General features: G+C 31.8%; 3 protein-coding genes across 3 annotated transcripts; 2 read left to right on the top strand and 1 right to left on the bottom strand.

Annotated features, from left to right (window-relative positions):
- Positions 1-3,016: 3,016 nt before the first annotated feature.
- LOC124832847 (lysine-specific demethylase JMJ28-like) lies at positions 3,017-9,248 on the top strand. The gene is made up of 12 exons (XM_047307165.2): positions 3,017-3,870; positions 3,972-4,117; positions 4,921-5,026; positions 5,119-5,251; positions 5,344-5,407; positions 5,497-6,223; positions 6,440-6,763; positions 7,416-7,973; positions 8,049-8,121; positions 8,203-8,288; positions 8,666-8,785; positions 8,891-9,248. The coding sequence occupies exons 1-12, from the start codon at positions 3,187-3,189 to the stop codon at positions 8,960-8,962; spliced, it is 3,093 nt and encodes a 1,030-aa protein (XP_047163121.1). The 5' UTR covers positions 3,017-3,186; the 3' UTR covers positions 8,963-9,248.
- A 17,286-nt stretch (positions 9,249-26,534) lies between these two features.
- On the bottom strand, positions 26,535-28,262 carry MYB102 (MYB-like 102). Its single transcript, XM_047307168.2, has 3 exons — positions 28,012-28,262; positions 27,747-27,876; positions 26,535-27,635 (listed from the first exon to the last, which is right to left on the bottom strand). Exons 1-3 carry the CDS (start codon positions 28,142-28,144, stop codon positions 26,786-26,788), a joined length of 1,113 nt encoding a protein of 370 aa, XP_047163124.1. The 5' UTR covers positions 28,145-28,262; the 3' UTR covers positions 26,535-26,785.
- A 12,582-nt stretch (positions 28,263-40,844) lies between these two features.
- On the top strand, positions 40,845-41,273 carry LOC148205729 (uncharacterized). Its single transcript, XM_088105159.1, has one exon. The coding sequence runs from the start codon at positions 40,845-40,847 to the stop codon at positions 41,271-41,273; it is 429 nt and encodes a 142-aa protein (XP_087961285.1).
- The last annotated feature ends 19,675 nt before the right edge of the window (positions 41,274-60,948 follow it).

Genomic DNA, 60,948 nt, shown 5'->3' with positions numbered 1-60,948 from the left:
GACCAACCCGTGAGTTGAACCGAGTTATCCATTTTGACAGCTCTAAGAAGTATATCATGCATCTATATAGGAGTGAATTTTCTAGAAAAGGTTTTGAATTTATAAATTTCTTCATTCCTTGAATAGAAAGTACCTAAAGAATTTTGGCTTTGAAAGATAATGGTCATTATGCTTTAGAATGTTCATGGTGATAAATTTTCATTAAATTAATGTAAACAAAAAAAAAATTGTATAGTTCTTTTTTCCGTAACTATCATGGGTTTCAAAATTAGGATCTGATTACAAATTACAAATACATTTGTAAATTATTCATGTAGTAGTAAAAATGCATAACAAAACTGTGAAAAAAATATATTATATTATAAACATGTCTTTATCCTTTAATATCAACGTTTTTGTTTATAAAAATTGAACTCCAGAGACAAATTTGCCTGTCAACCTATTACCATAACTAAAATAGTTTATTAATTTCAACTAATAATCTGCTTTCAGAGTTATATTGAAGCATAAGAAAGAATGACAACAATCAAATTTTAATCTTGATCCTTGAAAAATGCATGGAAGATGTTACAACAAATGTATTATAGCTTCAGTCATTATTTTTTCCATTTTCTTTTCTTCCTTCACTCTTCTTCCTATCATATTTAATAATACCACATTATTTTATCACATTATTTAAGAGTTGAAGTATAAACCAATTTAAATATTTTTTTATTTTTATTTTTTAAAATAAAATTGTGATAAAATTTCTTACTTTAAAATAAATCATATTCCAAAAATTTATAAATGCTATTTAATAAATTGAAATATTAACACTTATCATATATAATAATTGATATTAACAATATTATTCCAAAAAAATATAAATTTTTTTTTTCAATAGAATGATAGGTCACTTCATATAATTTTATCACATTCTCATCCATAATTTATAAGGCTTAATTATGATTACATCATTCCTATTATTATTCTAACTTAAATAAAAAGGCATTCTTTTATATAAGTATAAAAAGTAAGTGATATAAAACAAGTATTTTAGTAGTGTAGCCTAGGGTAATAAAAGCACGTTTATGTAATTCCACTTGTCAAAGCTTCTCTTATTCAATATGAAAGTTACTAGAAGTGCCAACAATAGGTTTATATCTCACTAGCATGGACCCAACTATTAATATTTGATGTGATGTTATCGGCTTCATAGTTCTTTTACTTCCAATAAAACCAAAAAGAATACTTAACCTAACATTGCCATGCTTTAGGTTCAATGAGATTAAATGAAAAAGAAAACAATGAGGTACTTGAGACTGCTTTCGAATAGAGTTACTGTATTTGAATGTGATGCTATTTTTTTATTATGGACTTTAACATTTTTAACTATCACAATTATATTATTTAATGTTTTAAATAAAAACTTTCTATAGTATTTTCATAAGATTCAATTCTTTGTTAGACCAGCAATTAATAAAATTAATCTTTGTTTAGAGTTTTGCAGCATTTATAATTTCCTGTTCAAATTAATGCAGGCAACTGCAGAAGTATTTATGTTGAAACAATAGGTGACTTATTTATTTCCAAAACTTTCAGAAAAATTCAGATAAAATATAAATAGTACTACAGCTTTGATATTATAACAAAAAATGTGGTGCAATTACACATTCTGAGTACTTCCAGCATGATATAACATGATTGAGAGGTGAATTTGTTGTTTAAATATGACATGATATGACATTACTTTTCAAAGGCATAGTAAGATATTTGGTTTTATGTTTGTCCATATGAATAAACATGATGTGAAAGAGGTTAAGTTCTGAAATGGATGTTAATTTTTGGAAGAATGAATCATTAACTTTGGATAGAGAAATACTCTGAATGCAACACTACATAGCATCTTCATACTCTGATTTATATGGAATCAAAAGTCCAACAACAATGGACAACCAAACAATTCAAATTGGTAGGGGTCAATATTCCATGATGAAAGATTCTCTTTACATCAGAAGTGTGCTGCAGCATCACAGTACTGTATCTGCATTTCATTGCAATACTTTAATCAAATTTACATGCAAGAACAATGGGCTTTATAACTTTATCAAACCATAGAAGATTTTGCAGCCAAAAAAGTTCATCTCTACCACAAAGGAATGAATGTAAAGACTTGATGAATTTCTGATATCTTGTGATTTTCCAGTTTCTATTATAAGCCATATGTTAAAAAAACTAAGATTGATTGAATTGAGTGGGATTATTACCAAAGACAAATTTTCATCTTGATGTTATACTCATTACTTTTATATTGTTTAAATTAAAACGATTTTGTACCAACTATCCAAGTAGTTAATAATTAAAACCTAGAATGTTAAAGAAGACAATGTTAAATGGGAAATTGCTTCTAACTTTGTTCAACTTCCCTCTTTCAATGAAGTAATTCACCACACAAAAATGTAATGCAAATCAAGTTGAAACAAAAGAGCATACTCTCACACTGATCCTGTGCAAGTAAAAACTCAATATGTTGAAGAAGATAAAAACATAATCAGTTCATCAAAACACTACAGAGCAAAGACAGAAACCTTTGTTATAGTGTAAATAATCAAAGACTGCTACTAAACACGTTGATCACTGCATAGTCCATTCTTGAATTTAGGCACATAACTTAAATCAAAAGTGATTGATCAGAAGCAGAATGATACATTGCTACATATCTGGCGGTTGATTTCAGCCCAAGAAACTAAAAAAAGTGGAAATCTGCTGAAGGAATAATTCCAAAGATTGAGTTACATAATTTGGAAAAAACCGGTTAAGAAACCAAGATAAAAAAATAAGAAAAATAAAATAAAATCTACATTTTGACAGAAACACTTAGCATTCAGATTGAGTGATGATAAGATCACAAGATTTGGATTAGTCCTGTTCTTTTCTGATGCAATCAGCGAAGATTAAGAGACCAAACAGGACTTTGCAATTGGAAATAATTACTGGAATATGCCATTGCCAAGGCCATTCATTCTCACTGTTCTGTTTTTTGTTCCCAATAAATGACAACAAAGACTCTCTCTTTGGGCCTGAAAAACAGAAAAACCCTTTTTTTCTCTTCCTCTGCGCTCTCTGCAGAGAAACACGGTTTCTCTGCGCGCAAAGGTGAAAAAAATTAAAAAAAAAATTCCCAATTCTCTCCGAAAACCGAAATCAATGACGAAAAAACCGAAGGCGGAGGGAGCGGAGGAGCCTTTGCCGGACCACCTCCGGTGCGGGCGCACCGACGGCCGGCAATGGCGGTGCCGGCGGAGAGTGAAGGACAGTCTGAAGCTGTGCGAGATTCACTACCTCCAAGGTCGTCATCGGCAGTACAAGGAGAAGGTTCCCGAGTCCTTGAAGCTTCACCGGAAGCGCAAGACGAGCGACGAGGAGCCTAGTGCTGTGGACAATGTCGAATCTAGGGCACGGAGAACCTCGAGAATCGTGAAGAAGAAGCGCAGGCTTTCGGAGGGTCCCGAGTCGCTGGTGGCGGCGACTCCTTCTCTCGCGAAGAAGAAGGCGCCGAAGCAGGGCGATATGCAGTTGGAGCTCATAAGGATGGTTCTCAAGAGAGAGGCGGAGAAGAAGAACAAAAACAACAAGGGCAAGAAGAAAAATAAGAAGAAGAACAAGAAGAAGAAGAAAAAAGAGGAGGAAGAGGAATTGTGTTACGGTGAAGGGGAGTTGAGGAGGGAATTGCCGAATGGTGTGATGGAAATCTCTCCGGCTTCGCCTACTCGTGATTACGACAATGTGGCTTCGCATTGTGACGTGAAAGTTGGTGTTGATTCTAGAACTGTTACTCCGCGTTACTTTAGGTCCAAGAATGTTGATAGAGTCCCTGCGGGGAAGTTGCAGGTGTGTTTTGCCCGATATTATTTGCACTCACAGTTCTAACTAACTGACCGGTTGTGAGTTTTGTTTTTGGGAGTTTTGAATTTTTTTTATCCGTGGTGTAGATTGCGCCGTATGGATCGAAATTGAAGAAGGGTACCAAGGGTAAGAGGAAGAAGTGTCATTGGTGCCAGAGAAGCGAGTCTTGCAATCTGATCCAGTGTTCGAGCTGTGAGAGGGAGTTTTTCTGCATGGATTGCATTAAAGAGCGGTTTGTTATTGTTGAACTCACTTAACTCTCTCAATTTTGAGCATGAGAATGAGAATGAACCTTTGTGAAATCATCTGTGTGTGCTTGTTCCAATGTTTGATGTTGTTTTGAATTTTTGCTTTGCTATGTTCGTATCTTCATGTGCAAAGTTCTTTGTCTGCATTCTGGGGTATTTATGATTTATTTCCATTGGAGAAGTTGCTGATTTTGATTCTTTAGGGCCTCACCTGTGATCAAACTTTTGAGGCCATGCTGAAGCATGAATTTGAGACACGTGGTTTGATCAATTAATTGCCTAGCTAGAGATTCTTCTAGTAATTTGTAATGTTGTTAAATAACCATTGTTGAGCCACCGTAATGTTATAATTTGGCGGTTTTTTTACCCTTCCACCATTGGTTAAATGAAGGCAGGCCCGCTATGGCGATGCCATAGGCCGCAATGGCATGTTTATAAGGTTGAGTTTTTGCCTTTCATCATATTCTGCCATTGATATTTCCACAGCTATTCCTTAGAGCAAAGGATGCCCCTTTTTATGTAGTTAAGATAGATGTGCGTGATGTTTATCCCTCTCAACGGTGTTTAATATGAATAATTAAAATTTACAAAGGAAATAATAATTTAATGCAAATAGAGTCATTCTTTGTTTTTGCTAATTTTAAGAAATGATAGTAGTAGAAGGATCAATAGTGATTAGTGCTTACATGTTTACCAATATAATTTTTTTTTCTGTTCCTTTTAGATTGGGAATCAGATCATAATCATAATATGAGACATTTGTCAATATTTGTCTATACAAATTTAGGTATTTGGACACTCAAAATGAAGTTAAGAAGGCATGTCCAGTTTGTCGTGGAGCTTGCACTTGTAAGGATTGCTCAGCAAGTCAATGTAAAGACAGTGAAAGTAAGGTCTGACATCAAACATGAACACGCTTATGCTTTAATAGTGTTTTATTAATAGCATATATCGACACTTCGGTTTTATGACCTGTTCTTTTCAGGAATATTTGACTGGTAAGAGCAGCGTTGATAGAATATTGCATTTTCATTATTTGATCTGCATGCTCCTTCCAGTACTAAAGCATATAAGTGAAGATCAGAATATTGAGCTAGAAACAGAAGCAAAAGTTAAAGGTGTAATTTTTGTTATTCCAATTTTGATTTTTTCTGAAGCAGCATTTTGTTTATTATAAAACATGTATCTTAGATGCCTTTGTTGGCGACAGGAAAAAATATTTCTGATATTCAAATCAAGCAGGTTGAATTTGGCTGCAATGAGAAAAATTATTGGTAAGTTATCTTCTCTAGGGTGGGTGCTGTTGAGAAAAGTGATATGATTTTCTGGTGCTTCTTGTTAACTAATGTAAACCTTGTTGCAGCAATCACTGCAAGACACCCATTTTGGATCTCCATAGAAGCTGTCCGAGCTGTTCATATAGCCTATGCTCAAGTTGTTGTCTCGAATTAAGTCAGGGAAAAGCATCTGGAGAAATTAACTTATCTACATTCAATCGACCTGATAAAATGAAAAGTAGCAGTGCTAGTGAGAGCCAGGATTTGGACGAGAAGCCCATATCTAGTAGCAATTTAACCGATACTTCAATATTGACTGAGTGGACAAATTGTAATGGCATTGATACTCTGTCATGCCCTCCTAGAGAATATGGTGGTTGTGGTAATAGCCACCTTGAGTTGAGATCTGTTTTCCCCTCCAATTGGATCAAAGAGATGGAAGTAAAGGCAGAAGAAATTGTTTGCAGCTATGACTTTCCTGAAACTTCGGATAAAAGTTCAAGCTGCTCATTGTGTTTTGACACTGACCATAATACTAACAGATACAAGCAGTTGCAAGAAGCAGCTTTAAGAGAAGATTCCAATGATAATTACTTGTTTTGTCCGACTCTGTTGGACATAAGTGGTGATAACTTTGAGCACTTTCAGAAACACTGGGGAAAAGGTCATCCTATAGTGGTTCAAGATGTTCTCCAAAGTACATCAAACCTCAGCTGGGATCCACTGATCATGTTCTGTACTTATCTTGAGCAGAATATTACGAGATATGAGAATAATAAAAATGTACTTGAATCTTGTTTGGATTGGTGGGATGTAAGTATACCAACTAATTTTATATTGTAGTCTCACAATTCTTTTAAATTAATTTGTTCGACTGATGCTGTTATTTGACTGAAAAGAGTTATAACTATCTTACAATAATATTTATTCAATTCAATGCATTTTTATATTGTGGACTGAAATTTTGTGTATAGTTATTGACACCATTGAACCAAGTTGCATTTGTTGAAAGAGTGTTATTATTGGCAGGTTGAAATTAACATTAGGCAGTACTTTACTGGGTCTGTAAAACGCCGTCCTCAAAGAAATACTTGGCATGAGATGCTCAAACTAAGGGGGTGGCTTTCTTCCCAAATATTCAAAGAGCTGTTTCCAGCTCATTTTGCTGAGGTAATTGATACTCTACCAGTTCAAGAATACATGCATCCCTTGTCAGGCCTTCTGAATTTAGCTGCAAATTTGCCACATGGGAGTGCAAAACATGATATTGGACCATATCTCTATATTTCTTATGGCTCTGCTGACAAAGAAACTGATTCTGTGACAACACTCTGCTATGACCCATATGATGTGGTATGTGTCCTTCCTTATTGTGTTACACATCATTTCTTATATATATATATATATATATGATGTGATACTGTCCTGCATTTTGACTCGTTAATTTATGAATTTAAACTATTTTGTTATAGTGAAAAAAAAGTGTCTTTGTTGTGCATATATCCTGTCATGAGAACTTAAAGTTGATCTGATCTTTTATAGCATCCTCATGGCATGTTTGCTTTTCTTGAGGATTGTTTTTCCGTTGTAAGTTCTTCATTATTTACATCGATAATCCTGTATCTTGTATATATAGTTGTTTGAGGTCTGGAAGTGATAATATGAAACGTTTTCTCAATACTAGTTGTAGTGAGTGAATCTTTTGTTCATACAGTTGTCCAAATCCCACAGTTACTGTTTAGCTTCGTTTGTATACTAAATGCCAGGATCAAAACTTAGTCAAATCCTTACTCTAACTCAAATTATAATCAATTTATTAGGAATTCTTGTATCTATATAATATGCATTAACCTTGGTCTCTGTTACTAATCTGTGTCTTGGAGTCCTAAGTTGTAACCGATTCCTTCCCACGTTCTCTCAAATAGCAGTTGCTTGCACTTAGTTTGTGAAAGGAATGTCGTGTTGATTCTCCATGAGGTTTTCTGTGTTTGATTTGTGATTCCAGGTTAATATTATGACACATACCACAGATGCCCCCCTCTCTACAGAACAACTTACAAAAATAAGAAAATTACTGAAAAAGCACAAAACTCTGTGTCAAATGAAGACTATTGGTACTGAGGAGCCACTGGAACAAAAAGTGAATGGAATGAAATTATTGCATGTTGAAGAAACGGAGCAAAGAGGCTTGCAGAGTATGGTTGAAGAAGGAATGAACTTTTTCAGGAGAGTCAATAGAACGTCTTGCATCTCAACTGAAGCTAAGAGAGTTTCTAGTCAGAGCATGGACAGCAATGTTTCCCAGAATGGAGACTGTGATTTCTTTTCTGAATCTGATTCGGGACGCACTTTACTTCTCCTTGGGACTGTTCAAACCAATGAAATCTCTAAACAAGATATTCCTAGAAAACCCTTTGAAAGCTCAAAAAGACATAAAAATAAGTTTTCTGAGCATTTGGGTGCCCAGTGGGATGTCTTTCGCAGACAAGATGTACCGAAGCTCATAGAATACCTTAAAAGACACTATGATGAATTTTCTTGTACCCGTGACCATCACAAGAAGGTAAATTCAAAATAAGACAATTCCTCGGAAGAATTTTGATTGAGTGGGTGATTATTCATTTTCTCTTTGCTGCAGATGGTTCACCCAATTCTAGATCAAAACATTTTTCTTGATAGTACTCACAAAAAGAGATTAAAGGAGGAATTTAGTAAGTAAATATGCTTCTATTTGTTTGATCATTCGCTACAGTCGTAGATAACTTTATTGACCATGGCTGTCACGATCACAGAGATTGAACCTTGGACTTTTCAGCAACACGTTGGACAAGCTGTCATCATTCCTGCCGGATGTCCATACCAGATCAGGAATTCTAAGGTGTGCATTAGTGTAAAATTCACTACTCTCTTGCTAGCCTGAAAAGCAGAAACCTTGTGGAATATTGCTTGTTATTGAAGTCGAATTCCATTTTTTTGGACTTATATTTTGAATGCTTTGAAAATTCTTTTCAATGTGCTATGTTAAGCCGCACCTTTTAGCAAATTATTTCTCAGAATATACGAATATATTATAGGCAGGCACTTACGTTTATTCAAATTTGTAAGGAAAGAAAAAGGATGATTGCTGTACAGTAATAATATTAATAGTGGCTTTCTTTCATACAGTAATAATATCATTATCTCTATTAGTTTTTGTATCCCTATAATATACTCTTATATGAATGTACGCCACGCATGTTGTTTCTTGATCTGCAGTCTTGTGTTCATGCGGTATTGGAATTTGTGTCCCCTGAAAATGTTACAGAGGGTATCCAGTTGATTGATGAGGTCAGACTATTGCCTGAAGAGCATAAAGCAAAAGCAGACATGCTGGAGGTAGATCTTGCAATGCTATCATTTATCATTTCCTGCTTTCTCCTATTAGTTGTTGCATTGCATAGAATTAACAAGCCTTTCTCTTTTTTGCATCCATGAAAATAGGTAAAGAAAATGGCGCTTCATAGTATGAATACAGCAATTAAAGAAGTACGTCAACTTACAAGCAAAACATGATTGCACCAGCTAGAATATATTTACATGTCCCCCTTGCACTAGGGATCTCATGTCTCAACCTCACTTGCATATCTTCATTCTTGTATAGATTAATGCCCAGACACATTAATATCTAGTTAGGTAGTACTTATTAAAATTATTAACTTCCGTCTCATCCCTTTATTCTCTGCTGTCAAGTTTATGCCTCAACTGAATTTCGAATAAATTTAATGGTTTGTATATAATTCTTAAGTTTATTTGAAGCGGAATGATATATTTAGAGTGAGAAGAAATTAAAGTTTCAAAATTTTCAGTAGTTTTAAATGCTAGTAGATTGATCTGATTGCAAAGTAAAACTCCTGGTATGCTGCTTAATAGAACTATGGAGCTTGATCAATTAGTTTAAAAATGCTTAAGATTTTGGTTCTTCAGTTCTGTGTGTTTAAGACAGATACATTTGGAGATTGTTAATCTACGATTGAAGTGTGAGATCAATTTGGCGTAGTTCAGTTCATATCTTTGGTTGGTCAGTTCTTTCATATGGGGAAATAATATGGGCTTTTCAGAATCTTTTACAAGGCAATTTCTTTCTGCATAATTTTAACTTGCAATCTGCTAAACTTTTTTAATTTCAAATTGTGCAGTTTAGAATATTTTGTAATTCAGAATATATTTTTAAATTGGTATTCCAAAATATGTGTCAACATCCAATTTCGTCCGGACAAGTAAATAAATAAAAATAAGAGAATAATAATTAATGTGGGTAAAAAAGATAAAATAATAAGTATAATATCAGACACAATATTTTTGAGATGTTAGTTTAACATGATAATAATTTGGATCAATATTATGCTAATAATTATAAATAATAATTAAAATAGTATATTAATATAATTTGCTTCGTTAGTTGTTTTTAAAGAAGAAAATATGATTTTAAAAATGGACAATTTTTTTGACAATAATTATAATTAATGTCTTGAAAATTATTTGATTTATTTTTCTTGGATCTAAGACTTTTTTTTCTATTTTGTTCGTTGTCAATTAATTTATAATTAAGGACAAGATTACTATAATATTAAAATGTGTGTATATAAATACACCACTATTAAATAATAGAGAAAGAAAGAAAGAGAGTATAAAAAAAAATACCTTCTCACACATAAGGGTTATGTCAAAAACAATCACCAAGGAAGCACTAGGGAATATCAAAAGCTAAAAAGGTATCTTACTTTTACACCCTTATTTTTCTCTTTTTATTGTACTTGGAAATAATGTTTTTTTTAAATCATAATTTTTTTTTTCTATAAGTACTCGTCGTCGGTTTCATTCCTTTTTTTTCCCACCATTTTTCAAAATAAAAGATTTTCTTCAAAATAAAAAAAAACGATGTCATTTCTAATCGAGTTCACTTTTCAAAAATCCAAAATAATCCATAATAATTTTCAAACAAACTCACAAACATTTTCTAGATAAAGAACTGCGTAATCTTTGATTGTCCATCATATATGAATATATGTAGGAGCAAGGTCAATCCTTGCCGGTTTCATAAAACAAAAAATATTTTTTTTGGTTTCTTGTTAGTTTCTTTATATTATTATTTTTTTAGGGAAAATTAAATATTTTGAAAAAACTACGTCAACTTTCTACATTTAATTAAAGGTACTGTTTTTAGCCAAGCGTAGTAGACTGTTAATACCTTCCTTACTCGTAACCAATTCCCGAACCTAAAATCTAGTTTTTGCATACCATGTCTTATTTTATGATTTTCCATAATAAATTATAGTGGCGACTCCCAAAATCTTTTCTCAAACCCGTTTGTTTTCGGTTTGTCGTCCCGATACCGATTGTGACAATATGATTCAAAATGCACAATTCAGAAAAAAAGTATGATTACATAATTGCAATTCATTTATATTTCAGATTATGTAATTTAAAATATATATTTTATTATGTATTTTGAAATATACATTTCAAAATACAAAAATATTATTTATAGTCAGGTTGAAATTGTGGAGGTGCAGGAAGAAATGGATTATAAGCGTAGAACAGGCCTAGAGCCCGCCAACCATTTTGTCAAACTGGATTTACTTTGTATTATGATACTTTTGTCGAGCATATCACTATTTTATTCCTAATATCATATGAAGAACATCAATGCATATGTAGAGAACCAGTGTGTTGTATGATGGGTAAATCGGAATTAAAAAACGAGAAGAATCTAAAATGGATTATTGTGTTGGCTCTGACTTCAACTTTTTGGAGTTCCATATTAGTTGCTAAGTCATAAACCTTAAAATCCTACGAATGCTGTATTGAAGTTGAATCAAGCACGAAAATCCATCAATTTTCAAAAGTAAATTTAATTTAATTTAATTAGTATTTATTGCATCATCTAGCTTCAATACTGCATAACAGAAATATTAAAAATATATATTAATAAAGAATAATTAATTTAATACTATATACTTGTTAAGATGAAAACTTTATCTTAAAAAAGAATTTAGCCATATGCCGTTCTTGAGTCGTCACGTCATAAAAACTTACCCTTCGTTGGATCCGTTTGGTCACAAAAAGTGTGAATTGAAGGAACATGGAAATAGGTGGTAGGGGGTAGCTGTAGTTGTTAAATTGACCAAATGGTGCGACATTAGCAGTTATCGAAGTCATTTTGGACGTAATAATTTAGACTTGTGCATGTTTTACCTCACTTTTGTTTTAAGTGTGAGAATATGATAAGGATAGAATTGGTGCTACAGAGTGTAGGTAACAGGTGTACTTTTTTTAAGACCACAAGTTTAGTTGCACGCAATCTTTTAACTAATCAAAACAAGTTTACCACTCAATCACTTCATTAAACTAATTATTGGACTCATCCAACTATACTCCACAATGTCGCATTTCTAATCACTGGATTACGACAACCCTCCTTCTTCAAATCGATAAATCCGCCGAAAGTTTAAGTGTATTTTTATGGACTACTCTCACTTAATTTTGTGGCGGATTGAATATTCATCTTTGAACTTATAGACCACTTTGATTTCTCATATTTTCAAAATAAATATATTTTTCTTAAATTATATTTAATCTTATATCACTTAAAAATAAAATAAATTTATAATATATAAATCAATGTAAAACTTATTTTTTAATCGTGTAATTTATTTAAAGTATGCAAATGCCAAATTGCAGCATGAAAGGGAGCACATTCTTGAATTGGAATCTCGGTTGTCTAAAAATTATGATGAGTTGAATAGTTTGTTTTTGTAAAGTGATGATTATTACTATCACTTTCAGCCTATTATGAAACCTAGAGGAGTGTTCCTATGTGTTGATGCTTGCCAGCCGTTTTGTCTGAAGTATTCCAACAGGAAAAAGGCACTAAATTATGCATGATGCCACCATTCTTTCTTTCTTTCTCTCTGTAATATGACTTTGCTATCAATGATCATCTTATCCACCCAGACCATGTTTAAGTGCGTATTAGGTGATCCTTTTAATTCTTTATAATGCAAATTTTGACCATTGAAATTTGGTGTTTGATCTCTTTTGAGTTTGTTTTCAACCTGGTGGTAGGTTAATTATTCCCAAAAGCTACAGCAAGTCTTTTACTTTGGACTTTGGATCTCTGCAAATTGAGTTAGAATATTTTTAAGCATATTGTTTGAATTTTTCTCCTCGATGTGTAGTGGGGCATTAGTTTAGTGAGTGTGAGTATGTCATTGATATTAGTATAATATACAAACTTTTCTATGCAAATTAATGTCTACAGTGTCTTTCTTTGAAATATCAGTTGACATTCAAAATTATTGAAACTCAAAGAATCAAGCTTTCCCGCGGACGAATTCCCCCATTTCTGACTTTCTTACACATGAAAATACAGAAATAAAAACATGACAAATCCAAGTTGTATAAAGGTATACTCATTCCAAAAGCTTAGGTTTTGGCTTTTATACAAATTTTGAACTTTTAATCATGTGTTATCCAAATGTAACCATGCTAAGACATTTGAAGTGGATGAAATCATTTTGGGTGTTGACACTTCCTTATGTTATCAAGGTTTTGGGAAATACAGTATCTAATCACATAAAGATTTAACAATACTTTTTATCCAAAAATTTATTAAACTTTTATTCAATATGGAACTTAAATTCATACTTGGAATTCTAACAAAATATGAGTCTTCACTTTTATATAATATTCTAATTTTTTTATTTTTATCTAGTGTGTAACTTAGATTTATACTTAAAATTCTAACAACTAGATCCATTTATAATATATAAATTGACATAAATCATATAAAACAATTTTACATGATTGAATTAGTTTTAAAGTTTACTTTTTTATCGAAATCAATAAAACCTTTTTATTTTTTTAAGAAAATTACACATTGTTTCTGAATATATGGTGACCTGAAGATGTCATCTGAAAACAGCTCAAGTAAAGAAAAGAAAACATGGAGTGGTGATTAGAAGAGAAGGAAGTAACATGGGAGGAACTTCAACAAAGACATAAACCCACTTTTGAGTTTGTTTTCTGAACCAGCTTTTTCTTTGGACGGTCGAGAAAGAAAGCGATAGAAGGTCACGTAAATTTCACAAACCCTCTTCTTTCTCTGTTTCTTCATTTCTATTTGGTCGGTGGGTGGTCACCACCAGCATATGCCCTTGTCTTACGTAAATTATTATACAAATTCTATTGTATTTTGATTAATGACACATTTTATCATTTAAATTTTACATTTTACTTGTTTCAGTTTAAAAAATAAATATAAATGAATTAGCGAGAGTGAAATTTTAAGATTTTAAATTAGGTAAAAATATCATTTTATATTTAAAATATTGTTTATTTTAGAATATGGAATTTTGTGAATGTTAGATGTGGATTTTTAAATGATACGAAATTATTGAATAAGAAGAAATAACTTGTGAAATATTATACCGTTTGATAATAGTGTTGGAATGTAGTAATATTTCCTCTGTTTAATGAGTAATGTGGTTTGCTTATGGGACAAGTTGAGAAAGCCCAAATGGCATAGTAGAAGTTTCAACGATGAATAGAAGGTATACACGCAAAAATGACGAAGAGCTTACATGCAGAGGCTTGGTGACCTGCGGAATCGGTAACCCAGCCCAACCACAATGAGAACCTTCTAATCCTTTTGGTCACTCCTTGCAATTTAATGCCAACCATATATCTTCAAAATTTGTGGCTCAACGTATGTTTGACCAAAATATGTTCCATTATCAGATATTAATATATTACTTAGATTTAAGACTTTACTTCTACAAAATGTTATCAAATATATTTTTAATCAGATTTATTACATCTATAATATCATTTATTATCATTATTTTCACGTATAACAATTTACTACATCTATTATGATTTTTTATTGCTTGTATTTTCTTTTTATATTCAAGCATATTTTACTTCTGTAAAAAAAATTTTGTTTTCATACTTTCAATACAAAATTTCTATGTAACTTTTCTCTCTCTTGCATTTTATCAAACACTCACATCTATCAAGTTAAGTTGACCTTAATGTTATTTATTTTTAATATTTTTAATTAAGCTTTCAACGCTTAATTTTTTCATTAATTAGATGATATTGTTATTATATTACACTATCATCTTGCTTATTTTTCTTGCTAAGATATTTGAAGTTCAATAAACAAATAAAAATTACTTTATATTATTGCAACGTATTTTTTGTATATTAATTATAGAACCTCATATTTCTTAATAAGTAGAGTAAAGTAAAAAGATAATGTAACAAAGTAACAATCATATCATCTAATTATTAAAAATAATAAATAAAACTCAATTAAAAGAAATAAAAGTTTAAAATATTCACTATACTAATAAAATTTCAATTAATTATAACGGATTTTGATCTTAATTTTATATATATATATATATATATATATATATATATATATATATATATATATATATATATATATATATATGTATATTCTTTATTACATTACGTCATACTTTTAAAATCGTATTGTGATCAATGTGGAATTGGTAACTTAGTAAATAAGAATAATCATTTTCTTATCATTTTCACAAAAAATATAATAAATAAAAATATGAAATAAAATTGAAAATATCACATATATGAAAATTTCAAACTTAAATTCTTTTGATAGTCTTCGTGTGAAGGAAACAGATAGAGAGAGAAGAAGATGCTGAGTTCCATACAAAAAAGTTAGGTTTAATACTTATTTTGGTCCCTCTTTCCGTAGGATCTGTTCAAAGTGCTCCTCTTTTTTTTCAAAAGTTCACTAACATCCTACTTCTCGCAAAAACGATGCACGTTAGTCCTTTTTTGTTACGGCGTTAAAAAGACTAACGGCACAGCTGCCCAGCTAGCACAAAACTGATGAGTTGTACAGTTTTGGTTGAGGTGGCACTATGAATTGTTGATTCATCCTGAAAGCAAAGGGATTCATGGTTGTTTTTCCCCAATTAAAAAGCAAAGTTAGGGTTGTTGGTGATTCGTGCTACATTTGTTCTCAAATCTAAAAGCAAAGGTTAGGGTTGTTGGAGATTCGTGCTACTGTTGTTCCGAAATTTAAAAGCAAAGAGTTAGGGTTAGGGATGACTTCATCACAAAGTTGTTCTTCCTGTTCGAAGGCAACGTCCAAAGGATTTTCGCAATCCTCACACGGTGTTGTTTCGAGGGGAGTTGGGATAATCGCTATTTGCCACTATGGTGATATTGCTGTAATGAAAGTTGCCAGAACTTCAAGGAATGTTGGGAGGAAACTTTGGGGATTGATGAGAGGGTCGCACCTCTCACAAAAGTTGTGCATAAAAGAATGCAGTATAGACTAGGAAGTGACTCCTAGGTCGTCTCACAAGGACCAATATTGCGGTTCAGTCTCAGATCACACATGGAAAAAAGGGGGTTGTTAAGAGTTTGAATGCAAACAAAAATGTAGAAAACGTTCAAATACAAAATTAAATCTAATAGTCACTACTAACATTATAACTAGAATATCACAATCAAGAAAAATAGACAAGATTAAAATGAACAGAAACGATAAACTGAACAATGCAATAGATAAGTGTCCAAAGCAATTAAGGCCAATAAAATGCAAAGCTGAAACAAATGGCAAATGGCGTGAATAAATTCAAATGCAATAAGCTAAAAAAATAAGGACACGTTGCAGCTTGGAATGAAATTAAATGCAAGGTTACGTGAACAAATTGAATGCATAAAGCAAATTCACAAACAGCAGGAAACACAAATGAAACCTAATAAATGAAGTGCCACGGAAAAGTAAAATAACTAAATTAGAAAACATTATCATGGTTGGCAGCTGGAATAAATGCAACAAGTAAGCTAATAAATTAAAAGCACAAACAATGTCACATCTTCTTCACGTGGCTTCACACCGCCGGTGCCTCCTGCTACCATTCCCCCAAGCCGAGACAACACCACTTCTTCCTCCTACGTGCTCTCCTCTCTCATCCATAAGCAATTCAATAAAATTTCTTTTCTCATAGCCTACCACCGTACACCTGCTACTTGTGCCCTCCAAATGCTACAATTGATGTGACCACTCCTTACTCCAACCTAATCTACTCTTCACCTCACATTCCCGTGCACACCGTGCCCTTCTTCCCATCTCCACGTGCTTTTCTCTATTGTGGCTGCTGCCGACGTGTGTCCCCTCTTTCACGTCCAGCACCGTGTTTATCCTAAGAAAGAAAAATGAAAGCTTTCATGCTCCCAGCTGGCTACCCCCATCATCATCTGTAACCCTCCTTTTCTCTCCATTAAATCGCGCAAACTCCTTTTGTAAAAGCAAACAAAATAACGCTAAAAATCCATTCTCCCGCAGCTTGACCGTAGCTTTTAAAATAAAGAAAATGAGTTCCTTTTCCCCAATGAAATCACGTGCACACACTCCAGTTCTATGAAAAATCTTTTTTTTCTCTTAAGCAAATGAAAGTTGTACTTCTTCCAGTGAAATCAACATTTTCAAAATAATATCACCATGTGCACAAGAAAAATACAATGACAGTGAGTTATCAAAGAAAGTGTGCTTCTCAATTTCATCCAAAATCCTGTAACAGCAAGCTACCCATTTCTACAAATTAAAAGATGCTTAAAAAAAACTCCCATGAAGGTGGCGGCTGGTCCTCCCTCTCTTTCTACTGTGGCGGCCACTGGAACTCGTTAAGCCTTATGCCCCCCTTCCATTCTCCATCTCAACCTCTTCAAGTTGGACCGAGAGCTTGTGTACGTGCCAAGTGTGGGCCGATTTGTGGGTCGTAGCATGGACCGTGGAGGAGTGCAGCATGGAGCTGGTAGCTGGACCGTGGCACCTCCACTTCTTTGGACACCCCCCTCTTATGTGTGCTGGACCGCTTCTACTTTCTTGTTGGACACACTTTGATTTGCTGGATGTCACCCTTTTTCCAATAATGAAACACCCCTCTCTCATAAGCCCAAAAAGTAAAATCACCGTAATACCCTTTGTGCACACTTCTTTTGTGGAAAGTCTTGAATCATGTGATGGCCCTCTAAATGTCCCAAATTATATTTCCAAAATTTTCCCTGAAATCAATAATGCAAATAATTTGCTCAAATAATCCAAATTAATTAAAATTAGAATTTTTGGTCAAATTAAGCACAATTAGCAAAAACGGAAAAATACCGGACTTTTAAGCACAATTCCCTGATTAAATCTAGCACAATAAGCTAAGTGAAATTGAGAAAATATTGACTCATCAGGGATGTTGTCATTACAAGGTGTTTTGAATACCGTAGTGACTTTTATGTGTATTGGATTTTATGTGTTTTAACATTTTTGTGTTCTTGGTGAATAATAGGGTGGATTTTCAACTGGGATGTCATGTAATTTTTTCAAGTGGTGTTCTGAGGACAACGCTGATGATAGAGATGGTACAATTGTGAGACAAAGCAACAAGATATTTGATCTGGAAAATAATGTGAAAGAGTTGCAGAGAAGGATAAAGTTCTTACTTGGAGTTGTGTTTGCTGTTATTGTGTTGAACATTATGACATTGTGGTTGTGTTTAGCTTGATCTTAGGTGTGCAATGTGCAATGTATGTTTTGTTCATGTAATGACTTAGGTGTTTAGCATCATGTTTTGTTGATGTAATATCAGTTGGTGTTGTAATATGAGTGAACAATCTGAGTTTGTGCAATAAAGTTCGTTTTAGTCCCCCCTATGTTTTAAAAATGTTAAATGTGGTCCCCCTTTCCTTTAAAAATTGTTCACGGTAGTCCCTCTTTCCTTTAAAAATTGTTCAAGGTGGTCCCTTACGTATATGACTGTAATATATATTAAGGATACCTGGCAAAAAACAGATATAATTACATAATATCACTACTTCCAAATATCACAACATAATATCACTACAACTATAATAACATATTTAATTAAAGTGCTTAATAGCACTACAAAATTCAAGTGCTTAATAAGAGTACAACATACATAATTAAAGTGCTTAATAAGAATTCAACATACACAATTAAAGTACTTAATAAGAGTACAAAATACATCCAAATTTTCAATTAAATTTATGGATCTTTTCTTCTAACATTTAACTTTTTCCTTCGTATTGGCTGAGTTAAATCTCGGATGGAATCTTGACTTGGTTGTGGTGGGTGAGGAGATTGGGGACTTGATGGCTGTGAAGGTGCAAGGGGTTGTGAACTTTGTGCCTGTCCTGGTTCTGTTGGTTCTATGATGGCTGGACGTAAAGGGCACACTTTTTTGTTGTGCCCCAGTTCACGACAGATGCTACATTTCTTTTGCTGCCCACCAACACTCATTTGGGTCCCATCCTTCGTTAGCTCCCATGGCTCCATTCTTCTTTTTTTCTTTGGTCTCCCAGACATGTTCCTCTTAAGTGGTGGCAGTACATCAAGAGAACTAGTTTTTTCCCATAGGAGGTGGTCATTCACAGGATAGATGATGGACGCATATACCTCTTCATATGTGGATTTCCTGAACCAAATTGGTATAAAAGTTTCTGGATCTACATTTGAATAGTTCATTGATGCAATTGCATGACAACATGGGATGCCACTGATCATCCACTTCCTACAGCTACATTCTTCATTGTCCAGGTCCACTGTGAACTTGTTCCCAATGACTGAAACATGCCTAACCTCAAAAATCCTTCTTGCAGACCAACTGAATAAATGAACATAAATAAGGCACATCAACAACTGGATATGAACATAAATAAGGCACAAGAGCAATATTACCTTGGGATCCAATATCTTGACAAATTACATTCCTTCATAAGTCTCTTTTTGATCTTTGGACATACATTGAAATCCATAGATGCCACCTTCGTTCTATTCGTGGCCCATCTTTTCATCAAATACAGTCTAATATCCTCCAGCATGGTTATAATGGGTTTTCATCTAGACTGAACAAGAACACTGTTGAATCCTTCACTGATGTTGTTATCCAGAGTATCACACATTGCTTGAGTTCTGAACCTACTTCTTGACCAATACCTATTGCACGAGAATGAAGAAAATGGGTTACCAAACATGAGTAATGCAGAATCTTTGTGCATGTAATGGAAAGAATGTACCTTGGGGGAATGACTATGAGGTATTTAGATGCTTCTTCATTCACTGCTCTGATATTCAACACTCTCTCTCCCAAGCTTGGGGGTATGTACTTGTGGCAGCCCTCCACATCAAATTCTTCAATATCTGACCATAAAATCTTTTCCTAAAGTTAGCATAAAGGTGCCTGATGCAGAATCTTTGTTCTGCCCTAGGCAAAAGCTCTTGGATAGTTGGCACCAACCCCTGCCAACATCAATTTTTTAATCAAACACACATGATTAATAAAGTATGAATAATAAAATAATTTAAGTACTGCATGTACCTTTTGCTTGTCAGACATCCACGTGTACGCCCCACAAACTTCATTGCCCCCAAGGTTTTCAACCAATAATTGCAAGAACCAGGACCAACTATCTTTATTTTCGACTTCAACTACTGCATATGCAAGGGGTAGCATTTGCTCATTTGGATCCCTCCCAACAGCAGTAAGCAACTCTCCCTTATAAAGACCTTTCAAAAAACACCCATCTAAACAAATGATGGGCCTACAACTAATAAAATTGTCCTTACATGCTTTAAGACAAACATAACATCTCTCGAATATGGACTGACCATTATCACTGTTCACTTTAACCTTAACCGTTGACCTTGGGTTACTTCTCAATACCTCATGTGTGTAGTCATAAATCCTTCGAAATTGTTCTTTAAAATCCCCTTCACGTTGACTTGATGCCATTAACTTCGCCCTTCTTGCTTTAGAAATTGATACATTGGTGTTCCATTTCCTTAACGCTTTAGTACGTATGTCTTGGACCCTTATACTAGGATTCTCATGTAAAGACTTATCTATTTCATAACTCAACCACTTACTATTCATCATTTTAATGTTCAGTTGCCTACTGTAAGAATGAACATCAACAATCTTCCTTAAATGCCAAATCTTGCGTGATGGCAAATACCCACAATAAGCTACCCATGGACACTTTTTTTTCCCACCCATGCATCTCACCCTTACCCTACGGTTATCATTTTTTATAAACTTAAAAGCCCTCCCAGCATGAATAACATAGCTTCTAATGGCTTCCTTAAACTCATCCTTATCTGTAAATATAGTACCAAGTTCCCATTTGTAATCTGACATTGACTTCTTTTTCCCAAATGTAGGAAATGGACCTCTACTTGGTCTGTCCTCAGTTTCGTCCTCCTTACTTCCACTATTATCTAGAGTTAACAACACATCTGACTCCCATTCATCATCTGACAACCCCCTACCATGTCCTTGTGCTTCGTTATCACTGTCTTCCATCCTGTATTCTGAATCACTATTGTCCAAACCAATACCCAAATCACCTATCTCCTCCAAGTTCTCTTCAACAATAATATGTGCTTCATCCTCAGTATCCACTTCCACTTCTTCCTCAGTGTGCAGTTCTACTTCTTCCTCACTGTGCAGTTCTACTTCTTCCTCACTCTGCACTTCTACTTCTTCCTCACTGTGCACTTCTACTTCTTCCTCCACTCCACCCAGTTCCTCTGTGTCAACCTGCACTCCATCATCTCTCTCCAAGTCACGACCACAGTGAAGAGGACCTTCCTCAACCTCCTGTTGCACTTCAACAGGACCTTCTACACTAACCTCAACACCACTACCCTCACCACTCTCTGCAGGCCCTTGGCAAAGGTAAAGAATTTCATCCTCATTTTCTACAACCACTGCTTCGCTCACTTTATGTACAACATACAAGATGACTTTCCTCAACAATTTTCCCACATTCATCATGTTCAAAGCTCCTTTATCGTCATATAACTTATATAAAACATGTTCAATATCGTAATATAACTCATGTACTTCAATGTAACCCAAATCTTTAAGTGAACCTACTACTCCAAAATAGCTTCGTGTATCGGGGTCAATGTCCCAATAACATATCTCCCCACCTATATAATTAAAGGGCAATTCCTTTATCAAGGTCCCACCGAGTGGACCACTACCTCAAACCTATCGTTAGACATCCCTACACTGCAAATGGAAAAGGGGGACCACTCATTAACTTAAATTAACACACCATGGGACCAATTTCAACACCCAACGCCAGTACTTTTCCATAAATCCCCCACCACGCCACAAATATAATCATATTTTAAACACAACAAATACATAATCCACCAATTAAAGACAAAACAAATACATAATCCACCCATTAAAGACAACAACATAAGTAAGAACAGTAATGCGATCAGTAACTATAACAACAACATAAGAACAATAATGCAATCACTAACCTCACTAGCACTGACGAACGAACCACGCTCTTGGACGAACCACGAACTTGATTTCACCAATAATCAAAATCTGCACTCTTGGAAAGCTGATTGTTGAACCCTAAATCGCCCCAAAATCGCGAGGAGATTTTACCCCAAATGTAATTAATCCTAAAATTATTTTTAACCCTATTTTTTAAATTAATTTAAATCATTTTAAATTATTTTACCTCATTTTAAATTATTTTATTTTAACACATATAAGCAATTCACAGTGCCACTTCAACCAAAACTATACAACTCATCAGTTTTGTGCCAGTTGGGCAGTTGTGTCGTTAGTCTTTTTAACGTTGTAACAAAAAAGGACTAACGTGCATCGTTTTTGCGAGAAGTATGATGTTAGTGAACTTTGAAAAAAAAGGAAGACCACTTTGAACAGACCCTACGAAAAGAGGGACCAAAATAGGTATTAAACCAAAAAGTTAAATAAAGTTGCACATAATTTCAACTACGAATAGTGAATTGAGTAGAAGGTTCAAAAAGGGTAAGCAACGATACGTGGTTATGTTAGAATTTTTAAACTTTAGTTTTCAAATAAAATATAAAAATTATATTTGATTTGATTAAATTCTAATTTTTAACTAACTAATGTTAGTTTGATTTGTGTAATTTATATTACTATAAAAATTGTATAAAAAAATTATAAAATTTTATTAAATATTTTATTATAGAAAATTGTAAAATAGATATATCTTATGAAATCTTTAATATTTCTATAGAACTCATTAGATATGATGACGTATAGTTTGACATTTCGCACATCTTAAAATACATTTATCTTTATCAACTTATGAATTGTTTTATATAATTATTATATATAATCTAAATTTTATTTTATACAGATAAATAAATTATATAATCATATCAGTAAAAATTATATTCTAAAATCGTTAATTTGATAAGTACAATATAATTTTATACTATAAAATACCAATTACAACATAAATTTATATATGTTTGGTTTTGTTAATTACCTCTGCATGTATGATATTATATATAACTAATGCTTTCTTTAACTTTAATTTTAAATTGAAATCAATTTCTAATACTTGATTTTTATAATTTTAGGAATGATTTTACAGAGAATATAGATTACATTTGAAGATATTATTATTATTATTATTATATATTATCAATAAAAATAAATTTATTGGTAAACTTAAATTTATCAACAAATTTTGAAATATAAATTATCAATGAGGTAACTAATATTTTGCGTAAGATTCGTTGGTAAATTAAAATTTGTATTACCAATAGATACTTTTTTCGAAAATGTATCTGGTTCTCTATTTCATTGATAAATTTCGTTCATAATTTGTCATTCATATCATTAATAGATATTTTCATCAGTAAAATATACAATAAATTTATCATTAAATCTAATTAGATATTTTTTATATATTAAGAGGAGATGAGTAAAAATATAAAAAAATAAGATGATGAGGAGAAAGAGAACGGAAAGAAACAAAAGAAGGAAGAGGATGAGGCGTGATAGTGACGATGATATAGTGGTGATGGTAGCATGATAATAGTGATTTAGTGTCAACTTGTAGAAGGTGACTGTCAAATTTGAAAGAAGAGAAAAATGAGGAGAAGGAGAAGGAGAAGAGAATAAAGAAGAAGAGGAGGAAGAAGAAGAAGAAAAAGAAAAAGAAGATGAAAGTGGAGGAAGAAGAGGAAGACTCAATAGTGATATATATTAATGGTCAAAATCCATTGATAATTATAGACAAATATTTACCAACACATTTTAAGTTGTTGATAATTTAAGACGAATTTTACAATCGATGGTTAAAATTTACTAATGATAATAAATTTTTTGTTTTCAAAAATTCGTGAATAAACTCAAATTATTAATGAGACTTTTTTATTATCAACAGATTTTATATTTTATTAGTCTATAATACACAATTTTTCTTACTAATTTTTTTTTTTCATATTTCTGTTTTTTTCTGTGACTTGTATATATAGATTTTATATATGACTATATAAATCAAGATAATTAGGAGTATGCTAGGATTTTATTGTTTTTTTTTTTTTTTGTTGATCTTCTATTTGGAACACATGATTAGAAGTGAAGGGAATTAATAATTTAAGATGATTTGATACGATGAATATGAAAAACTAAAGTTAGCGTAATTTGGATAGGGTAGTTTGGCTGTTGACCTTTAGGATGTTTGATAAGTAAATGTGTATTTGAAGTTGTTATAATTGGATACCGTATGGATGCTATAATAAATATTGATTTTTTTAAAACTTGTTAAATATGTCAGAATTTGTGGAAAAAGATTTTGGTAATTTTTTTAGAGGATTTGATATGATGTAAACAAATTTATTTTTGATATTTTGATATTTTTATTTAAGTGAAAAAATAGGGTTAATGAGGTATTTCACTTACAAGTTATTTTCTCTTCTTTTCTTTTGATTAAGATTTTTAATTCAAGCGATATTCTTGGTGAGACATTAGTCTTTTTACGCATTGTTTCTCACTCAAGATTTTATTATTTGTATGAGATACTTATTATATGATTACATGTATAAATAAAACGGAAATGTATTCTTAAGTTGATCTTGGCAATGTTTGATATATAAAAACATGATTGTTGAGCTTAGAAATAGTTAAAATATTTGAATGTTATAGTGATGGACAGAGAAAGAAAATAAAGTTGAATAATTTGTAATCGATTATTTTTTTGGGTAATTTTCTGAATAGATATAATTTTGAATAGCGTTGTGTGACATAAACGTGTTATAGGTAGATAGTCAAAAGAAAGGAAAAATGTTGGAAAAATGAGATGCAGGGTCGGTCCTGTTGAAGTAGAACACGCAGACCAGCCAAACATATGTCGACACTACTTCTTGTTTACTTAAGCTGTCCTGTTTCTACTCTATTATTTCCATGGAACACATGACAGCCAAATAAAATATAAACGTGCTTTTTATTATATTCTTTAGTTAAATACCCATTTTCAACCAACGATTTTCTTTCAAATTAAAAGATTGAATATAAACATTCTTACTTAAATGTCCTTATTAATGAATAGATTATATTTTATTTAAAAATAAAAGGGACGACGTACGTGAGAGTGGATAATAAGAGTGTCCGGTTGCTCAAGGTACCAAACCGGTTCCTTTCCGTATTATTGAGCCCACGTGTCCCACTGCTGACGCAATTAATAGTATCTCGTATGTTCCCATTCAAGTCCAACCTTCCTAAAAAAAACAATAGAAAAAAGAGCACAAGATGCATGCCATGATTTTCAATGAAAAAGCAATTGATGCTTGTGTGGTGGCCCACGTACGCAAGTGTTTCCGTCAAAACCCCCATACGAAATCATACTTTATCACTGCTTTATTCGTTGTCACTACGTGAGAAGACAGCTACCTCTTACACGTGTCAGCGACAGCTGTCCGCCTCTCTCCTGCTCCGCCGTCTCCTTCCGCTCCCTTCGCCACCATCTTCAACCTATCAAACCCCAAACCTTCCTTCAAATCCGCCTAATCTCCGTTCACAATATATATCTCTTTTGAGATATATAATTATATATTACTTTTTATTTATCATCTAAAGTTTAAATGTAAAAACTAACAAATACGGTAGTTTTTCTTCATCTTTACGGTCATTGTCATTTCCATCTTACCTCTTTCACATTTACTTCAAATATAAATACATGAATATAAATTAGTGAAAATTGACTGAAAAATAATCATATAATTGAAAAAAAAAAGTTATATTTATTTGTGTACTATATTATGTTCGGATCCGGACTGACTATTTATATAATAAAAAACATTAAGATGACCATATAAGATATTAAGTGATTGTATCATACATATCAAATAATGAATATTAGTTTAGAATAAAATATGATTAACACCAATTGGATCATGACTAAGCTGTCAGTCATCCAAAACTCATCCTAAAATTTTATAAATATATATTTAAAATAAAAAGGTAGATTGCATTTATTATTCACTAATTGATGAACTAGTGGAACATTATTAACTTACAAATAATCTCCAAATTGGATCAAACCATTTTAGAGGATGAATAATAACAAAGACAAGCCTTAGACACAAAACTTGAAAAACATATAACCTCAACCTTGTAATTGAAACAATTTAAATATTAAAAATAACAAATAAATATAAAAAAATCTTTTAATTAGAAAGGAGATGAGAAATTTTAACTATATGAATTTGTACACAATCATCTAATATGAATCAACCAACACCTTCACAATTTTCTTTTAGTAAATACAAAGGAATTATCTTTTAGTAAATATCATGGAATAAACATTTTTTTATGACTATAGACAAATTTTATATTGTTAATAAATTTTACTACCAATTAAATTGATAGATTTTTTATATTTGATAATTTATTAAAAATATCAATTCATCGATGATTTATACCAATAAATTTTGACCTCCAATCATTTTAATTTTTTTATAGTGTTATTTCAACTTAATCAATCATTTAGTGTTAAGAATGTAAACATGTAAATATTAAAAAAAATGCTGTATATATATAATACCTTATGTGGCTTGAAAAAGATTGATTACGTGTTGCTGCTTTCTTTTTACTAGCATATTCAGTGCATTGATTATATAATCCGATTAATAGATGCTAATATTAGGAAGAAAAGGGAAATGCACAGTAACATATCAATAATAGAAACTTTAAACAATAAATAAATGGAAGAGGATAAGGACCTTTATTATATACTGTTACTTCCTAACACATAGAAAGCCTCAAAGAAGAAAGTCAACTATCAACTATCAATACTATTAAAAACATAGAAAATGTTACATGTATCAACACAATCCCTCGTTGCAATTATCTAGCAAGCCCAGATAAATCAATGCTAGTAGGAATTAACGAATCATTCGGTTGATTCACTTTTGTTTGACATGATTGTTTCATTCTGTGAATTCATTAACATTTATATGAACTCATTAACACCTAACATGTCTGGCATTTCAATTAATCTCAACAAGTTGCTGCTCACATAGCTTTCTATCTCATCCTCAGTACTGCTACTTCCATTGACGTACGTCGAGTTCGAATTTAACGGCGTGGGGCTTGACGAAGGCGTTGAGATAACCGAAGCAAAGCTGAAGTTCTGATTGCTGTTATGGGAATGGTTATTATAGGTTGAGGATTCGGAAGGGTCCATAAGATTTGCGTCATAATCAGAGCCATGGTAGTTATAGCTTGGTAATTGAGCAACATAGCTAGTATCGATTACGTTGCATTGTAATTCACTTGGTTGAGAATGTTGTTGGAAGGAGGAGTCATGGAAAACAGAAGGGTAAGGGTTCATATTGCATTCAAGAAACTGTTCTTGAGCGAAAGGCATTGACAAGGAAGAACAAGGGGGATTCATTGTATCGATATCGTCTGGTGTTTTACATGGTTTTTGAGCAAAGTCCTGAGTCTGTACCAGGTGTGGGATTTGGTTAATTTGTGGATCACAGAGCAAGTTGTATTCACAATTTTGTGGACAGACGTTGACGTTTTCACGATGCTGAGAAGAAAAGAGCGATGAAGCAAGCTTTAAAAGTTCAGGGTTCACCATTGTCTGTGTACCGAGGAGTCTTTGGATGTTCATGTGTGTCGGACCATAAAGGGATGAACTTAGGATGGAAGAGAGGTCCAAAAGATCAAGCCTTGGCCTATGCGTTACAGGGTCAATTCCCATCCTCAGAAGCCTTTTTCTAATGTGGGTGTTCCAGTAATTCTTGATTTCATTGTCTGTTCTTCCAGGCAAACGAGAAGCAATAGCCGACCACCTACACACAATCCAAACATACCAAGTTACAAAACCCTTTCTTTCATCACTTTAATGAATAACAACATTTGACTCATGCTGACAAAAGCAACATATTAACCAAGAGACTTACTTGTTTCCGAGAATGCTATGTAGTTGTATTATGGTCTCTTCCTCTTCAAAAGTGAATCGACCACGCTTTATATCTGGTCGGAGATAGTTTGTCCATCGGAGGCGACAACTCTTGCCACACCTCTGCAACCCTATTCAGCAAGAAGAAAAAAAAGCAAAAGCAATTTATGTTAGCTCAAGTACAAAAAGTGTACAACAAAAGGCAAAAGGTAGTTTTTGGTGCGTGTGCGTGATAATGTTAATTTTTGTTAGAAAAGATGACATACCAGCATTCTTTGGAAGTACTCTCCAATTGCCGTAGCCATGTTTCTGAATGTAATCAACGAGTTTCTGGTCTTCTTCTGTTGTCCAGGGTCCTTTCTTGAGGCCATTTTTGTCACAACAAGGTGATCTACCCATTGGTAGCTCTCTCGGTTTTGAAGTTGGCGTGATGAAGAGATGTGAGAAAATAGAGAAAGGGTTAATTGTGATGTTTTGTACGAGACTGAGAGGAACGTACTTGGCTGTTGTATAAATAGCAATTAAAGAGAAGAAGGGTAAGAAAAAGGAGAAGTCAATTGGATTTGGTGCCGGCCTCTGTTATCTCTTCTGCTACGTGTCTTCTTTTGCTATCCTTTATTAAATTTTCCTTACGTGCTTGCTGTTTATTTCCATCTTGCATTGCAAATCACAAGTTTACTGGAAAAAAATAACATCTTTACTTTTTCTGCACACGTTGAAATTTGATGTTGTTTTCATATGTGCGCTTCGTATTCGTACATTTCTGATTTACTTCTAACATTATCCAGGAGTCAAACCATCGTTTTCCGGAAAGTGTGACGCTTAGCTTTCTAGATTCATATTAGCTGTAAATCAACACATCGCAGGCCACGTACCCCCCAACAACACATGTCTTTCTTTCGGATTCCATGTTGCAGAGGAAATCTTCTTATTTACTTCTGATTTATACTTACTTATGTAAAAATAATTCTCAAATGTATAATTACATATATATATATATATATATATATATATATGTGATTAATCTTAAGATACCAATAACTTTTTTATTAATGCTGTAGGGAATCTAGTCTGTTATAAACAAGGTCTTGTGTTTGATATATGATAAACGGAAAGAAATGAGTTAACGGATCCAAAATATGTTTTAGAAATGAAAAAATTAAGTTTCATGAAAGTTATCTCGTTTTATATTTTATTAATTATAGAAGCCAAATTTAATGTTGCGATTTCCATTTTCTTATATTTTTTAAGACGGAAACATTTATGCTAAAAGTCAAATCACCCAAAAAGTCAATAAATATGATTCATTTTTTTATATCTACATTTTTTTTTAATTTTACCTTTCAAGTAATATTTTTAAAAATTTAATCCTTTTTTTTAAAATATAACCACTTTCTTTGAATTAAATAAAAAATATCATATATAAAATAAATAAGTATTATCTATAATGAAATTGCAAAAGTTATTTATATTTATTTTTATAACTATAATTTATTATCTTTTTAAATTATAAAAACGTTGTGTTTTCACCAGTTTCAATCAAAAAGATACCTTTAAATTGAAGTTTTATTTTAAAGCACAATTTCAATATTTACTGAAAAAAGTTAGAAATCTTAACCTTACTCTAATTTATATGAGATTAAATCGTGTATCAAATATATGAAACTAAGGTACACTGATTTATAGCAATAATTTTATGGTCTCAACGCTCATAGTTATCAGTCTCGTCCACCTCAAAGCTCAAAGCCACCATTGTCGTTGGTTAAAACCGAAGCACTGTTGGTTGAGAAATGCATGGCAACGTGCATGCGTGTGTCGAATGGAAATGCTCCAAGTCGACGTACAAATTCAGATGTTGCATTATTATCTCTTTTACGCATTACTTATTAAATATTAGAGTAACAGAAAAAGGTATAAAAGAAAAGGCCTTAAAACATGTTTTTCTCGTCCATTTTGTTGTAGTGATGATAACATAGTTGAATGAATATTTGAAGAGAACAATTTTGTCGTGTCGATCACCGCCCCTATAGAGATGTGAGTGTGTTTCAGGCGTAGTCAAAGTTGGGATTTTGTTTGTGTTTGACTGAAAGTTAAATAACACGTTTTAATTTATTTTCTGAGTTCCCAGTCTGAACTGGAACAGAAGGAGAAGGAATAGTGCGGGTCGGAATAGGAAGAGCATCCGACAACCCTAACCTTTTTCACCACCAAATCAATCATTTAAGAACTCCAGGTTTTCTTTTCTCAATATTTTATAACAATAATATAATTTCTTATTTTTCAATAACTCTGTACAAAATGTAAAAACATACTTTAAAAATCAATCGCACGCGTAATTCATTGCACATGTTCTCTCGTGGTGTTATTTTCATACTCAATATTTAACCCATTTTTTCAAATCACATTTATTCTTTTTAGTATACACCTTTCCAGTGGTAGGGTACATGCCATGAATTTCAATCCAATCATGTTAAACCTTGATTTTTTTATTTATTTATATTTACTTTGAAATTATTTTAAATTATTTTTATGTCTAAAATTTGAGTAAGAGTTCTTAATCGTTAAAACAATACATATTTATTGTTTACTCCGAAATTGATTTTTTGATCTCGCATTTGCCTGAAGTTGAACTTTTTTATCTTTTTGTATAAGAGTCATCTTTTTTTCTAAATTAACAAATGAATAATCACAAATAAAATATATAATCAATTTAATATAATAAGTATTGATATATTTAAATTTTAGTATAATACAAAAATTACAATTTTAATATAAAATTTTAATTTCACTAATTTTGTCTAAACTCTATTAATAATTCAGGTAATTAAACACGTGAATATGCAGATGATACACGTGACAATCACTAAAAATCAAATGCCTGTTCAGTTATCTTAATCATTAATAGAATTGAAACAAAATCAATAAAACTTATTATTATTAAGACTATTAAACGAAATGCAGAAAACTTATTATTACTAAGACTGTAATCATTTTTATTATAATAAAAATGAAATATGGCAATATTTATTGTACTAAACTAAATATTTTTTCTAAAAATAGTATCAAAAGATATGCAATAGAAATGAAGTGATAAGTATCACTAGTGTAAATAAAAAATAAAACTGAAACCGACTTGATAAACAACCAAAAAATGCTTAAGCTTCAAATTCACTATCCACAACAAGATGAATTGCCTGAACAAATTTCTCTCATTCAAAAAGTCCCACCTCCTCTTTGATTTATTCTCCTCTTGGGTCTTTGGATCCGCCCTTTCACTATTTCACTACAAGAAAACATAATTACCTTCCAAATATCAATGTCAGTAATTACTACAATAATATTTGCACTAGTTTATTGACTCTAACATAACACAAAACTTATATTAAAAGAAGTCAAAATCACTTTTAAATTTTTTTAATAAATAAATATTTTGTGTTATAGTTTCAGTTTCACATAAATAGTCAGTTTAGTTGATTCTAATGCAACGCAAAAACTTAAATTTATTTTATAAAAGAATTATAAATGTAAAACTATTTTTAGTTTCTTTTAATAAATATTTTAAGAATTTTTTTAATTATTACCTGATCATTACCTATAATAATCAATCCATCGATAAACTAAAATTAACAAATATACTATTTTAACATATTTTACTATTTTTGTTATCCACAAATATTTTCATTACTAACTTATCATCGTAGTTATAGACAACTATTCATCATCATTATCCATCAATAAATTCTACCTCTTATTACTAACGAATACTTTTGTCGGACATTATCATTTCAGTTATCAATCGACAACTAAAGTTGTCATCATAATCCATAGGTAAATTTGAATTTTTATTATTGACGAATATTTCCATTAAACATTATCATTACAATTACCAATGATCTTGTTCCATTAGTGAATTTGTCAATTCTTTGGGTGACAAATCTTCCATCCAATCAGAAAGAGTACTTTTTATATTAAGGAAGATGAGTGAAAAGAAGAGAAAGATAAAGATGAGAACAAAGAGGTGATATGGAGATGCACTAGTGACAAGGAGATACGTCGATAATGAGGAGGCATATCAGTAACCCAAATGAATGTCAATGATGAGACAATGACATAAAGATGGAAGACACCATTGGTGATGGTTTGGGGAATCAAAGAAGGGGGTGGATAAGGATGTGGTGAATAAAGTGAGAGAAGAAAAAGGAAGACAAATAGAGAAGGAGGATCATGATGAGGATAAGTTGAAGGTGGCATGATGATAGGGAGGAGGAAGAAGATGAAAGATATAAATGAAAAATAAAAGGAAGATGAGAAGGAATAGAAGAAGACTCAATCATGTATTTTATCAAAAGATGTTATCAATAAACTAAATCTGTCGGTAATAATTAATGAATATTTACTTACGGATACTTATGGAAGGATTTTATAGTCGTTGGTAATTACCAACAAATATTTATTTAAATAATTATTTTTGTTAGTGTCATCTTAGCCAACACTAATAGAGTTGGCTTAATAGTGGATGCTAATATAGTGACTAAGCCGACTCTAACGCAATACATAAGGTTAATATTTTTAATAGTTATATTTATATAAGTTTTCATTGTTAACACTATATTATATGTTATAAATTTGTGTGTCTTCGTGATAATGAATAGAAACGATATATTAGTTTTAATCTAAAGGGTCAGGTTTGAATATAAAAAATCTCCTCACTTAGAATTTTACTCTCCCATTTTCTATATAAATTTCTTCACATTGGTATTCTTTATTCATATTCATAAATTTTCTCATACTCTCTCCTCTATCCACACACATCTCCTCTATCCACACTTTCTCCTCATCTTTTTTATTCACACTCTTCTCCCAATTTCTTTCATTCACACTCTTCTCCTCATCTCCTTTGTTCATATTCTTTTTTTTTTCTCCTTCATTCATACTCTTCTCCTTATTTCCTTCCTTCACAATAGTTTTTTTTTCCTTCATTCGCACTCACCTCCTTCTTGTACAATAATTTTCTTCTTTCAATATGATCTTTTTTCTATTTTCTTCATTTGTATTTTATTTTATTGAACATGTAGGCATTGTATGAATTTTTAAGTTATTGTAATTAAATAGATTTTATTTAGTATTTACTAAATTAAATAAATTTTAAGATGAAAATGCACTATTATTGACCAAGCCAACTCTCAACTAATTTAATTAAAAAATAAATTTAAAAATTAGTAATGAGTTAGCTTATGTTTAGTCGACACTACTTAGAGTCGTCTTTCAAAAGTTGATACCAATTAACAAACTAGCATATATGGTTTTAGAGTCATATGCACGGACGATACAAATCTGACACTACGAACTAATTAGCATCGATTTTTACTTGTTCGCCAAGGTTTTTTATAAACACTAAATATCTATTTTTTTTAGTGTTTTAGTTGTTATGTTTCCGTACATCCAGCTAATCATAAACATAAAGGACTTCTTGCTCTTAATTGATGGTGGTTATATTACCAACACTGACATTATATAAGACAATATAAAAGGTGAAAAGTTACAACATTGGATACATATGTTCAAAATTTAAGTTTACATCAATTATGTACATAAATGATGTGTATTTGCTTACAGTAAGCACACCTTTTTGAAGTATGCATCACCATATTTTATCAATTATTTCATGTTTCTGATATGTATTTTATGAACGCCTAATAAACTATATTAAGAAATAATTATTTCTTCTATGTAGATAATCAATTTATTTTATAAAATGTTCAAATATTAATCAAAACTGATTATCGTATGAGATATTTGATTATATTAAGTAAACAATCATCGAGCATTTAATTGAATATTTCTAAAAATAATAGAATAGATGTTGTAGTAATGATCAAAATCTTATTTTACTTAGAATAACCAATTAAGCTAATGAGCCATATGCAATTTGACTGCGTGACTTTATTTAATTGATTGTATAATGGATCATGTCGAAAGGTTTATGAAATCAATTAAATGGTAAAATATATTTATGGATGGTTAAAATTCTTTATTTTTATTATTATTATTATTATTATTATTATTATTATTATTATTATTATTATTATTATTATTATTATTATTATTATGGGAAAGTTGTAAATCATAGACAATTTTTATGGATTAAATATGATTTGTTAGTAAATATTAATTATCGATAAAGTTATTAATGAATATTTTTGTTTGACTTATACATAGATAAACATGTCAATAAATTTTAGTTATGAACAGATTTATCAATAGATGTAGCTATTTAATTTATCAACGGATATATTAATCGATAAGATTGAATATGAAATTGTTGACCTAATTACAGACAACATCATATTTATATTTTAGATTTCCTCCTCCAACAAAAAGATAAAATGTGTGTTGTGACGTGGTCATTACCACCATGATGTTGTCGTGATGTGGTCACTGTCCACCTTGACCCTACAATGATACGTCTTCTCGTTCGTGGGTTGAGGGACCTTGTTGTCAAGGATCCTTTCTGTGTTTTTTACACTGACTTTCAAGGTAGTTGTGCTTTCATTGGTAGCCATTTTACATTTCGGACAAATTTGCTATTAGGGTGAAATTCTTTAAGCTCTAGTATAGATAAAGTTTAAGGCTTCAGTTTTGCTAAAATTGTTGAAAGATGAGTGTTAACTATAAGAGAAGGTGGTGGTAGTTTTAACATGTTTTGGTCTTTTAGGGTTACTGGTGATCTTGTGGTTGTGGTTTTCGGTTTGTTCTTAACAAGGCACGTTGAAGACTTTATTAAGTTTAAGAGCAGAATAACCTAAGCCTTTAGTGTTGGAAAAGGAAAATTGATTGTATGAAGTAAAAGATTGTTTCAAAAGTTTTATGCAGACTTGACTGTATTTAAAATCATTTTCATTATTATCAAATCTAATATCAAAATTGGCATAGTTCGTGTTTCTTATAAGAACAAAAGTTGTTTGAGATTAGAATTTAAAGAGAATCGTGATCATGAACTCTTGTCCTCAGCTGATCATGAACTCCTTACTAGAAAAACCAGATGCAGACAATTATGAACAGACCCCACCTGCCTTAACAAACGTTAAATCAAAGAAAAAAACAAAGATTAAGAAAAAGAAAATCTCTTAGAGAAGAAAATACACATAGAAGATAAGGGTAAGATACTTTAAAAAGCAATGCTAGCTAGGATAAGGTGCTCTAAAGATGGTTCATAGTCTCTCATGAACTCACAAATAAAGGCCATTAGACGCCTGTCAGTTGCTTTTGTAAGAGAAACGAGAGAGTAGTGCTCCGTATGAATTGCATAGCTTGTTAGAATCGCTGCAACGGAATTATTAGCGTGGAACAAACCAAGAGGGGGGTGAATTGGTTATATACTTTTATTGTGCCTTTTATTATTTTTCTCTTAATTTTTCTTACTGTGCGAATGATTAAATATAAATGACAGAGTAAGGGAAAGAGAAAAATTACACAGGTGATTTTATCCTGGTTCAGATCACTAGGATCCTACGTCCAGTCGCTTATCTCAAACAAGATAAACCTTTTTCACTAACACAAAACACTTACAAATATTAGTCACAAAGAAAAACAATTTGTAAGAGTTTAGAAATACCACCTCTCTTGAAACCACAAGAGATGAACTTACACTTCCTTTGAATCTTCACAAAGGATGATACCACCTCTCTTGAAACCACAAGAGACGAACTTACACTTCCTTTGAATCTTCACAAAGGATGACCACCTCCTTCGAATGCTTCACGAAGGATGATTCTCTTCCACGCACTTCCTCGGACACACCAAGGATGAACAAGCTATTCCTCTGTCACCGCAGTAGCACTTCAGGACTTTGCAGACAAGAGTTTCCTTAGCTTCAACAATCTCACAGAGTTCTCAAAGAGTTCAGAGATCTTTTGCACAAGGGAAGAGTTTTTTTTGAGATAAAGAGTGAGCCATTTTATAGACTCAGCCTAATACCCTTCCATTCTTCGAAAACGGGCCATCTAACGCATTTAATCGATTAACATAAATATTAATCGATTAATAATGAGTACAACGGCTAGTTTTTCAAATCTGAAACCCCCAACGGCTAGTTTTTCAAATCTGAAACCCCCAACGGCTAGTGTTAATTGATTATTCTCAGGAATAATCGATTAACTAAATAAATCAAATATAAATTACAAGAATCAACCCTAATACATATTTGAGCACTATTACATCAACTTTGATTATTATAAAAGCTTTATAAAATACAGAGATCTTCAATTTGTCTTTATGGATCTTGACTTGTGCAAATCTGTTCATCATCAAAACTTCATCTTTGATTTTTGCTAACATAGCTTAGGCAAGAACTTCAGCTAATTACCTATCATTTATGAAAAACAATTATTTTGCAGGTCTAATTGAGTGTAGAGAATACATCCTACTACATTGAAAAATAACATATTATTTATCGATAGATTTTACTGATGTATATGTCCATTGATAATGTCTCTGTACTTGAGTCAACCTAATGCAAGTCTAATTGGTAATTAGACCATTGATAATTATTTTGCATGTCTAATTGAGTGTAAAGAATACAACCTAATGTATGGGAGAATAACATATTATTTATCGATAGATTTTACCGATGGATATGTCCATTGATAATGTCTCTGTACTTGAGTCATGTAATTGCTGAGGGATGTATCCATCGGTAATTACCGAGGAATATATCTCTACCAAAGATTATATCCGTTGATAATTAATAAGGGACAATATCCTTTAGTAAATCTTATTGACAACACTCACTGATGAATTTTTACTAGTCAGTAATCCGTTGGAAAACAATGATTACTGACGAATTTTTGCAGATTTTGACAGATATTGGTCATTGATAAAATCCAATTTTTTTTGTAGTGAATGAATGATAAGCCAAGTGATAGTAATGCATTTTTGTTTATGTATATATGTCTTGACTTCGAAATAGATTGGATTCCAAGACATTTTTCAAAGTAAAAATGAATGGACTTAATACTTGAGTACCTCAGAAAGATTGAAATATCTTCCAACAATAAGTTACTATTTTAAAATGGTAACTCTAATAAAAATTGAGAATTTTTTCATAAGACTTAGTAACTTAATTCATACTTAGGCATAAGCTTCAAGGGTATAAAATGAAACACATTGTGTATTAATATTTTGGAAGAAAAAAAATTCAACAAAAGTTAATGAATGATGATGAAAAAGATTACACGTAAAGATCTCAAGAATGTGATTATTATAATAGACTACTATTAGAGGAGAAACTTATGTAAAAGAGAAATGTTGGTTGTAAAATTATTTTTGTTAACCTTTATTAAGTATTGTTTGACTAAGGAACTTATAAATTCCTAGAAGACCAATCCATCAAAAGAAGTTATGTTGGTAATGAATCAATTTTCATATCAAATGATGACCACAATTGGTGCTTCACTACCAAAAAAGAAAACTAAAATTATCGATGAAAAAATGTGTTATTCTTATTTTGGTCCTTCTTCTTTTCTTTTCCTTTTCATCCATCTTTAATTGGTCGATAAACGTATTTTATTATATTTGGTAGAAAGTTTAGTGTCCATTTTATCGGTGATTTTTTAAAAAATCCAATTACTAACAGATTTATCCATAAATACTAAAAAATTAAGTTACCATTAGATTTAGTAATGAATTTAAAGAAAAATCCATTATTGATGGATTTAACTGCAAAAATTTTGAAAGTCCAAAGTAAAAACTGACACATACTTTTTCAATACAAAAATTCATCGATAATAAAAATTATAATTTAGTAATGTATCCGTTATCAACAAAAAATTTGTCGATAATTAAAATTTTAATTTACCGACAACTTTTTTTTACTGTCAACAGAATTTTTTATTGGTAATTAAAAGTTAAAAATTCATTGATAAGACTCAATGTAAATTTTGTTCTATTAATAGATTTGTTTACATCAATAAAAAATTTTCAGCAATCAATTTTTTTTTGCAATGTTTGAGAGATGATAATAAGGTTTTGATATGCTTGGAGATGTGATGTTAAGTAGTGGTAACATAATATCCACCTTAGTCCTAAGTCATCCAACATAAATAAAGTAAGTTCATTAGAGTTTTGAGACCTTCCATCTAACTTATTCTAGAATATGTTTGAGTGATTATCCATACTACATAGAACTTTAGTGTTTTTTCAAAGTTCATTCGCAACACATATGGTGTCATTAGGGAAATCAACTACTAATGCTAAAAAGCTTAGATTATTGGTACTCGTGATCCATGATATCTTATAATTGTTTTATTCTAGCTATCTTTGTTAATTAATTATTATTATGATGATATAATGTAGGGTAATAGATAAACCGACTCATATGAGTGTGGTTACTATGTAATGAATTAGATGACGACAACTATTCGTTGTCATATTACAAGTGGCTGGAAAATGATAATATTTACATGTAATAAAAAAATTGTCCATTATTTAGAAATCATATATGCTAATTAAATTCATTGTGTTCTATGTAGAGATTGAAGACTCATATTTCACTTTCAGACATGTCCATATTTCATAAGGAAAATCCTTGTAAAATTTATCATATATTTGTACAATAGTATGTAGGTGTTAGGTTACAATATTATGTACATTAGAATATGAAAACATTGAGTTTCTGTGAAATATAAACGGTTATAACTCTCTATTTATTGAAAAGTATATTTTCGTTTTTATTTATAATGTACGTATTTTGTATATTATGCAGGTCTATTTCTATGATTTATGTGATGTAGGATGTCACAACAACAAAACCATATTTTAAAAGAACGTAGACTTTAGACTGTGATTGTTCTAAAAATTGAGACAGAAAAGGGTATATGACATCGGTTCTAGCTTAAACCGAAGCCATAGAGACCTTTACATTAAAAAAATATTTCAAATAAAATTAGACCTATGATAACGATTCATCTAGAAACCAAAGTAGAAAATGATCTATGACAACAGTTCCAATAACAATCGCTGCCATAGACCTTATCAGATTTTAGATAATTATTTAATTTTCAAAATCTATAGTAGCGGTTCTCTAAAAACCGCTGCTAAAGAGCCTGCAAATGAAATAATTATTTAAAATTTAATAGCATTTATATAGCGGTTGCTATTGAAACCACTCCTTTAAACCTTTTTTTTTAATTTTTTTCTATTTACTGTTTCGATTTTCTAAGAAAAATTTATAATTTTTGGTTTCACTTTTAAATCAAGAAAAAAAATCATTTTTTTTATTTTGTCTTAATATGTTTTAATTTTGAAACTGTGACTATAACTTGAAAATAACCGTTGTCATATATCTTTATTATTAGTAATATTTTTTTAAAATTATTGAAGAAATGCATTATCAGTAAACAATATAAATCTAATTCCACGGGCAAAAAAATGATAGAAAACCGAATTTGCAGTTCAAAACAGTTAGTCCAACGTCTTAAGAGCTTTACATCTTATCGTGTTTTATTTCAAACCATATTTTGATCATGCTATCTATTTCAATTATTTTGACAATACATTAATAAAAAAAAATAAGAAATACCTAAACGTCAGATTAAACTTTTGACAATTTTCAAAGACATGAAAGAATGTGAACATAGAAAATTACTCTATCCGTTCATATTTGTCTTCCCTACATACTTAACTTTAACCCTATAGTCTTAGGTCTACTTTCATTTTTTATCTTGTATCAATTCATCTCCAAAAATACAATACAATACACTGTAAACTTTTACTTTAAACAACCTTGCTTTACTTAAATAATCGTGACACTTTGAAAATATGTATCTCTTTTAACCTACTTTTAACCTATTAACATAAAACTTTTTCTTCCACGTTCAGTGTAAACTACATATTTATATATTATTCCATTTATATATACTATAAAGTTCAGAACATAACCTTTTTAAAATACAAAACGTAAGAGATGAATATTTTTTAGTATTGTTTGAGTTTAGGGAGACACCTAATTTTGTTTGCGTGGTGCACTGAAATAGCTGAAAAGCTGAGACGTACGTGTCGTCAAAGAAGAAGGTGAAGTTGCTTCTCCACTCCCAACAGTGAGACAAGACAACGTCATACATATCATATGATTTGGAAACTGCCACGTGACGGAATCTAACTTCTTAATGCCTACGGAACAGGGAAAATCAAATGGAAAAAATGTTGTGTGTTCTCAGAGTCTCGTGATGCTTATCAAAATCTTAATAATTCTACAAAATACTAAATTATTGTTTTATAATTAATTGGTCACGTCTATTTTTGTGATTTGTCTTGTGCCTATTGCGCTGAAGCTGGCGTCTATGACCTCAATTTATTTGAAAAATCACTCACTTTATAGAAGAAATGTTTGTTTCTTTATGTTTTTAAAATTATAAATTTACTGTAATGGTCAATGGCCTTCCTTTTAGATGTTGATGTTCTTGTTTCCATTAGACTTTTATTTCTTATTGAAACTCCAACATATGCCTATAATGTAATGTTTCTTTACCAGAAACTGATAGAGACTTTCGTAGATTTCTTCTTCTGTTTTTACGGAACGGTAAACAACAACATCTTGCCAAGCGACTACAGAGAGAGCTGAAGACCATCGAACATCTGCAGATTACCGAACGAATGTGGATAACAGGATTTTGTCGAGCGACTACAAAGAGCCGAAGACTACCAAACATCTGTAGATTACCGAACAGCTGCGGACAACAGGATCTTGCCGAGCGACTGCAGAGAGCTAAAGACCACCGAACGACTGCCGACTACCGAACATCTGCAGATTACCGAACATCTGTAGACTACCGAACGACTGAAAAGTCGGAAGCCATTCAGTTACAGTGTTTTAGAATAAGTTTTGTTAGTTTTGTTAATTATGTTTTCTTTTTCTCTCTTCCTCTTTGTATAAATACTTTACTTTTGTTGTACTTTACACTCACTACTGATATTCATTCACTTTCTGCTTTCTCTGGAGTTCTTATTTTCTCTATTTTCTCAAACACTTCCATGGTATCAGAAGAAAGAACATAATTAGGGTTCTTCTTTTGCCCCTTTCTTCATCTCCTATTCTCTTCTCATGGCTTTCTCAAATTCTACCAATAATCTTTCTAATCTTGTCCACCCTCTGTTTCTTCATCCCAGTGAGAACCCAACTCTCGTTCTTGTCAATCCTCCTCTCTCTGACACCAATTATCAACAATGGCGGCACGATATGCTTGTCGCTCTTGCAACCAAGAATAAAGACAAATTCGTTCTTGGTATTATTTCTTGCCCTCATCCTGATGATGTTCTTCACGAAGGCTGGAAAGGATGCAACAAGATGGTGATCTCATGGATGACGCGCTTCATGACTCTACCCATCAAACAATCTGTTATGTGGATGGATTCTGCGTACGACATTTGGACCGATCTCCTTCAACTTTTTTCTCATGACGATAAGTTTCGCATCACTAATCTCCAAGAAGCACTTCAATCTTGCAAACAAGGTGATTCAACTGTCTCTTAGTATTATACTCGTCTTCAAATAATTTGGAAAGAACTTTCTCTATATAAGACGATTCTTGTCTGCACCTGTAATTCTCCTTGCAATTGTGGCTTATTGACCAAGATTCAACAATAGCGCAACGATGATTCTGTCATCAAGTTTCTCCGTGGATTAAACGATGAATTTTCTTCAGTCCGTTCTCAAATCATGTTAATGGAACCCATGCCAACTCTCCTTAAAACCTTTTCTCTGGTCCTTCAACAAGAACGGGAGTTTCACAATTCCTCCTCACGAATTCCACAAGATTCAGTGGCTAATTTCAATTTCCAAGACCCTCAGACCAAGACTTCTCATACCTCTCGTGGTGCGTATTTTGGTCGTGGACGAGGACGTACTACTAAATTTGGTGGTCGTGCCAAATACTACGATCATTGCAAAAGAACCAATCACACCTCTGATAATTGCTGGATCAAATATGGCCTTCCTCAAGGCTATAAACCCACCATCAAACCAAATTCTGCTATCTCCAATCCCTCTGCCAACCTGACTGATGGCGTTTCACACACCTCCAATGACTCCTCCGTCGATAAAACCCAAGTTCAATGCACTTTTTATCAAGAGCAGTATGACACTATTCTTGGCTTGTTGACACAGTCTCAACCTCCTACTCCTAGGGAGGCCAGCATTAATCAATGCACTCCATTGTCATCAGGTTCTTTTTCTAAACTCAATTTTTCTTCTTGGATTATAGATAGTGGAGCTACTGATCATATATGTTCTTCAAAATTTCTTTTTAATTCTTTACAGCCTATCGCTTCTATTTCTATACGCTTACCAAATAATAGTTTTGTTACTGCTAAATTCTCAAGGACATTATTATAGGCAATTTGGTTTTGCACAATACTCTATTTGTTCCCAATTTCTCTATTCATCTTATTTCTATTTCTAAACTATTACATTCCAATAATTCTTTCATTGTCTTTCATCAAAATAGTTGTCTCATTGTGCAGATGGATACTTACCAGATGATTGGAGTAGCTAAGAAATACAAAGGCCTTTTTTATCTTCTTAGTAATAATACCATAAGTACTTTAGAATTAAACGTCTTTCATTCTGCTTTTCATAATAGCTCTAGTGATTTTTATAATCTGTGACACATGAAACTTGGACATCCTTCAAATAAAATTTTCCAAACATTAGCTTCTCAATATCCTGATATTTCTTTTCAATCTATTGATGCTTGTGATGCTTGTGCTTTTGCAAAACAAAAACGTCTTCAGTTTTCTGTTAGCAAAACTAAATCTCCTTGTTTCTTTCATCTCATTCACGTTGATATTTGTGGCCCCCTTTCTATTACTTTCATTGATGGATATAAATATTTTTTGAACATTGTTGATGACTATAATCGTTTCACATGGCTTCTTCTTTTGAAACACAAATCTGATTTTAAATACTTACTTCAAAACTTATTCTTTTAACTCAAAACCAGTTTTCTTGTAAACTTAAAATTATAAGATCTTGCAATGGAAAAGAATTTCTTCTTAATGATTTTTATTCCACTAAAGGCATTTTTCATGAAACTACTTGTCTTGCTACTCCCCAACAAAATGGTATTGTTGAAAGGAAGCATCAACACATTCTCAATGTTTGTCGATCTCTTCTCTTTCAATCTAAAGTTCCTAACATTTTTGGTCTTATGCTATAAAGCTTGCAATTCATATTATTAATAGACTGCCCACACCTTTTGTTCAAAATAAATCTCCTTATGAACTAGTTTATTCCATCAAACCTGATTTTTCAAATCTGAAATTTTTTGGATGCTTATCATACTCCAGCTCTGTTACTGCAAGACGCACAAAACTTGATTCCAGAAGCAACATATGCATTTTTCTTGGATACAAATCTGGAACCAAAGGGTTTGTGTTGTATGATCTGCATTCACATTCCACTATTATTTCACGAAATGTCATTTTTCATGAACATATTTTTCCCTATCAAACTTCTTTCACTTCACCTTCCTCTCCTACACATGATGATATTTCTGACGTTATTCTTTTTGATTTTCCAAATCTGACACCTGTTTCCACTGCCCCAAATTATCCACCTAGTAACACTTCTCATCATACTTCTGATAGTATCATTATTCCTACCGTTGAACAAAGAGTTTCTCTTAGAAACAAAACTAGACCTAAATATTTAGATCATTACTACTATGGTACTACTTCTAGCATTACCTCATCCCATACTACCCCGTATCCTATGCATTTGTTCCTTTCTTATGCTAATTGTTCATCTAACCACGCTTCTTTTTGTCATAATATTTCTGCACAAGTTGAACCTTTTTCTTTTAAAGAGGCTATGAATTCTGAACTTGTTGTTCTTTAAAGAAACCAAACATGGACTTTGGTGAATCTCCCTGCTGGTAAGAAACCATCAGTTGTCGTTAGGTATATCGTATCAAGCATAAAGCGGATGGCTCTATTGACAAATATAAAGATCGTTTAGTGGCAAGAGGTTTCACTCAAACTGAAGGATTGGATTACTATGAAACCTTTTCCCCTGTTGTTAAAATCACCACGGTTCGCCTTGTTCTTGCTCTTGCTGTCATCAACAAATGGTTTCTTCATCAATTGGATGTTGACAATGCTTTTCTTCATGGTGATTTAACTAAAGAAATATACATGAAGCCTCCTCTGGTCTCTATTTGTCTACTCCTAATCTCGTTTGCAAGCTTCAAAAGTCTCTTTATGGTTTAAAACAAGCCAGCAGAAATTGAAATCACAAACTCACATCAGAATTACTTTCCATCGGGTATACACACAGCTCTGTCGACCACTCTTTATTTATCAAACATTCTCCCTCTAGTATCACCATTATTTTGGTCTATGTTGATGATATCCTTCTTTCTAGAAATAACTTGTCTGAAATCACTACTATCAAAGATCATCTCCACAACAAGTTTCACATTAAAAATCTTGAAGATCTCAAATATTTTTTGGGGTTCGAAATTGCTAGATCTCAAGCTAGAATATGTATTAATCAACGAAAATACTGTCTTGAATTGATTTCTGAAGCTAGTATGTTAGGATGTAAACATGCTTCCACACCTGCTGATCCTTCTATCAAACTTCATGCTGATGAAGGCATCCTTCTTACATATCCTTCTTCTTATCAGTGTCTTATTGGACGACTACTCTATCTCACTAATACACAGCCCGACATTGCTTTTGTCGTCCAACAACTTAGCCAGTTTGTTTCTACTCCTCGTCAACCTCATATGCAACAAGCCATGAGGAACATTAAATACTTAAAGAATGCTCCTAGTTCTGGTCTGTTATATGCTGCTAATAATTCCTTTCGCATTCATGCATACTCTGATTCTGATTGGGCTACTTGTGTTACCACTAGAAGATTCATCTCTGGTTTTTGCGTCTTTCTTGGAACTGCTCTTATCTCTTGGAAATCAAAGAAACAAACTACTATTTCCAAATCTTCTTCTGAGGCCGAATACAGGTCTTTAGCTTCTCTAACTTGTGAACTACAATGGCTACAATATCTTTTAAAAGATCTGCATATACCGTGCCCGACTCCGTACTCAATCTATTGTGACAACAATTCTGCTATCCGCATTGACAAGAATCCCACCTTTCATGAGATAACCAAGCATATAGATATAGACTACCACGTTACTAGGCAAAAGCTTCAAGATGGTCACATCAAGCTTCTTCATGTTTCTTCTACCAATCAAATTGCAGATGTTTTCACTAAATCTCTTTATCCTTCTCCTTTTAATACTATTACTTCCAAGCTCAACATGCATAATATCCATGTTCATCTTGAGGGAGGGTGATAGAGATCTTCACATATCTCTTCTTCTGTTGTTACCGAACGGTGGACAACAGCATCTTGCCGAGCGACTACAGAGAGTTGAAGACCACTGAACATCTGTAAATTACCGAACGACTGTGGACAACAGGTTCTTGCCGAGCGACTACAAAGAGCTGAAGATCACCGAACATCTGCAGATACCGAACGGTTGTGGACAACAGGATCTTGCCGAGCGGTTGCAGAGAGCTAAAGACCACTGAACGACTGTCGACTACCAAAAGTTTGCAGACTACCGAACGGCTAAACACTCGGAAGTCATTCGGTTACAGTGTTTTAGAATAAGTTTTGTTAATTATGTTTTCTTTTTCTCTCTTCCTCCTTGTATAAATACTTTACTTTCATTGTACTTTAGACTCACTACTGATATTCATTCACTTTCTGCTTTCTCTGGAGTTCTTGTTTTCTCAAACATCACTATGTTCAAAACTAACCAATTATTCTCATTATCACTCATTATCTAACAACCCTATGACATTCTCTTGACCAATATCATCATCCAAACCATTGTCATTATGTACTCTCAAGTATAACATTGAAGCCCTAGATGGTCCACTAAATTTTTCATGTGAAACATTTTCCACCTTCACTTCCACATTACCAGACCATTGTGCATCTCCTAATTTAGAGTCTATATCACATTAAATTTTGATATCAACTAGCCCCTCACAACCCTCACTATTCCATCAACTTTACCATCACCAACAGACGAAGTCCAACTACCAACATGACCTTACTCCTTTACACGTGATGCACTTTGACACTAATGTGCCTCTTCCTGTATGTTAGCCTGACCTTCACCTTCACCTTCACCTTCACCTTCACCTTCACCCTCACCCCTCTCATGTAACACAACAACACTTTCATTACATTGAAGCACCTTCTCATGTATCTTAGTTTGACCTTCACCTTCACAATGACCCCTTTCATTTAACATATCTTTACCTTTACCTTCATCATCACACTGATGATCACAACCATCTTCACATATCTCATGGACACTAACTTCAGTTTCATCATCAGGAAAATATTTCAACATTTGTATAACATGGGGTTCAGACACCGTATGTACCACAAATAGATGAACCTGGCCATTTAGCCTCGTTAAATTAACCATTAGCAGTGTACCACTATCATTTGACAAAAACTCCAACTTGTCTTCCAAGATTGAACCCCCTCATGCAAAGTACCACAATTCTTTGAATCCAACATATCTCATCCTTTTTATTACACTTACAACCACAAAGTAGCTCCATATATCTGGGTCAGAGGAGAATGTAGAACTTTCCCTTTCATACTTTAGCATCCCATTATTTACAAATTTCCTCTACGATGGAAAATAACCTGAAAATCCTCATCCAGCATGCACACAAATATATAAATATATATATATATATATATATATATATATATATATATATATATATATATATATATACCTATAAAATAAAAGACATATTAAACACATTCAACATTAAAACAAACAGTCCAATACAACTTTAAACATGGGGACCACATCGCAAACACATTTCAACATGGTCAGACAACACAACCATATTTAAAACGTCATATTCCCCAACATTTAAACACATCATACTGTTACCAATAAGGAGTATTGGTAAATCTTGAAGAAATTTGTTTTGATGATGCTACAAGAAGTTTTAGTTGAAGAAGATATTAGAATTAGTTAAAAGCAATTTGTAGAAAATAAATGTAGTAGGAAATTCTTGTAAACCTTGTAAACTTGCATTTTTAACTGCAATAATCGATTATGGAATGTCAATAATCGATTATCACAGAGTCATACAGGAATAATCGATTATCACATCATATAATCGATTATCACATTTTGAAAACCCTGTAACGGACTTGAATAATCGATTATCACTTACAATAATCGATTATTCGTGGCAGTTGAAACTTAACCTTAGATATTCAGAGCAGTTGGCTATATAGTGGTTTTTCTGTGAAGATTAGTAGAGGAAGAACACAAAGCTTTTGAGAATACAGTGTGATCTGAGGAAGTTCCAAAAGCTAGTTCATTGCATTGCCTGGTCTTGTGAAAAGGAGAAGCTCGCGCTTTGTGGGTCAAAGGTCAGAGCGGTTCTCTTCAAGTTGGCAAAGTTGCTGTTCTTCCGATTCGTTCGTTCGAAGGAAGGTTTTATCTTTTTTCCTGTTTCATTTACTCTATTGTAAACTTGTGAAACTATTTTTAGTGAAAACGTTAATCACTTTTTATAGTGATTAACAACTGGACGTAGATTCTTTTGAATCGAACCAGGATAAAAATTGCTTGTGTGATTTTTTCTATTCTCTGTACTGATTACTGTTTTATGCACATCAACTGTTTGGAAATTTGTCTCTAAGAAAATTAAATTTCTAAAACGGACCATCTTATTAAGAGCTTGACCGAACACGCTTTTCGCTTTATAAATTATTCCGCTGCGAAATTCTATAACGGTACCGATTGTTCCAACACATACTCCAACCCCAATATTTTGTTGTGCCAAAACACAAACGATAATATACATAACGAAAAAAGTCATCGAACAATAAGTTATAAAATCACAATAGAAGAACATTTACTCACCTTCAATGCCTTTCAATAGTTAAGAACTCACAATTCAAACAAAACAGCTCCAAAGAATGACACAAATTTTCATTGAATGAACCCTATAATTGCATTTTGAATCCCTAAACTTCCTCAATGAATATTGAGTTGAATCCCTAATTTTTATGCAAAGTCTGTTTTATAAAATATTCACCAATTTTCAATTTCTAAGAAACCAAATTCCACATCATAAACTTCTTTATTAAGCCACATCATTTAAAAAATCCACAACAATATGCTTATTCACTGTTTATTTTATGGAAAGGGCTAGATTGCATCAATTTTTCATAATTAGGGACCAAATTGAGAAAAAAATAATCGAAAGACTAATTTGCAACTTTGATACAAAAATGGGGACCATTAGAATGATTTAACCTTTTACTAACTACATTTTTAAATCAAATAATTATTTATATAATAAAAATCTATTTCATTTTATAATTATTTGTAATAAAAATTATTTTATAATTTAATAAAGTTTTGCTACAATAAAAATAAGGTCGTCTCAATTTGGTCTTGACTTTTTTAAAAGTGATTCAATTTAGTTATTTCCATTAGCACGGTTCAAACAGTGTTGAAGTCAATCTCACGTGTTAATTTGTGGTTAAACTAAAATAAATAAATTTATTTATATTTTTTAATTTTTTTTCATGTGTGAATTCAAAGTTGTGTCACATGACATTGTTAGTATGACATGATACTAACAATGTGAGGTGACAATGCCACAAAACAAAGTCTCAATTTACTCTATTTATTTGTTTTCATATTAAATTTAGTCTCAATTTTTATAAATATGGAACAATGTTGGTCATATTTGAACAAAAAAAAATTATGCTGCTATTTTTTATTAAAATTAATACTTTTATTAAATATTTTTAAGAATATTTTTAAACCAACTTCAAAATCTATATAAATTTATTTAAAATCACGTTTGTTGGAGCTTGAATGTGATTATTCACGTTAAACCAAACATAAATCACAAGAAAACATGAAAATATTGAAATTAATAAGTTGAATAGTCTAATTTCATAAAGATAAAGATCAACTCAATTATTTATATATATATATATATATATATATATATATATATATATAATTTAATTTCTTAATTATTGTCCCTTTCAAAAATTATTCTTAGTTTCGATTTCGTACAGATTATAAAGTTAGTTGAATTTTTTCTCAAAAATATTTATAAAAATGTTAATTTTAATAAAATTTATAAAAAAAGAAATTTTGTCTTAATTGGAAGAGTAACAACACTGTTTCATTTTTATAAAATTTTGAAGTGACACGTAGAAAAAAAAATTGTTGTTAAGGAACCGAACGTACCTTGTGAAATCACTTTCTACTCACTCGACCTCTCCTCATGGTTTCATCCTCTAAGTCTCCTTCATCCACTACCGAATGATGGGATGTTTGTAAAAGATTCTCTAATGCTTAGGTCAGCACTTTGTGAGATATTTTGGTCAAATTTTGAATTAAACGCGAAGATGTCAAACTATGATTATAATAATATTTATAGGTTTACCTCGTTGAGCATGGATCCCAACTCGAATGGGCTATAATTATTGGTCAACTTCCTTGTGAGAAACTAGAGTGGTTCTTTAGCTAAGTTATTCAACAAGAGAATGCCCTTGATAGGCATGATGATAGTCCATATTGGTAGGTGATATCTTGCTCGATTGGCCACGTATTTATAGAAGTAGATGCCATCTTTGGTGTAGAAAGTATAGTTCTCGGCATTCGGTACGTGATGTTCTACTAAGTGATTCATTCATGGAGCATTTGTAGAAAACGCACGGCTGAATGTTTAAAGTTTATAGACAAAACCAAGAGGGCAGGTAAATTGGTTCATGTGAAAGATCGCTTCTTTTTAACAAATTTTTGCTTTTAAAAATTTCTTTAATAAATTTGAAAAATTACTTTGAATAAAAGCAAATAAATAAAAGAGAGTAAAGAAAAAAATATTCCACAAGTATTTTATACTGGTTAAGATAAAAAAGATCGTACGTCCAATTGTTAATCTCTTTAAAGAAGAAATAATTAAACACTAAAAATAAACTAGAATTTACCGTACAGAGTAGAGTAAAGGTTTAGGGTTCACCTCTCTTCACAAACAAGAGATGATAGACACTTCCTTTTGACACACAAAAGGATGAATAAACTTAACCTTGGAACAATAGATATGCACTTACAAGTTATGCACACTTTTTGCATAGAGAATTTCTTAAGACAAACTTTTAAACTTCTTAGCAAAAAGCTTTTTGTAAATGTTCAGGGACGAGGTATTTATAGACCAAACTTAAAAAACAGGTTAGAATATGAAAGGTCTCTTCACAACTACCACAAATAATTGATTATTCTAAGTTGGTAATTAATTATTCTAAAGACATTTAAAAAATAATTTTTTTCTGAGATAATTAATTATCAAAGAAAATAATCAATTATTCTTGAGGCACTTTGTCAATTCTGAATATTTACTGAGATAATTAAGTCTAATATACAACTTGTTGATTGATTTGATAGATGCTTCTAGGGTTCACTTCGAGTTTATAAATGTTGTAGAGTTCCACACGTAATACAAAACGCTACTGGTTCCTAAAGGCTGCAGAGTTATAGATGCTACAATATCAGACGCTTCAGGTTTCTAGACGCTTCAGGTTCCTAGACGCTTCAGGTTCCTAAACGCTGTAGAGTTTCAAATGCTGTAGTACCAATCGCTTCAATCCAGACATTGTAACTCTCCAGCCACGGTAAAGCTCTGGACGTTGTAACTCTCTAGACACTGTAATTACAAGTCTTCAACAACTTAATTTTCTCTTTTAAACCAAATCATTTTTAAGTCTTTAATCTTTCTCCAAGATATCATCGTCAAAATTCATCTTCTACTTTTAAATTCATCTTCTACTTTTGCCAACAGGATTCAGTAATTGTTTTATTGGCTGCAAACTATCCGACATTGGATGCGCGGTAAGCAGTATGATTGAGTAACTCAAAAGGATGTATTTGACAAAACCAAGAAGTCTTCGACCATATGAGGTACAATTTCGAAAAAGAAATTAAAAAATAAATAAATTCAAAAAAACTATAAATTGTCACGTAATACTAACTTTATCACTGTTCGTATAGTACTAACGAAAATATCAAATTAAATTAATTTTATAAAAGTCAAACCAATTTTTTTAAAAAAAAAAAAGCTGAAAATTTAAGTTGAGAATTTTTTTTTGACAAAAATAAAAAACAAATGAATAATTATACCTAAATATAAATAACAAACATCACATACGTTTCCATTAATCTTCACACAAACAAAAAAATCAATAAAAATCATATGTGCAATGTGCAGGTGTCATAAAGTAGTTACGTGGGTGAGTGGAAATAGTTTAACTAACAGACAACATACTTTCTTAAGTTAAAAACGAAAAACGAAAAGGAACACATAAATTCTTTAAACTTTGAGGGAGTTTGAATGGTTTACTCCATAAACTTTTATCCTCATAAAAAGTTAGTAAGAGAAGATTTTTTCCAATTGATACTATATTAATAACCAATACAATAAACATAGATTAATTATTATTAGTATTATTATTATTCATATTTTAATTTATTTGCCATTTATATACATTTAGTTCAGTGAGAAAGATCGTTAATTTACTGTTTGAAATGGTTTTGGACCGTATTTTGGATTTTCTTTAAAAGTTAGAAATCGAAGTCCAATAAATCAATTGAAAAATAAAGTCAGATTTCAATACGATTAGATGGAGCCTAACAATACAAACAGAAGCAAAAGGCATGCCCTTTGCTATTTACATTCCCCGTATTACTAAATACATTTCATTTTCTATTTTTTACTATAAAAATATCCTTTGATATAAAAATATTCAAAATCGTACTTTTGCATCTTTTTAATTTTTTTAAAACTATATTTTTTCATATATTATCTTCATTATCCTTTAAACATAGTTTTGGACCCATCACTATTGTTCTTTAAAGTTCTCATAGCTATATCTCTATCTTTTTTTAGCTCAAAATGTTAAAGTTTTATTATGTACAATAGAACGTCAATTTTAAATTGGATGGTCCAAACAATTAGTTATATCATAAAAATGATAATGTAGTATTCTTGAGATTATAAGATTGTGACTAGCAGATCAAATTATCAGTCTATAAAAAAAATACCGCTATTAATGTTTTTGTTTTGTAATCAAATGCTCCTAAGAGCAACATTCAATGTTTTAGGGTTTTTAATTTTAGGAATTTAATTTTCTGTTAGTAATTCTAACTAATTTTCTTTTCTCTACACTTCATCGGAACCCTATATAATCAGGTTCCAGCTCTTGTCTTTGTAAGAAGAAACAAATACAATATCAGAAAATTCATACTTTCACACAATAAAAGAAACATTCCTTTTACTTACCTCTGTTGCAAGCCTTTGTCTTCTTCCCTTTTTAGTCTTCGCTTCACATCTTTGTCCGGCAACCACCACTGCAAGCTCTGCTGGTGAATCGCCATGGAGAGCTTTCGCCTCTCTCTCTCTCTCTCTCTCTCTCTCTCTCTCTCTCTCTCTCTCTCTCTCTCTCTCTCTCTCTCTCTCTCTCTCTCTCTCGGACGTCTCACAACACTCAGTCTCACCTGTCATCTGATGCAAGAGAAGTCTTTGTATAAAGTGATATTTTGCACTTCTGGGCCAGAGACCTTTGGGCCTCAGTTATAATGACTGTGGGCTTATTTTAATATGGTACCAGAGCAGGTCTTGTACCTGTTCTGCCTCTGTTTCCGCTGCATCTATCTTTTCTTGCTTTGTTAGTGCTGAGTGTTTCTAAAAACTATTCTTGCTATCATGGAAAGCATGGATCAATCCAACAATCCTTCCAGCCCCTTTTATCTTCATCCAGGAGAGAACCCAATTATACTTCTTAGAACAAAAATATGAGAAGAGCTCTTCTCTCCAAGAACAAGCTAAAATTCATAGATGGAGGGATCAAGAAACCTCAAAGAGATGATCCCATTTTTTATTCTTGGGAAAGAAGTAACATAATGGTGTTGTCTTGGATCATCAAGACGTTTTCACCCAAAATAGCATAAAGTGTTATATACGTGGAAGATGCTCAAGAATTATGGGAAGAATTGAAGGAAAGGTTTTCCAAAGGAGACTACTTTAAATTTTCTGACTTGCTCCAAGAAATTCATTCTATTAAGCAAGGAGAAAGGAGTGTGAGTCAGTATTTTACTGATTTGAAGATTCTATGGGAGGAATTGGAATTTTTTAGACTCATCCCACGTTGTAGTTGTAAGATTCCTTACAGTTGTGATCTATCTAAAGCCTCTCATAAATATAGAGAAATGGAGCATGGCATCTGCTTCTTAAAAGGCCTAAATGAATGTTACAACACTGTGAGAACACAAATATTGCTGATGGAACCTCGACCCAACATTAATCGTGTGTTTTCTCTCATTATACAGCAGGAAAGACAAGAGAAACATGATTCTGGTCTCACCAACCAGAATGACATCAAGATCCTTGCAAACACCATTGAAAAATAGAGTCACTGGAAGAGTGACCAGGGTTGGAAAACCCATGGATGTGGATTCACATCTCGTGGTCAAGGAAGAGGGAAAGGAAGAAATGTTAATCATGGGAAGCAATGTTCCTACTGTCATAAAATGAATCACACGGTTGATGAATGTTACTCTAAACATGGATATCCATCATGGTTCAAGAAAAACGACAGTAACAGTCAAAATAGTGTGGGACAGAATGAATGAGGATTTGCAAATGCTTGCACTACCTCTACTGTATCACAGACCAGTCAACAGAACACTGCCAACATTGTCCAAAACTCCTTCACCCCAGAACAAACGTAGAAAATCATGGAAATGCTTGAAAAGACTAACAACTCTTCCCATAACATTAGCCAAATGCACAAAGATACTATAGAGGACAGACAAGGTATGTTCTCATGGATTATAGACACAAGGGTCACTGACGATGTGACCCATGACAGAAATTTATTCCTAACATTCAATAAAATCAAACCTCTATTTGTTAAATTGTCAAACAACTCCATTGTTACAACCCACTATGCAGGAACTATACAATTTCCAAAGATTTCATTATTTTTAATGTTTTATACATACCAGATTTTTCTTTCAATCTTATATTTGTTCAAAGTTTAACTAGAGATATAAACTGCACACTAAATTTTTCCTCTAAGATGTGTAAAATCCAGGACAATTCTACATTGAGATGATTGGATGTGCTAATGTATATAAAGGGCTCTACTACTTGCAGTCTGTTGGAAGGGATCTGACACCTAGTTTTGTTTCTCTTATGAGAATGAAAATATAAATTTGTGGCATTATAGGCTAGGCCACCATGGACATAAAACTGTTGAAAGAATGTGCAAAATTTTTCCTTATATACAAATTGTTTCTAATAGTGCTTGTGATATCTGCCATTATGCAAAGCAACACAAATTGTCTTTTTCCTAAAAATAATTCTTTGTCTACTAATTGTTTTGATATTATACATTGTGACATATGGGGTCCTATCTCCATCCCATCTGTGCATGGGCATAGATACTTTCTTACTATTGTTAACGATTGTAGTAGGCATACTTGGGCCTTTCTTATGCATAATAAAAGCCAAACCAGAGAACTTCTGCAATCTTTTATTATGAAAATCAAAACCCAGTTTAATAAAACTGTTAAAACTATTAGGACTGACAATGGTCCTGAATTTAATTGTTCCTGCATATACAATTCTTATGGAATTGAACATCAAAATAGCTGTGTTGAAACTCCACAACAAAATTCTCTTGTGGAGCGTAAACATCAACACATATTGAATGTTACCTATAGCTTGGTTTTCCAATCTAATGTTCCCTATGCTTATTGGTCTTATGCCCTATCTCATGCTACATACTTGATTAATAGGCTGCCTTCCCCTGTTATTAAGAATACAACCTCTTATGATGTAATGCATAATAATCCACCCACCTATCTTGACCTAAAAGTTTTTGGGTGCTTATGTTTTGCTTCCACTTTGGAAAGTAACAAAAATAAACTAGACTCTAGAGTTAGAAAGGAAATATTTCTAGGGTACAAGAGTGGAGTAAAAGGATACATTGTTCTTGACATCAACACTAGGGAAATTTTCATTAGTAGAAATGTCATCTTTTATGAAGATATATTTCCCATTAAGAATGAACAAGGAAATAAAAATAAATGCAATAACAGTGAAGACAACACATTTTTTCTTAATAATCCACCTTGCAGCTATGATGAGGTTTTAGCCGAGGATGGAAGAGATAATCAAAATCTTGCTGACAGCACTGATACCAGTGCTGACATCACTAATCTTGTGGAAGAGGAACAAAGAAATAATCAGAGGAGGTCAACAGAGTGAAGAAAACTCCTGAGTATTTAAAAGATTACATACATAAAACAGATCAGTCATCATCTACATCTTTGTGTGTCAAGAATGGTGTGAGAACTCCTTACCCTATCACTAATACTTTATCTTATGAATCTCTGTCTGATAAACATTTAAGTTACACTCTTGCCATAACTGGTAGCAAAGAACCCAACTCCTATGATGAGGCCATAAATAGTCTTGAATGGGTTGATGCTATGCAGAAGGAGATCAAGGCCCTACAAGACAATGGTACATGGTTTTTTACTCAACTCCCCTGGAAAGAAACCCATTGGGTGTAGATGGGTTTACAAAATAAAACACAAAGCTGATGGTACTGTGGAAAGGTATATAGCCCGATTGATGGCCAAATGCTACACTCAATAAGAGGGAATAGATTTTTTAGACACCTTTTCTCCTGTTGCAAAGCTCACATCTGTAAGACTATTACTTGCTCTTGCTGCCTCAAGGAATTGGTTTCTACATCAACTTGATGTAGACAATGCTTTCTTGCATGGGGACCTAAATGAGGATGTTTACATGGATCCTCTACCTGGTTTAAACAGTGATACAAAGGGACATATGTGTAAACTCACTAAATCTCTATATGGTATGAAATAGGCCAGCAGACAATGGTTTGAAAAAATGTCCAGCTTTCTTATTTCTGCTAATTATATTCAGTCTAAATCTGATCACTCCCTATTTGTAAAGAAAACTCCCACAAATTTTACAACTTTGCTTTTGTATGTAGATGACATTGTTTTAACAGGAAATTCCATGAGTGAGATCACTCACTTAAAGGCCTTTCTACATCGCCAATTCCAGATAAAGGATCTTGGGGAACTCAAATATTTTCTAGGATTTGAGGTTGCTAGATCTAAGAAAGGGATACATCTTTGTCAAAGAAAGTATGCTCGTGATATCCTTGAAGAAACAGGAATGCTAGGAAGCAAACCATGCTCTACACCTTTTCTAAACAGCAATAACTCCTTATACAAAACAGAGAATTATATGGATGACCCTAGTGTTTATTGTAGATTGATAGGGAAGCTTTTCTATCTCACTAATACTAGGCCCGATTTATGTTTTACTGTTAATATTTTAAACCAGTTTATGCAAGAACCCATTAACTATCATTATCAGGCCTTGCAGCATGTCCTTAGATATGTCAAGTATAGCCCTTCTGAAGGTCTCTTCTTTGCTGCAGATTTTGACATACAGATAAAAGGATTCAGTGACTCGGATTGGGCCACTTGCCTTAACACAAGAAGATCAACTACTGGTTACTGTGTTTTCCTAGGGACCTCTCTTGTTTCATGGAAATCAAAGAAACAAAGCACTGTCTGAAGGTCCTCTACTGAAACAGAGTATCGTGCCCTAGCTGCCACTGTTTGTGAGATGTAGTGGCTTCACTAGATTCTCCAAGATCACCAAGTTCAACCCACTGCTACTGTAGTACTTTACTGTGACAACAAATCTGCTAGGCATATTGCTCACAACCAAAGCTTTCATGAGCGGACCAAGCATAAAGAGTTGGATTGCCACGTGGTACGCGAGAAAATTCAAGCCAAGTTTCTGCGTCTTCTTCCCATTCAATGGGAGGAGGAGCTCGTCGATGTCTTCACCAAATTTTCTCACCGTACTCGATTCAAATCTATCATCCCCAAGCTTGGATTAATAAATATTCACCATCCAGCTTGAGGGGATGCTATTAATGTTTCTGTTTTGTAATCAATGCTCCTAAGAGCAACATTTAATGTTTTAGGGTTTTTAGTTTTAGGAATTTAATTTTCTGTTAGGGATTCTAACTAATCCTCCTTTCTCTACACTTCACCGGAGCCCTATATAATTAGGGTTCCAGCTCTTGTCTTTGTAAGAAGAAACAAACATAATATCAGAAAATTCATACTTTCACACAATAAAAGAAACGTTCCTTTTACTTACCTCTGTTGCAAGCCTTTATCTTCTTCCCTCTTTAATCTTTGCTTCACATCTCCGTCCGATAATCACCGCTGCAAGCTCTGTTGGTGAATCGCCATGGAGTGTGTTCGCCTTTCTCTCTCTCGGACGTCTCACAACACTCGGTCTCACCTGCCATCTCATGCAAGAGAAGTCTCTGGATAAAGTGATATTTTGCACTTATGGGCCAGAGACCTTTGGGCCTCAGTTATAATGACTATGGGCTTATTTAATAACCTCTATTGATGAATTTAAAAAAAATAAATAAAAATTTAGGTGATGACATTTAATACTCGTTAGTAACTTAAACTATCAATTTTTTACTAAAATATGTAGTACATTTCATTTCATTGGTAACCTTTAAATATAACTATAGGAACAAATGATAATAAGAGAATAAACATTTAAATAGCAAGCAACTTGTATTACAATTTACTGTTGAACTCGATTCCATACCTAAAACATATCATAATCAAACAAACGTGAATTTTAACTCGTTTCAGCCAGTAAAATTTTATTTCAATTTTTCAAACATTTATTCTTAAATCTTTTTAAGTAGCATAGGAGATTGTTTCTGCAAATATTTCTGGGACCGAGAGACTAACTGTTGACGTGTCTGGGCCACTCGCTCGCTTCCAAACTCCTGCTATTGGTCGATCGGTGTTGGCACAAACCGATCGGTCTCCTTCTTGACAAGGGAGGATGTACCTGCAAAAAGACAGTCTGACGCTCAAGTTAGGCGTGTGGTTGAAGAGTGTTTACTCTTAATGAGATAATCAGTGCCTGATTGACACCGTTTGTATATATGGAGAGTAAAGGGAGAATATATAATGCTTAAGTGAAAAACCTAGGTAAATAATGCGTAAGTGAACGTACCTGTCTTTCGACTCTGGCTTTGTATTTATAATTTACTTCATGGATCCTGAGCTGATATAAGCCCAATAAAATATAAACAGAATAAGATATAAACAAATTACCTAAAAATCCGATTAGTTGTTTATAACCTGCTTTATCAATATCTTTAATTAAATATTCTTAATCGCTCGATTAATATTTTATACGACAAAGAGATTATTGTATATTTCTTACGTTTTCAAAGTCTCGTATTAAGAGAGAGAATGTCTCTCAATTTTTATATTAATACCTAGCTTGTCTCTTTAAGATAGCTTCAATGCAATGAATTTGTACATGTAAAGGTTTGGGCTACTTCTTTAATAAATCTGTTCCCTTAGAAAAAAAATTTATTCATAAAAAAGTATTTTAAATTTTAAAATTATTTTATTTATAAATGCTTCTATTTTTCAGACTTTCCGGAATGTTTAGAATTTTGATCTTTAATTATACAACTTTGTTCCTAATAATTTTTTAACATGGATTGTTATTAATATTATTGTTATCATCTTTTATTTATTTTATTATTATTATTATTATTATTATTATTATTATTATTATTATCCTTAAGCAATATTTTTAACTATCTCATTACTTGTAAATTCAGCAATTATTGTACATGTACACTCTCAATTTGTTGTATCTTAGTATTTTCTTAAGTTTGTTTTTGCTTACAAAAAGAATTGCCACTTTTTTGTTCTTTTCACTTTTTGTGTACTCTTTTATTTCCTTTCCCACTAAGAGAACTTTTTTTGTCAGCTGAAATTTTTTTATAAAAGTCTGTTATAACACACACGATTAAGTTTCATGTTGGTAGGTGTAAATGATAAATTTTTGCATATATTTTTTTACTTCCTTATTTTTTAAAGAATCTAATTAACTTATCAAGTTGAACCATTGTCCTAGTGCTTAATTTTTATAAATGAAATAAAATTTACTCAAATCCCTTATTAATTTAATTCTTTCTGTAAACTTTCCATGAAGTACTGTTTGTAATATATTTGGCATTTACTTTTTCAACATTAACTATAATTTGATTCTATATAATAAATTATGTAATATAATTGCTAAAAAGCTGTTAACATATTTTTTTTAAATGACAATGTCAAAGTTTATAACTAAATATTACTATTAATATTTCACAAAAATAAATAAATAGTTAAACATTGTTAGAATTAAGACAAATTGACGTAATATTCCTATAATCAATGATCATATATGATATATGATGTCTTGTTTGTTTTACAATTTGAAGATATACAATAATTTTGTTTTTAAAAATATTCCAGAAGACTAAAAGTAGAAATATCATTTACATTCAAGTTTAGATAAATCAAAATTATTGAAAGTATCAAAATAATTATCAATAATAAATTATATAAATTAAAAACCGTATTAGTTTCTTATGACTTTTTTAATTTTAAAATATTAAATAATTAAATATGTAACCAATTTTTTATAAAGATTAGTATGCATAATGCATGTGTATTGTTTTCTTATAATAATAAAAATTAATGAAATTAATAATAATATTATTATTATGATTATTATTAAACTTCTAAAATTAAATATAAATAATTTCTATAATTTTGTTATAAATAATTTTTATACATTTTGTATATAGTTTTATAATTAAAAATATTTTAAAAAAATACTAAAATCCAAAAAAAACTGTTAAATTTAAAAGAAAAACAGTTATTTAAAGGAAAAAATTAATAAAATAATTATTTTAATTTTAAAATTTATTAAAGGTAAAATTATAAAATAAATGTGAACACCAAAAAATATTTCTTTTTATATATAGACCAAAACACAAACTATATCATATTTTTTTGTGTTCATGCATTTATACATATTTATAATATTATATTAATAGATAATGATATTATAATGTTATTAAGTTAATATATGAAGTAAATTTATATTTATTAAATTATATGTATTCATAACTTATGTATTATTATAGATAATGTTTTAAATTTTATAAATAATTAAAAGGATAACATTTAAAAAATCAAAGATATAATTATTGATATACGATAAAATAAATTTTAGTTATTAAAATAAAAAATATTATAAGTAATATTATGTAAATAACTTTTTTATTATGAATAATTATGTCAACTTGAAATTGTAGTTACTAAAATCATAAAAAAAAGTGTAAATAATTATTTTATAATGAATAATCATTTAAATTTAGAAAAAATAATAAAATTAAAAAATTAAAAATAATTTATTATTATGAATAATTATTTAAATTTTAAAAGTAGTAATTGAAATAATAAAATAATAAAATGTAAGAAAATAGAGTTTCAATATGCCACAGTGTATTTAAATAACGAGATTCTATTCTTTTTTATTTTTAAATAAAAAGTAAGGTGTAAATAAAAATTTTATAGATAAGTTTCATTTATTAAGACATATTCCATTTCTCTATACTCAATCCTAAAACATTTGTTTGGCTTTTTTTCAAACAATTCTTCTTATTAGGTCATATGTTTGATAATCAGAAAGTTCTTAAATGTACAGGGTGACAAGATCTTCATATCCAACCGATAAATTTGTCAAAAAGAATAAGTAAATTTATGCTCTTTTCTAGGGTTCCACATTTCTTCTCTACATGTGGTTATTTTTCAGTTACATGCCTCCTTTAAGCTTTATTTTATGTTCTCTATTGATCATTAGTTGCAATTGTATACCCTAATCATGTTTCTGTTGTATGTAGATGCAAGTAGTATCCTTAGAATTGTGAGAGCAACTTTTGGCCTACAGCAGTTGAACTTCCATTAGGTAAGGGAAACTAATTTATTTGATTTGTATTTAGTAAACATGTTATATTTGATGTTTGTATGATAATGTGATTATTGATTTGTGAAATTTAATTGAATTGGTATGTTTAGTTACTTGAAAAAGTGGTATGTTGAATTGAAACTTAT

The sequence above is a fragment of the Vigna umbellata genome, chromosome 1, assembly GCF_029865625.1.
Source record: "Vigna umbellata cultivar VRB3 chromosome 1, Vumbellata_1.0, whole genome shotgun sequence".
NCBI classification, from domain to species: domain Eukaryota; kingdom Viridiplantae; phylum Streptophyta; class Magnoliopsida; order Fabales; family Fabaceae; genus Vigna; species Vigna umbellata.
Note: the sequence above shows the minus strand (reverse complement) of the source record. Positions and strands in the feature narration are given on the sequence as shown.

What these genes read in the sequence shown, in the direction of transcription:
- LOC148205729 (XM_088105159.1), top strand. Translation starts at nt 40,845, where the DNA reads ATGGCTTTCTCAAATTCTACCAATAATCTTTCTAATCTTGTCCACCCT.
- MYB102 (XM_047307168.2), bottom strand. Translation starts at nt 28,144, where the DNA reads ATGGGTAGATCACCTTGTTGTGACAAAAATGGCCTCAAGAAAGGACCC. An exon ending in AGTACTTCCAAAGAATGCTG is followed by an intron (nt 27,877 to 28,011) that starts GTATGTCATCTT and finishes CTTGCTGAATAG; the next exon opens with GGTTGCAGAGGTGTGGCAAG. An exon ending in CATAGCATTCTCGGAAACAA is followed by an intron (nt 27,636 to 27,746) that starts GTAAGTCTCTTG and finishes GATTGTGTGTAG; the next exon opens with GTGGTCGGCTATTGCTTCTC.
- LOC124832847 (XM_047307165.2), top strand. Translation starts at nt 3,187, where the DNA reads ATGACGAAAAAACCGAAGGCGGAGGGAGCGGAGGAGCCTTTGCCGGAC. An exon ending in TCCCTGCGGGGAAGTTGCAG is followed by an intron (nt 3,871 to 3,971) that starts GTGTGTTTTGCC and finishes TCCGTGGTGTAG; the next exon opens with ATTGCGCCGTATGGATCGAA. An exon ending in CAAAAGCAGACATGCTGGAG is followed by an intron (nt 8,786 to 8,890) that starts GTAGATCTTGCA and finishes CCATGAAAATAG; the next exon opens with GTAAAGAAAATGGCGCTTCA.